We start from the raw sequence: 55,408 nt of genomic DNA, 5'->3' as shown, positions 1-55,408 counted from the left end.
GGGAGTAGGATTTAATCCCCATTTTACAGATGAAGAATATGAGGCACAGAGAAGTTAAGTGACTTGCCCAAGGTCACACAGCAGTCAACTGGAAGAACCAGGATTAAAATCTAGGTTCTTCGACTTCAGGGCCAGGCTCTTTCCATTAGGCCTCGCTGCTCCTTTTAAAACAAGTCTACTTATTGAGCCTGACTCTTGTGTCTCTAGCTATTGACCTCTTTCCTGATGTCCTCCGTCCTGCCTGGAACTCTCTCCCCTCTTCCCACTCCTCTCATGCTTTGCCACTGTCCCGCAGCACTGCACCCTGACACAACTGCTTACTTCACAATCAGTCCTGTGCATGAGTGAAGTTGGCAGGTTGGTTGTATATCTCTCCCTCCATTTCTCTCTTTCTCTTTCTCTTTCTTTCTGTTTCTCTCTCCTCAATCAATTAATCAAATTCATTCAGCACTTACGGTGTGCAGAATACTGTACTAAGCGCTTGGAAGACTATTCATTATTCATTCATTCAATCAATCGTATTTACTGAGCGCTTACTATGTGTAGAGCGCTGCACTAAGCATTTGGAAAGTACGATTCGGCAATAAAGAGAGACAATCCCTGCCCACACTGGGCTTACAGCTTAGAAGGGGAGAGGCAGACATCAAAATAAGTAAATGGGCATCAGTGTAAGTAGAATTATATATATATATATATATATATATATATACACACATCAAAACAAGTAAACAGGGATCAATATAAATAAATAGAATTACAGCTATATACAAATGTACATAAAGCTACAATATAAGAGAGGTGGTAGACATGTTCCCTGCCTATGATAACCTTTCCTCCTCTCTCCAATCTGTAACTCTTTCTGAGAAAAGAAAAATCCCTCTTTGTGTCTTTTTCTCTTTGACCTACTTCTCCCTCACCGTCTTCTGTTTTTTCTCTGAGTCTCTTCTCCAACCTCTCTCTTTTCTCTGGGTTTCCATTTTCTCTCTCCAGATATCCTTACTTGAAAAGTGGGACTGCTGAGGTACACATCTTTCCTAAAAAAGGAAGAAAGTGGCCAGGATATACCCACTACTATCACTTTCCTAGTAACTGCTTAGCAAAGGGTTTAGTATTTTCTAAAGTGAAGCTGCTTCTAAAAGATCATGAAGCAGGTTTCAGAAGGCATCAATTCCTAAATATGGAAAAAAAGACCCATTCTCTTGTGTCCTTGACAAGTTGTACAAAGAAGGAATTTTTACAAAAAGACACTATTGTTCCATTCCTTGTCCCACTAAACTGAATGTTCAGATTGCTATTTCATCTTGTCTTTGTCTCTTTCGCGTCTGAGGCAAGTGACCATTTGAGAGTAATTTGTCGAGACTAGCTTGGCAGAGGTGGACTAAAATATTTTCTTCTTTAATACCTTGAACCACAGGCAGAAACCCTAGCGGATGCTTTGCATCACTTGCTGCCCCTCTAAGATGTGTTAGGGACTATTGTTTGAACGATAATAATTGTGGTATTTTTAAGTGATTATTAGGGAGCTATTCTTTAGGAAAATGTGTATAGAGAAAGGGAGAAGATACGGGCTTGTCCTTGCAGAGTTCATAAATTAACCTAGCTAAGAAAGACAAATATTCCAACTAGATAAACATAGAAGCTAAGGATGGAAACAAATATTCATAGATTAAATAAGCATATTTGAAGAAGCACTGTAGCCTAGTGGAAAAGACTGGGAGTTGGGTGACTTGGCATCTTTTTTTTTTAATGACATTTATTAAGCGCTTACTATGTGCAAAGCACTGTTCTAAGCGCTGGGGAGTTTACAAGGTGATCAGGTTGTCCCACGTGGGGCTCACAGTCTTAATCCCCATTTTACAGATGAGGTAACTGAGGCCCAGAGAAGTTAAGTGACTTGCCCAAAGTCACACAGCCGACAAGTGGCGGAGCCGGGATTTGAACCCATGACCTCTGACTCCAAAGCCCGGGCTCTTTCCACTGAGCCACGCGGCATCTAATCCCAGGTCTGCCATTTGCCTGTTGTGTGACCTTGGGAAAATCATTTAATTTCTCTGAGTCTCAGTTTCCTCATCTGTGAAATGGGAATTAAATAGCCCTTCTCCCTCCCCCTCAGACCGTGAGATCCATCAGGGTACATATCAATCTGATTATACCTACCCCGGCACTGAGCCCTGTTCTTGCTACATAGTTTTCCAATTCCCTCTGCATTGCCCTTACACTTGGATTTGTCCCCTTTGTTCACCCCACCCTTAGCCCCATAGCACTTAGATACAGATCTGTAATTTATTTATATTAATGTCTGTCTCCACAACTAGACTGCAGGTTCCTCGTGAGCAGGGAACGTGTCCACCAACTCTGTTGTACTGCACTCTTCCAAGTGCTTTAGTATAGTGCTTAATATGACTGATTCTACCCGGACTTGTGTACATATGCATACTGTTATTGCTATATTTATCTGTCCATTCAGTTATTTCTTCGGCTGTTTCCTCCCTGGGTGTGTACGCTTTATCCTTATTCTTTCTCTTTCACTATCTATACGTCTTCCCCCACTGAAATTGTAAAGCCCTTGATGGATGGAAATGTGTCTGCTCTAGACTACAAACTCGCTATAGGCAGGGAATGTGCCTGTTAGGCTGTACTCTCTCAAGCGCTTAGTACGGTACTCCGCACCCAGTAAGTGCTCAATAAACACGATTGACTGACTGCTCTGATACTCTCCCAAGTATTTAGTCCAGCATCCAGCGCCCAAATGCCATTCATTATATAGGAAGACTGAAAGATAGTCATTAACTGAGATGCAATGTGGCCTAGGGGAAAGAACCCGGGCTTGGGAGTCAGAAGATGAGGGTTCTAATCCTGGCTCTTCCACTTGTCTGCTGTGTGACCTTGGGCAAACCGCTTAACTTCTCTGGGCCTCAGTGACCTCATCTGTAAAATGGGGATTAAGACTGTGATACCCACATAGGACAACCTGATTACCTTGTATCCACTCCAGTGCTTAGAACAGTGCTTGGTGCACTGCAAGCACTTAACAAATACCATTATTATTATTATTGTTAATGTAGGTTGTGACCGGGCTCTAATGACTGGAAAAAAAGACAAAATCGAGGCATCATTGAGATGCTATCTAGCCTCTCTTAAGATCCTATTTGCAGCGTGGCTCAGTGGAAAGAGCCCGGGCTTGGGAGCCAGAGGACATGGGTTCTAATCCCGACTCCGCCACTTGTCAGCTGTGTGACTTTGGGCAAGTCACTTAACTTCTCTGGGCCTCAGTGACCTCATCTGTAAAATGGGGATGAAGACTGTGAGCCCCGCGTGGGACAACCCGATCACCTCGTATCCCCCCAGCTCTTAGAACAGTGCTTCGCACACAGTAAGTGGTTAACAAATGCCATCATTAAATTATTGCTTTTCCCTTAGTACGACCCCATCCCAAAGAAACCATGTGAAATTCGATTTCAGGCAAGTCTTCAATGGAGGCCTCCCACAGTAGACGCTTAAATACGACTGGTTGATTACTGGGGATAATAATAATAATGTTGGTATTTGTTAAGCCCTTACTATGTGCCAAGCACTGGGGTAGATACAAGGTCATCGGGTGTGGGGCTCACAGCCTTCACCCCCATTTTACAGATGAGGGAACTGAGGCCCGGAGAAGTGAAATGACTCGCCCAAGGTCACACGGCTGACAAGTGGCGGAGTCGGGATTAGAACCCACGACCTCAGGCTCCCCAGCCCGGGCTCTTTCCACGCTGCTTCTCTCCTCTTGGGGATTTTTTTGTTTTAATCAATCAATCAATCAATCAATCAATCGTATTTATTGAGCGCTTACTATGTGCAGAGCACTGTACTAAGCGCTTGGGAAGTACAAATTGGCATCACATAGAGACAGTCCCTACCCAACAGTGGGCTCACAGTCTAAAAGGGGGAGACAGAGAACAGAACCAAACATACCAACAAAATAAAATAAGTAGGATAGAAATGTCCAAGTAAAATAAATAAATAAATAAATAAATAGAGTAATAAATATGTACAACCATATATACATATGATGGTTTAATGATGAAGCGCCTTGGATTGGTGATTCGATTTTCATTCTGGCTCGGGGAAAATAATGCGGTGTGTTAATCCCTCTCCCCTCCCTCAGACGCCTGAAGAGTTGAGGCCCAAACTCCTGTCCACCCGCCCAAATCTCCTCAGCCGCTTGGTCTCGTGCCACCCGGCGGCTTCCCGCGCTCCAAACGGCCGTCCAGTCCCCCCCCCGCAATCGGGAGATGGTCTCCCCCACTCCTGCACCCCGTCCCCGCACCGGACTTCACCATCTCGCCCCCGGGGGGGGGGGGGGCTTGTCGGCCGTAGCCCGCGGAGGAACGGACTCGTGTTCCTTCCCCGCCGGCCGGCGATGGGGCCGTCGCCATGTGAGGCGGGCGGTGTAGGGAGCCCGGCCCGGCCCGGGGAGAGCGGAGGAGGGGAGAGGTGGGAGCCGCCCCCCCCCCGCCGAGGGCTATGGGACAGGCCGGGTGGGAGGCGGGACCAGGAGAAGGAGCCGGGGCCGCCTGGGCGCTACCACTTGGCGGGGGGAGGGGGGGCGGGGCCCGATACCCTGGACAGCGCTGCGCGATCATCGCCGCCGCCGCCGCCGCCGCCGCCTCGAGCCATGGTGAGTGACGGGGCCCCAGGACCGACCGACTGACAGACAGACAGGGAGCCCCAGCTGTGGCCACACACCCCCCCGCACACACACACACACACACACACACACACACAGCCCGTTGTGAGCAGCGACCGTCTCCCTCGATTGCCGGATGGCGCTTGCCAAGCGCTCAGTACAGCGCCCTGCGCGCCGCAGGCGCTCAGTGAAGTCGACTGAAGGGCGACGAACACTCCAGACGCCGCCAGATCCCTGGTCCGTTCATTCATTCATTCAGCCGCGCTGGTTGAGCGCTGACTGTGTGCACAGCACTGGACTAAGCGCTTGGGAAGTACAAGTTGGCAACGTATAGAGACGGTCCCTACCCAACAGCGGGATCACAGGCTAGAAGGGGGAGACGGGCGACAAAACAGAACCTGGAGACAGGTGTCAAAATAGAACAAATAGACAGCGGACATCCCATACACACACAACGTTCATTCATTCAATCGTATTTATTGAGCGCTTACTGTGTGCAGAGCACTGGACTAAGCGCTTGGGAAGTACAAGTAGGCAACCTCTAGAGACGGTCCCTCCCCAACAACGGGCTCACATTCTAGAAGGGAGACACCACACACCCCCACACCCCTATACAAGCACACACAAATACACACACACCCCACCCCAACTCTCTCGTACAAACACCCCAGACGCTACCAGACTCCTTCCAAACACCCCCACACCCCGCTACAAACACATCATCATCATCATCATCAATCGTATTTATTGAGCGCTTACTATGTGCAGAGCACTGGACTAAGCGCTTGGGAAGTACAAATTGGCAACATATAGAGACAGTCCCTACCCAACAGTGGGCTCACAGGCTAAAAGGGGGAGACAGAGAACAAAACCAAATATACAAACGAAATAAAAAAAATAGAATAGATATGTACAAATAAAATAAATAAATAAATAGAGTAATAAATATGTACAAACATATATACATATATACAGTCAATCAATCAATCGTATTTATTGAGCGCTTACTATGTGCAGAGCACTGTACTAAGCGCTTGGGAAGTACAAATTGGCAACACATAGAGACAGTCCCTACCCAACAGTGGGCTCACAGTCTAAAAGGGGGAGACAGAGAACAGAACCAAACATACCAACAAAATAAAATAAATAGGATAGAAATGTACAAGTAAAATAAATAAATAAATAAGTAAATAGAGTAATAAATATGTACAACCATATATAGATATATACAGGTGCTGTGGGGAAGGGAAGGAGGTAAGATGGGGGGATGGAGAGGGGGACGAGGGGGAGAGGAAGGAAGGGGCTCAGCCTGGGAAGGCCTCCTGGAGGAGGTGAGCTCTCAGCAGGGCTGTGAGCTGTGAGCCCTCTCATACAGGTGCTGTGGGGAAGGGAAGGGAACACACACACACAAATACACACACACAAACACACACCCCACATACACCACCGCAATTCTCACATACAAACACCCCAGACACCCCCCACACACACACACCACACCCCCATACACACACACACTCAAATACACACACCCTCTCTGCCTTGGCTGGGAAGGAAGGAGGTGAGGGGAGGTCACACTGGGGACGAGTGGGATGGGGATGGAGAGGGCTCTGGCCACGATGGGCAATTGAGTCGGGACTCCTGGGTGAGACTAGTGGTGTGTGTTTGTGTCTGTGTGTGTGCCTAACTGGGGTGGGCACACGAAATGCCCTCTGCCCCCGCACACACAAACGCCTTGGCTTTCCCATCCAGCCACCCTTCAACTGTCACCTTCCCTGCGGAGTTCACCTCCCGGCCCGACCAGCCGCTGCTAATAGTCGGAACGAGATTCGCACACTTCAATTCCCCTCTTCCAGGCCTTGGGGCAAGGCCAAGAAAGAAGTAGCTGGTTCACTCACACTCCCCATGCCACCCCTCAACCCGCCCCCCTATCTCTCTCTGATCGCTTGCTAGGTCCTTTCTTCCACTCTTGCACTCCTGGAATAATGCTACGTTGAATGAAAAATAGTGCGATCCCTCTGGTTGAAAAAACGGGTTCTCTCTCCTCTTCCTCACTGTCTCTATCTCCCCTCCTCTCTTTCCCTCTGCCTCCCCTCCATGCTACCAACTTGGGCTCGAGTGTAGCTTGTGCAACTTAGAGAAGTTCAGGGAAGATGAAAAGGGCAAGATGAGCTTTCCTCAAACCCCCTTCCCACCCCTCCCTCTCCTTTCACCTCACAGCCTGCCTAATCTAACTTGGGGAGACGCTGCATTTGGGGTATGGAGGTTGTTGGGAACATTTGTTTGTCGGTGCTCCCCTCCGCAATCTCCGTGCGACGATGTTGATCTGTGTATGTTGATGTCTTTGACGGTGCATCGGGATGTCTCTGGGCTGCCAGCTGAAGGTTTAGTATTTCCATCTTGGTAATGGCTTGACATGCATGTGGAAACAGTACTTAATGTGGCCTTAGCTCCCCCGCTCAGTGTCAGCATCAATTCATCGATCGTATTTCTTGAGTGCTTACTGCACACGGAGCACTGTACTAAACACCCGGGTGAGTGCTATATAACAGGAGTGGTAAACACGTTCGCTGCCCTCAAAGAACTTACAGTCTGGGGTGGGGCGGGAGGAACGGACAGACATTAATATTGATTAAAATGACAGGTATGTACATAAGTGCTGAGGGGTGAATACAGGGTACAAATCCAAGTGCAAGAGTGACTCCAGAGGGAGTGGGAGAAGAGGAAATGAGGGCATTGGTCAGAGAAGGCCTCTTGGAGGGGATATGCTTTTAATAAGGCCTTGAAGGTTGGGAGAATGATCGTGTGTCAGATATGAAGGGGGAGAAAGTTCCTAGGCAGATTGTCAGAGTATTAAATGGGATGGGCTGTCTTGGAACCCTGTTGGTTGACTAGAGCAATGTGGGTAAATGGAAAGTGAGCCAGCTATGGCATACTGTTCTGGGCTTCCTAAAACTTGTGAATTTTGGAGTGTTGGATCTGTCTTCTGAGGATCTAGCCCCAATTAAAAACCTTCTCTTCAGCATGGAGGGTGGGAGGAGAAAGTGCAGGTGTTGGCCTGTTAAATTTTCCTTTAATTGCAAGGAAGGCCTGTGGGAAACTCAGACTTGCCAAGAAAAAGCTAAGTATGACCTCTTAGTTGCAAATGAAATGGCTTAGGGATTCTGAGCTGCATGCTTCCATCTCATGCAAAATAACACAGAAATATCCCTAGAAAAGAGGTCTCCCCAAGACTGTTTCAGAGTTAGACTGCAAATGAAGTTTTTGAATAACATCACACTTACGTCTTAATTTACTTTCCCTGTTCACAATGAAAGACTGCATATTTCCCACAACAGTAATAATGATGATTGATCATTGTGATATTTAAGCACATTACAGTATGCCAAGCACTGTGCTAAGTGTGGGGGTGGTTACAAGCTAATCAGGTTGGATGCAGTCCCTGTCTCCCATGGAGCAATGCAGTCCCTGTCTCCCTTGGAGCAACTCATAATCCGAGTAGGAGGAGGAACATGAGTTGAATCCCCATTTTGCAGAAGAGGAAACTGAGGCACAGATAACTTAAGTAGCTTGCCTAAGGTCACACAGCAGGCAGGTAGCCGAGGCCGGATTAGAACCCAGGTCCTCTGATTCCCAGGCCCATGATCATTCCACTAATCCATGCTGCTTCTCAATCTCTTTGATTAATTATTAGGTGTTTTGATATTATCATCTTCTAGTATTTCTCCTTTCAGATCCAACTGAATTACAGAACTACAATAATAATTATAGTAATAATCATAGCATTTTATTAACAATTTACTCTATCCCACACTGCCCTGTGTGATTGGGGTAGATACTAGGTTGTAGTATCAGCTTTTGTGCTACACTGGGCACTCAGTCATAAATGGGAGGGTTAACAGGGATGTTATCCTCATCTTACATATGAAACCGGGGCACCAAGAGGTTAATTGGTTTGCCTAAAACCACACCATAGGTCAGTGGCAGAGCTAGTATTAGAACTCTAACTTCCAGCCCCGTGCTCTTTCCTCTAGGGAACACAGACAATAGAGTCATTGCTGAGGTGTATTTAATTTTAGGAAAGTTGGGAGTTTACAAATTTGCTGGTGAATGTAAACTCCCTGTGGTCAGGGGCAATGTGTACCGACTATATTGCACTCTCCCGGGATGCTTAGTACAGTGCTCTGCCCACAGTAAGTGCTCAAATACCACTGGTTGAACTTATGGTCTTTCCACCCAAATGGAATTTGTCACAGGGAAGGTATCATGTCTCTGTTTTTCTCCATTTATGAAGTTTTCATTACAAACCATATTGGGAGAAAAGAAGAGTGGAAAAAAGTGATGGTTCAGAGCCAACATGACACCTGGTCAAACGTGGTTACCTGTCATGGTCCAACGTGAAAGGCCAAGTTTATGCGTAACTCTGGGTTATCATTTTTCTTTTAACCAATGGATCTTAAAAGCCATTTCATTTGCTGGCAGTGAAATATTCAGGTTTTTTAGAGTATCAGTAGTTTTCTGTATTTTAATATTCAGTATTGTGTAGGATGTTTGAATTTTTCTCCTGTAGGCACACATGCACACACATGCAGGTATATATGTGTAATATATTACTTAGATTAATTAGATCTACACAGACTTTTCTTTTTAAAGAAAGGTTAATGTTCTGCAAGTCTTGCAAGTTAATTACATTGTTTAATGATCACTTCCATAAAAAACATTCTATTGGACATTCGTTAAATTCCCCCAGTATGTTTAATGGAATGTCCAACACGCTTATTGTCACTATTGTCCCAAAGTTCATGTAAGCACGGGGTTTGTATTTGTCTACAAAGCATAGTTCCTGAATATAATCATTTGTGATTATTGAGCTATTTTTGTGTATGTGGTAAAATTAATCAAGCTTCAGACATCAATAAGTAAGAACCATTCTGGGAAGAGTTTAATCAATGAGAATGAATTTCTCCTGAGACCTCTTTATTGCAGCTTCTGGTTTCTTTTCCCCAGCCATTTTTCTCCCACCAAATACTGGGTCATTGACTTCTCTTCTGCTTTTGTGGTGCCCCTTAGAACTCATTTCTCGGGTCTCTTCTCAGACCCCCTGTGGTTTATCCTTGGGTAACCGCTATAATATAGGATTCCATCTAAAAAGATGACTTCCAAATTTATCTCTTTACTGGGCCTCTCCTCTCCTCTGTACAAACTGACTGTCTTAGCTAGAATATTCTGGGTACTTCCGTGACACCTTAACCTTAGCATTGCAAAAGCTCCTCACCTTTCAGACTCTTTTGACTATCTCTGTTAGTAGTTCCACCAGCACTCCCTACTCTAATGTCTGAAATTGGATTTTTTCTTCTTTCTGTCCTGCCAATCAAAACATTGCCAAATATTATTAATTTATTGGTGCTTAAATCACTGTCTTTGTTGGTTTAAGGGTCTGGAAGAGTGAATGGCCTCCCTAAGCAACTAGTTCAGGGAATGTCTTAGCACTGAGGATAATTTTGCTTGTCACCTGTAACTCTTTAAACACCTTCTTTCTTCATAATTAAAATTGCTCAGACACAGGTTGTTTCATCACAATCGTTGTCTTATTCACTAGGAAACGTCAAGGAAAGAATAAAATAAAGTCTTGGAGAATTCTTAGTCTTGCATTTACTCTTTCTCATCTGCTGGCTTATCTCCTTGTGTGTCTCTAATCCTTTCAAAATACTGAGGCTCAAATCATCATTTTCATTTGTAATACTAAGTTAGTGTTCTCAAAGAAAATTCTGCTTCGGTTGCAGATATGTCCTCCAGAGGAGAGAGTCTGGAATGGGAAACCAGAAGGGAAGAAAGAAGAAAAAAGTGATTAGAGAGAAAGATGCAGATACAGGGAACGTGTCTGCCAACTCTGTTATAGAGTGCTTTCCTAAGCGCTTAGTACAGTGCTCTGCACACAGTAAGTGCTCAATAAATACAAGTGATTGATACAGTCTCACACATAGACACAGAGAGAAACTGACAGGCAGAAGTCAGAGACAGGGGAGACAGAGGAAAGGGAGAGCTCCGTTGGGGAAACTTTCACTCCATCCTACCAACCTTTGTGCTCACCCCACCTTTCTGTTCCACTCAACTTGCTCTACTTTCTTTTCAGAAGCAGTAGTAGCAACTTATCAATGCCTGAGGTTGCTGCAGCCACTGGGTTGTGTAGTACTGCTTTGCTATATGGCCAATGCCTGAGACTGTAAGGCCTCTGATCATCAAGCAAACCAGCCTTCTCTCACTTAAAATGATGGAGCGATCAGCCGTGGTGGGGTACCACAAGCAGCTACTGAGGGTACAAAGAAACTCACCAGTGACCGCATGAGGAAACGGGGCTTAGGCTTGAGAGGCATTATCCAAAACCACGCCACTGCTTCCTCCACCTTTCTCATTTTGGCGACTCTCTTCTCTATTCACGTTCATTGTAAAGTTTAGTCCTTTCTTCTGAAATACTTTGTGTTCTCAGAGTCATTATTTCCTATATTCTGGCCTATTAAGTTTTAATCACTCTCCATTTTCTTTTTGATAGTGTCCTCAAACTCTCTCCTCTCCTTTTTAAAATATCTTTTCAAAACATCCGTGAATTTCAAGCAAAATTCAGTCGTGGAAAAGGAGACAGGATTTAGGACTAGAAAGGAAAATTCAATGAGCAAAGTTAGCAATCATATACCTCGTAAGATTTGCCCAGCTTCTCAATTGATGCCAATGAGTATACTTTAATTTTCACCGAGTACCTTGCACTTATGAATCATAGTAATAATGATAAATATAAATCTTGGTTACTGAGCTTCGGACATCAATAAATAAGAACCATTCTGGGAAGAGTTTAATCAGTGAGAATGACTTTCTCCTGAGACCTCTTTATTGCAGCTTCTGGTTTCTTTCCCCCAGCCATTTTTCTCTCACCAAATACTGGGTCATCAACTTCTCTTTTGCTTTCGTGGTGCCCCTCAGAGCTCATTTCTCGGATCTCTTCTCAGAACCCCTGTGGTTTATCTTTGGGTAACCTCTATAAAATAGGAGGTTAATAGGCAAATACTATCTTAATATTAAATTGAATGAAAAATAGTGTTAACTCTAGCTGCCAAACAAGTTGTGCAAGGTGAAAGAGGTGCCTGTGAAATAACCTGAGAACAAGCAACCAGAGAGATAGTGGTGATAGTAATAGTAGCTGTATTTATTGAGCATCTACATCGTAAGTACAGAAGGCTGAAGCGGCGTGTTCCCTGAGAAGCAGCATAGCCTTGTAGAGGCTTGTAAGACACAGGGTCTGTCTTCCAAACCCTGCCCTGCCACTTGCCTGCCGAGAGAACTCTTTTTGTTCATTTGTTTGTTTTTTAAATGATATTTGTTAATCACTTATTACGCATCCAACCCTGTTCTAAGTACTGGGGAGGGTGCATGTGAATTAGTTCAGACCCAACCTTAGCTTTGATCAGTTTGATTTTACTCATCCTGCTAAGGAGGGTGCTAGCCACTTTCCTTTGTATAAGTGAAGTTGGGAAAATAATCCTCTTCCTCTACCCCACTCCAGGGTGGCCCTCAACTAAGCATAAGGAAGCTGTTTAATGGAGTGGCCTCCAGGTAGAGATAAGTCATTGTCAATAGGTTCTAATCCTGGCTCTGCCACTTGTCTGCTGTGTGACCTGGGGTAAGTCACTTAACCTCTCTGTGCCTCAGTTACCTTATCCATAAAATGGGGATTAAGACTGAGAGTTCCGTGTAGGACATGAACTATGTCCAATGTTGTAGCTATCCTAACCCTTAGTACTGTGCCTGATCCACAGTAAATGCTTAGCAAATACCATTTAAAAAAAAGATTTGTTTTGAACACCACTATTCAAATCCCAACTATCATCCAGTAATTAACACATCTTTTAATAAAGAATTCCTCATTTCTCCAGTTGCTATTTTGTTCTCATATTGGCAACTATAGAGATCAACTACCAAAGGCCAGCTCTATGCTTAAGTATATTGGGGCCAATTTTTTTCTGGCTACCAAACCAATGAATTATAATCTCAATTCGTGGAGATCCCAGCCTAAGAGATGAGAAATTGGCTCAAATTTCATGTCCTCTCTTTCGTGGCCTCCATTCTGTAGGGTGCATGAATGAGTGCCTACTAATATGGTGATTTGTGAGGCAGAAATCTAAGCTCTGGACCTATTTCAAAAGTCATTTTACTCCCAGGAAACTGAATAGCACTCAAATCCATCTGGATTTAGACTAGGAATAAAGAAGTAAGAGTGAATTTTTGCAAAATTCTGTAGACAATTTACTGGCATAAGTGGTCCAATTATATCATGGCTTTCCTCTTTCTGAGTGAACTAACATGATTACTATTTTAGCTATTACATCTCAGAGCAGTTGCTGTTTACCAAATAGCAACTAAAATTGGTCTCACAGAGAAGTGGATGTGTAATGAAAAATTGCTTAGCTTACTTGATAATAAAGACATTCAGATTAAGCATAACACAGGAATTAAAGGTAGATTGAATGGCAGACTGTACAGAATTCCATACTAAGAAGTTCCAGCTTGTAGGATTTACAGTGGTTTAAAATTCAATGGCCCATTAGTTGGGAATGTGAATTATACCCCCAAGACCATAACAATTTGAGAAAGAAGGAAGAATAATTCTGTTTTTCAGATGTAGAACTGTAGTTAGTAAGCACGGGGTAGGAAATCCTTCGTGATCCTTCCTGGCTGTAATAGAGGGCCAGTCACTTGTACGTTTAATCCCAGTCTTGGGGACACAGTGTTAACATTACAGGCAGCTGGGACAGCAACCAAGAAACCTAGTTCTTAAACATAGAGTCTCCTTTGTCTCATCAGGCCTACCAGGAATTGTGGGAAAATTGAAGCTGCTTATTTTTTATGGACCATTGTCTAGCTAGTATAGGGGTCCTGTGTCTGCTTTGCACTTTGTCAGAAAGGAGTGGAGAAAGGAAATCAGAAAAAAATTCTGACAAGGCCAGTATGTGTTCTCTCCATCTCCTCTGGCCCACCCCTTCAAATAAGTGGCCAGAATGATGTCATTTTTTTTTTTCTTTTGGGGATTGTTTATGGTATTTGTTAAGTGCTTATGTACCAGGTAATTGGTGGGATAGATACAAGATAATCAGGTTGGACGCAGTCCATGTCCCACATGGGGCTCACAGTATTAATCCTTACTTTACAGATGAGGTAACCGAGGCGTAGAGAAGTGAAGCGACTTGCCCAAGGTCACAAATCACACAAGTGGCTGAGCTGGGTTTAGAAAACTGGCCCTTCTGACTCCTGAGCCTGTTCTCTATCCTCTATGCCATTCTGCTTCTTTTCGCCCAATTAATAATGCTGAGCTGTTATCCACTGCCATGAAATTCCCAAACATATTTAGAAGTCTTCAGTATCCCCAGAACCAATATTCAATTGTATTTATTGTAGTATTTATTAAGCACTTACTGTGTGCAGAGCACTGTACTAAGCACTTGGGAAGTACAAGTTGGCAACATATAGAGACGGTCCCTACTCAACAGCCGGCTCACGATCTAGAAGGGGAAGACAGACAACAAAACAAAACATATAAACCAAATAAAATAAATAGAATAAATATGTACAAGTAAAATAAATAGAGTAATAAATGTGTACAAACATATATACATATATACAGGTGCTGTGGGGAAGGGAAGGAGGTAAGGCGGGGGGAATAGGGAGGAGGAGTAGGGGGAGAGGAAGGAGGGGGCTCACCCCCAAATGGTTGCCTCACCATATAATAGCAGCCATATTCATCAGGTAGCTAATCCACCTAATGCAACATTTAGTAAAGCAATTTCAAAATCTCCTCAGAAATCCCAGTGAACTCAGTGGAATTCAACATCAAAATGATCAGTTCTAATATGCTTGTTCTATCTAAATGTAGTGACTTTCTGCAAATCATTGTATCACTGAACAACGCTGGGCTAAGTAGGCCTTCTCCACATTGAAATAATTAGCTTCTTTACCCTTTCATGAACTAGATTTAGCTTCCAGTATCCAAATTTTTCATGTACGCCCAGTTCTCCCATAACACGTTTTGGATAGAACATTGCTAGGAAATTAGGCAACGTCTCTCTGTGGCAGGCGGGTGAGCTGGCTGGTATTAGAAGAAAGACCAGTGAGCACGCACCTCTGCCCCTGCATATGATGTTGGACACCATGAATTCTTTAGCATGAGTTTTCCTTAATGTGGGGTGACACAAAAACCTAAACCCTGAGTTCTAGGAAAACTCTTGGAGGTTAGGACGCTCACACTCATCAAACTCCTTGAGGGAAGGGAACATGTCTGTTAACTCTATTGTAACTCTATTGTACGCCCCCGAGTACTTGCTACAAATGTAGCAAGTCCTGGGGAGCGTGCAGTCTAATACCAATGTGGCTGAGGGGTGTGTGTGTGTAGGTATTATAGATCGTGCCCCAATCTGATCCCTTCACTCTAACATTTCCTAAGTGAACCATCCTTTCTGAGGCAGAGAGTTGTGACTCTTTGGTTGTCTTTTTATAACTACAGCTGTCTACATGTCGTGTTTTGTTGTCTGTCTCCCCCTTCTAGACTGTGAGCTCTATATGTTGCCGACTTGTACTTCTCAAGTGCTTAGTACAGTGCTCTGCACACAGTAAACGCTCAATAAATATGATTTAATGAATGAATGAATGAATGAATGAATAAAGCTAGTTCCCTTATGGTCAGTGTTGTGTCTGCCACGTCTCTTGCTTTTAGGTCATTCTTATTTTGGTCTTTCTTAACACTTTTGGGACATTCCCCCCCCCCCCCCTTTCCCGTGCTTTAGGTTCTACCCTGGTGACTGGCTCACTATGTCATTGCTCCAAAGTGTTCAGCAGCGGATGTCCTAGTAGCACAACTGAGTAAATTTACAGACAACCCCACTCACAACCTCCTCTCTGCAAATTGATCTGTGTTTTCACTGGCCTTTGTTACACAGGCCAGTGTACCATACTTCCTACGTACTGCCCCTGGATTTGGTTTCTCTTCTTACCTGCCAGGTTACTCTGTTTGGCAGAGTCCCAGTGAACTTCTTTTCATGTTGGACAGAGGTTGGGGTGAGTGACCAAGTTGACCTCAGACTGGGTGACTTTTAGCTTTTGTCCAAGACCAGGTGAAAGGTTATTGGCCTCTAAGCTGCAGTGGTGGGTCTGTATTGTACATGTATCTGCCTTTTAGAAAACAAAAAAGCAGGATTTAAAGGTGCAAAAGAGAAGGATTTTTCTGGTAGCCCTCACAATCCAGCCACATTTCCAAGTGCCATTTTCTAGTAATCTGAAATAGATTGTACCATATGGGATAGCTTTTGATTAAATGGATTTTATGTATCACATGAAGCTGATACATTGAATTCAAAGAGATACTCGATTTCAGCAGAGGTGAAGATAATTTTAAATAATTGAGGCATCTTTTTAAATACAGTACTGTATAATTCAGAGGAACACATGTACACTAGAGTAAAAAGAGGAAAGAGAGCTTTGAGTTCAACAATGGAATGATAGAACACTTTCTTGGAGGGGAACCCTGAGAGATCATCAATTCTTAGTCATTTCTAAAGATAACATAAAAAACATCACGCTTGATGATCCAGGAAGTCCTTCATGTTTGATCACTTTTAGGGAACGGGGGAATGGGAGATTGAGGAGAGATTATGCAGCAGAAGCTCTCTGTCCTTTTCTAATACACTCAATTCCACCAGCACATATTTTCCCTGCTTGTTTTGGTTAGAACGTTGCTCTGCACACAGTAAGGCTCAGTAAATACCATGGATTGATAGGGGTTTAGAGAAAGGTCTTTTGACAACACAAACCTGGTAGGATATAGCGCACTGCAGTGTTGGAAGAAACAGCTTGGGCACACATGTGCCCGCATGCAGTATCAGAACCGGTGAATGTCACCTCTAGGGTTGCCAATTGTTGAGTGGTTTCTTTTTTTGTTGGTTTTTGCAAACAGTCTAACGATACCTGACTCTCAGTGTCTTTAGTGACAGATCAAGAGCAGAAGAGAGTGGGCATACCTCGGGCTGAGGGAGGTGGTGATAGCTGTTCACATGGGAGCCTCCAGTCAGACTCAAAACACTCCATTTGTCAGAATCATTCCCCTCAGTGGGCAACCCCAACAATCAGACACCTGCTGCTATAAATGAGAAGGAGGTGTTGAAACAGCAGTTTGTGGCTGTGGTGACCGGGATGAACTTCCCTCCTGCTGCTACTCCGATCTGGCTATTGCCCTTATTTGTGAACATCAAAATATTGTTGGACGCTAAATAGAGATGATCAATTTTAGCTTGATTTTACAGCCTGCCTGTGAATTTATGGACACGTGGCACTCCGACAATCGATCGGTCAATCAGCTATATTTATTGAGCAATTACTGTGCGCAGAGCACTGAACTAAGTGCTTGGGAGAGTATAATATTGCAATAAAAAGACACATTCCCTGCCCATATGAACCCATGTTTTAGGAAGTCTCACTCTTGTACATTCTCATTTACCCTCAGCATTGCGGTTCTGTGTTCGGTCTAGGTTTTAGAGAGCCTGAACCTCAGGGAAGTCTCTTCATTGGAGGAAAACCTCGCCCAGTTTTCCTATCTGGAATATAAATAGAATAATAATTTTCTCTATGTCCTCCCTCGCAGGGATAGTACTATGGAAAGTTAAACCATATCTTTAAAGACTCAATATATAAATTCAGGATCTTGTTCTCCTAAGAATCCACAGGGCCAAAAACTAGTCAGGATGAACTCTTAATGAGCCTTTCAGATCACTAAGTGTTTTAAGTGTTGGTCTCCTAAACTGCCAATTTCATGAATTTCATGAATTTCAAAAGTACTTAGTACAGTACTCAGCACACAGTAAGTGCTCAATAAATACGATTGAATGAATGAATGAAACTTTTCACCATGAGAAACAATCAGAAAATGACCTTCAAATGGTTACGTAGTGTTCCAGGCCTGCTTGCTACCAGCAAGCTGACCTTCATTATTACTTTGCCAAGGAAGAGAACTTGCAAACTCTTGAGTAAATGTCATTCATGCCTAGTGGTAGAAAAAAAGAATGGAAAGGCATTTTAAAACGTGCATCTGATCTATCCTAGACTCCACTGTGCTCCTTAAGGATACAATTTTAAGACGTATTTTTCCGATTTTTGAAACAGATTCCACTGAATTACTGGGGAGTGTTAAGTCTGTTTCATGTGCGTGGGATGCAGTGTGGCCTAGCGGAAAGAGCGCAGGCCTGGGAGTTCGAGGACTTGGGGTCTAATCCCAGCCCTGCCACTGGTGTGCTGTGTGATCTTGGGCAAGTCGCTTAATTTCTCTGTGTCTCGGTACCTTCATCTACAGAATGGAGATTCAATATCTGTTCTCCCTCCTACTTAACTCTGTCAGTCCCATGTGGGAACCGACTATCATGTATATACCCTAGCCTGTGTTTGGCTAGAGTAAGCACTTAAAATAACACCACAATTATGTTAAATTATTTTAGCACACTCTTCTAGAGCAAGAACAAACAGAAATAGTCTTCACCTGGGTATTTGTGCCCTTTTCTGTACATTCACCCTTGGTCCTTCCCCTCTACCTGCCAGGCTTCATGCATCTATTTCCTCTAAACCAGACTTTCTCCTCAGCAGCAGGGCTCAATGGCTTTTTGTCCCCAATTATGCCACAGTTCTAACCCTCTAACCCTTCCGAGTCCTTTCCCACAGTTTCTTTTTCTCCATTCCTTTCCTTCTTGCCCCCACTTCTTTTGCAGTTCCTGCTCCTGTCCATCCCTTGTCCAAACCAGTTTTGCTTGGGAATCATCCTGAGCCAATGAGAACCCCTGGTGATGTCCTTCAGAGTATAAATTAGATGTTGTAGACCCCCTGAAAAAGTATTACGACATTATTTTACAGGCCATACTGTGATGTGGTGTTTACTAAGTGTTCCTTCTTGCCCCTACTTCTGTTGCAGTTCCTGCTCCTGTCCATCCCTTGACCAAACCACTTTTGCTTGGGAATCATCCTGAGCCAATGAGAACACCGGTGGTGTCCTTCAGAGTATAAATTAGATGTTCTAGACCCCCTGAAAAAGTATTACAACATTATTTTACAGGCCATACTGTGATGTGGCGTTTACTAAGTGTTTAATATGTTTTAGACACTGGGGCGGATACAGTGCAATCAGATCACATTGCTCCCGTCCCACATGGGTATCATAGTCTACTGGAGATAGGGAACAATAATCCCCATTTTACAGATAAATAAACAGAGAAACAGGTAAATTGTGACTTGCCCAAGGTTACAAAGTGGGATTAGAACCCAGGTCCCAGTCCTGTGCTCTTTCCACTGGGCTGTGCTACTTCTACTTTATAAAGTAATTCAAACTACAGCATTACAACTTTAAAGAAACGAGGAGTTGTAGTATATGAATCTTTTCAGGAGGCTACAGAAACAGAAGCTTACTCTGCCAACTGAAATAGTGGTTTTTCACTAATAGCGAATATTTCTTGTTTAGATTGACTAGCAGACTAATGCCTTTTGGATATCTCTGCACACCTTTGAACTCTTCTCTCCGTTAAGCTTCTCTTGAATCATACTTATGAATCCATTGGAAAATTATTCCCAGGATTTTATCTCGTGGTGGAAAAACTGTAACTTCTTCATCTGTTTCTGCATTTTGTAATGTTGGATTGGGGTGTTGGAGGACAGTAAGATCCTCGCTGGACAACACCTCCAGTAAATGATATGCAATTCATTCATCAGCATCTTTGTCTTACATTTCTAGATCAAGTTGCCTCCCCAGTTCAACAGTTTCTTTTGTTATCTGCCCAGGATTCCCTTCTCCCGCCTTGAAAACCCAACCTAAAGCATTCACAGAGCTCCCACGATCCAGTCATTGTTGCACTTTTGATCTCAGCTCAGGCTAGAGAGGCAGGGATTTACTTTAGCACAGAAGGAACATCAGAACCTGTCAGACTCATGGAGGAGATATGGCCTTGAATTGTGCAGGATGAATCCCTGGAGTGGCTGTAACCTGAGTATACCTGTATACATTGGGCACTCAAATGATTACTGTTTTTTTTTTATTGCATTAAGTGCTTACTAAATGTCAAACACCATTCTAAGCACTGGGGTAGTTGCAAGTTAACTAGGCTGGGGCTCACAGTCTAAGTAGGAGGGAGAACAAGATAACTGAGGCACAGAGAAATTAAGTGACATGCCCAAGGTCACACAGCAAGCAGTTGGCAGAACTGGGATTAGAAGCCAGGTCCTCTGACTCCCAGACTTGTGCTCTTTTCAGTAGACCATACTGCTTCCATGCTGCTGTTGACTCTCGTGTGTAAGGAGCATGCCAGGACAATCCTTTGTGTCTTTGTAACTTTCAGCGTAGAACTTCCTTGGGTTTCCGTACACTGACTCTCACTGGAACCTAGTGTAGAAGTAATTTTTTTTCCCTTGGGGAGGACGAGCTGGCAACCTTCATGATGCACTGACTTGGATTCCCTTTGAAGGACCCATAAATATTCAGTTGATTTTAATGCAGGAGGCCTAAGAATCTGAGTGGCACAGATTCCACGACATCTGGGCTCTGAAATCCCTCCCGAAAACTCTGGTTGGTGAGGGGGAAGACTTTCTGTTGATTCCTTATCACTTTTGGGGTGAAATACACAAAGAATATTCACCCTTTTCCACCTGCCCTGGGAGGCTTGATTCCTACCAGGCTGCTGAAATCCATGCCGTTTCCTAAAGTGAAACAAATTATTATTGCTCTCGGATCTTGCTGGGTCAGAAACAGGAGGAAATAGTGCGGAATTTTGCCATTTCCTCACAGGTGGGGGTGGAAGAAGGGAAAATCTTGGCAGTGAAGTTTAGGAGAAGCATTTGTATGTCTTCCCATAGATTACGCTTGGAGTAACCAAGCTGTCCCTTGCCTCTTTTTCAGTCTCCCATCACCTTGGCTCTTAATACTGATTTTGAAGGTTTTCCACGTTCAGAGGAACCAGGAAAAATAGTGCAAAATCTGGCGTATGTTGAGAACAACATTAATGAATTGTAGTTTAGACCAACAGTCTGTGGAGGCACCTAAGGTCTTTACTCCTCTACCTTTAAATTTGCACTCATGTCTGTTTTCCTTTCCTAGTTGGGGTTTTACTGCTATCTCTCAATTTTTTGGTTCCTCTATTTTTTGGTTTTCCCAGCCCCTCAGATCTCCTGCCTCAGGCTGCCTTTTATCGGTTTTGCCCTAAGGACCTTCAGTATTCCTTCTTTCTGAGGCTTTTTTTTTTTTTGGTCTTTACTTATTCTGGGCAGTTCCCAGGCTCTCTCCTGTTTCTGTCTTTAAAAACCTCTCTACTTTTGTTGTTTACTCTCTCAACCTTTCTACTTTCCATTGCACTAATTGGCCTCCAATACTTTCCCTTCTCACATTCTCTTTCTGGTGTTTGGTTTGGGTAACTGGGTACTTACTCACTTTCATTCTCTCTCTCTCCCTCACTCCCCTCCCCCCATGCATCTTTACCAACTAAAATTTAACATGTTGAGTACAGAGCTTTGTCTCTACCCCACCTTACCCCTGTCCATGCTCAGTTTCCTTGAGGCAGTATACAGCACTCCCATATCACCAACTTTCCAAGCAAGAGAATTTAAAATTGTTTTGAAGGAATCACAAACGGGTGAGTTCTTCCTTCTGCACCATGTAGCAGTTTTACAATCAGTTTACAATCATTGTTAATATATGGTCACATAAAAATTCTATGTGCATCTATTTTGTAATCCTAAGATGTAGGAAATTAATGGCCATGATATTTTTGTGATTTGTATATGTGTGTGGAATTTTCTTAAAAGGGCTGCCCTAAAACCACACTATTTTACTTTCCTACCCTATATTCTCTGTAACTATTACAATACATCTATAGATATGACTGTGCAATTATTAGTTTCAAATGAAAGGCTTAGAAATGAAAATAGAGTCCCTTATTTTGTCCAATAACACACTAAAAGCCTGCCTTTTTTACAAAGTACTCAAAAAAGCACTATTGCTGATTGCAAACTAACCAATCTGCTTTCCCTGTGGTCTGCACTTGATAACCACAGCACATACTGACAAAATCTCTTTTCATCTCTGTTCTTAATTGTGAAAGAATCTCATTCTCTACCATGCCTGATAATTCAAAATCTGGTTTAGATCCAAGATCTCCTGCAACACAGACATTCTGGCTTTTCCAGAAGAAATGTGTGTTCACTCACTACGTACTATTTAGTAAAGAGTGCTGATCATTTCAAGTATCTCAAATGCCAAGTTTCTTAGATTGTTTAGCAGTTTTTTCTCCTTGAATACAGTAGATAAGCTGTATATCTTGTTTGAACTGTTATGTTATAAATAAAATGCTTTATCCACTAGTAATAATAATAATAAATAATAACAATGGTATTTATTAAGCATTTACAATGTGCCAAGCACTGTTCTAAGTACTGGGGTCGATACAAGGTAATCAGGTTGTCCCACATGGGGCTCACAGTCTTAATCCCCGTTTTACAGATGAGGGAATTGAGGCACAGAGAAGTTAAGTGGCTTGCCCAAGGCCACACAGCAGACAAGTGTCAGAGCCAGAATTAGAACCCCCACCCTCTGACTCCCAAGCCTGTGCTGTTTCCACTAAGCCATGCTCTAAAGTGGTGTGCTGTTCAAATAGCTCTCATGAATACACTGAAATTTTAGGTCTTTGGATTTGAGTTCCTTAGAATCGGAGAAGCTGCCGAACCAAGTGGCTCATAGGCACCTAACATTATGATTTTTATTATCAGTAACACATAGTATTCTTGCAAAAACTTATTTATTTCACACACTAAAACAAAGAACAGTGTTGGATTTCAGCGGTTCTGGCTTAATGCCCAAAACTACTAAAGACCCTGCATGGATTTGAAGTCATTTCATCTCACTGGCATCATCATCAATACAGTTTGAGTTTTTCCTCTGTGCAGAGCACTGTGCTAGGCCCTGGGAAACAATCTAGAGGATCAAAAGAGTCCGTGTCTGCCTCAGAGACCATCTGGACTTTATTCAGCTTCCCCATCTTTCAAACAATTGAAATTGAAACTGAAATCTGGCGTGTCTCACCGAGATGCTAAGTACTATCTCAATCCCCCTACCCACTACAATGTGAAGGGCTGTTTTGGAAGCAGGATGGAGGCAGCATGACAAACTGAGCTCTGGCAGTATTTCAGCTGCCTAAACAGTAATTCTCATTTTGGGGGAGGTGATAATGGTGAGTTTTGATAAAGTTTAACCCAAATGGGCAGGGATCAGGTCTACCACCTGTTAGAGTCTCCAAAGCACTTAGACAATGCTCTGCACACAGTAAATCCCTAAGAAATGTCATTGATTGATCTCATTGCAGAGATCTAATTTGTACATTAAGTCCCCCTCCCTCATCCAATTCAGCTTTTTTCCCCCACAAATCATCCCATCAACAGGCTCATAAATCACTAGGTTCCACGATGACAGAGTGCTTCAGTAAAGAGATGTCTAAATGTAAATACTAAAACTAATTATTCCATTGCCAAGTTCCTTCACTCTTTTCCAGGCTTCTAGGGTACCATTGAGTTCATTCATACAATGAACTGGGAAAGTAAGTGCGTGTCTGAAAGTTCCTAACTTGCTCTCAGGGAGTAACTTAGGTAACAGGATTCATTAAATTGTTGCCACAGAAAAAGCATAGGGCTCAGTAGTAACCCATGCTGAAACCAATTTTTCTGTTGTATTACATCATTTGACATTTCTTGCTGTGAAAGTCAACCATCCTCATTTTCTAAGCTACTGAAAAAATGAGCTTAAGCTAAATCATTTGGAGATTCCTAGGTCAAAGGGGATCAACAAATTTTCCATTGAATTCCATAGTCCTACACTAGTTTGAGGTGGGTTGGTTCTGAATTTTGGATTGCCACTGTTGCAATTACAAATATTTGATTTAAAGAACAAATGTTCTCCATAGATAAGGCTGTTATGTCAGAGGGTTAAAGTTCACTTTTATAACAATGATAGGATATTTAGTAACTGAACTTAAAACACAAATACAGATTCAACTTTAAGTGCATTGAGGAGGGACTATGTCTTCCACGAAACTTTCAGCACTAGATCAAAGGTGGTGTGGAGGCTGAGCAGCATTTGTGTGATGAACCCATTAACCTGATGGCCTCTCCTTTCCACATCCCCATTCTCATAAGATTGCTTAAATTCTCCTCACTGTTTTCCCCCGACCCCCACCAAGCATTGCTAAGAGAAATAGGCCAAGACAGTAGTGGGTGGAAGGTTGAGGGGGAGACCTCTGTTGCTTCAGTAACTCAGAGATAGGCAGTCTCCATAGCCCCGGGAATGGGAGGTATTGGGAAGAGAAGTAAAGCAGTCATTGACCCAGAAGCAATGGAGGCTGCCATGGGTTTCTCTTCCAAGAGTCACCACCACCCCAACCTCGACCAAGGGTTGCCAGCTGTCCGAACATTAACGGCCAGTCTGTAAAAGTGACTGGAAATCCATAAACACAGGTGTCTGCTGCTCTGAGGCAGCGGCGGCAGGAATCCTTGGGGTGTCATCCCATCACTGTCACAGCCACCACCGCTTTTCCTTACCACACAGCCCCCTCATTTAAAGAGACAGATGCTTGCATGGCAGGGTTGCCAGTTGCCGAGAATGGTTTGTGCAGAGCTTGTTGGGAGTAGTCCGGCCTGCCTCTCCCGTGTGAACAGCCGCGTCATCACCTCTCCTCTCTGCCGCTTTTGATCTGTCTGTAAAAAAAAAAAAAGCTTGAAAGTCAGTCATTTTTATTCATTCTGTTTGTAAAGATCATTCTCAGCAGTTGGCAACCCTGCTTTCTCCCTCTTTGGCCAAAACGGCAGAGCTCTTCATTGTGGCGACTCTTCTTTGGTCTGTGGACCTTGGCCTGATGTCAAGTCTGGCACTTCATTTGGGGCAGGGCCTGAGGCAATTCCCTCCCTGAGAGTCATTTGAAGGAAAAAAGGAAGGAGTGTAAACATATTCCTTGCCTGATAGTGTCCTGTTACTGCAGATCACAGAGAGCACCATTTTATCCACCCAATCACAGGACTGTAAGCGCTCTTGAGAGGTCACCAAGTCCCTCCCAAGTAAGTGAGGATTTTTTGTTTTGTTTTGTTTTTGGTAATTGTTAAGTAAGCACTAGGGCAAATACAAGCTAATTAGGTTGGACACAGTCCATGTCCCTCATGGGGCTCTCAATCTGAATCCCCATTTTACAGTTGAGATAACTGAGGCACAGAGAAGTTAAGTAACTTCCCCAAGGTCACACAGCAGGCAAGTGGCAGATCCAGGATTTGAACCCAGGTCCTCCTGAGTTCTAGGCCCATGCTCTATCCACTAGGCCAAGTTGCTTCTTTTAAAAACCCCAAACGGAGGTCCCAAACCTTCCCTCCATAATTCATTTCAATATTTAAATCCTCACTCTCGGGAAGTTCTTCTTTATGCCTCATCTAAATCCCTCATTTGCAGTTTAAATTCATTTCCTTCAGGAACTTCATCATCATCATCATTATTAGCATTTTTCAATGTGCAAAGCCATATGTGAGACTATAAAACTAACAAATGTTAATATTCAACAAAATAAAAATATCAACAATAAAAAAAATATGAAAGAGTACATCAGAGGACCATTTGGGGGTACTCATTACTTCAGGGAAAATCATTCTGAGTGAGAGCCTGTCACGATCTTCTCAACATTCTAAATCTTTCAAGGTTAGGAAACCAAAGTCCTGTAGAATATTTGTAAATAAATAAAAATTAAATAGTTTTAATTAGAGGGGAAATGAGCAAAAATTAGTGAATCCCTTAAGAAGAATTTTAAATTTATTCTGAGAACAATTCTAAAAATAGAAAAATATGGATCAAGGCCGGACTTAAAGCTGTCCCATATATCCTTACCGTCTTCGCTGTTCTACCAAGATCGAGTGTCCTTTTCGTTGGGGTCTAGCCTATTTGCAAAGAACAAAATGTGTCTACCATCTCCGTCATATTGTACTCTTCCAAGCAGCACTCAGTACAGAGCTCTGCACACAGTTAAGCACACAATGCCGTTGATTGAAAAATATCAGTGCCACTGAAGCTTTACTCTACAGACCGTATCCATCCAGCCTCTTCTTCCAAACAAAAAGCTTGTCGGCTGATGGCTAAAATGCTTTTAATTCTTCAGCTGATGGCTATATCTTTAACTCCATTAGCTCATTAAGAGCATAGAGTCTTACTGCATTCACTCTACTGGGACCATGCAAAAAATGATTTCCTAAGGGACAGCTCTTATGATAAGAGGAAGTTTTGCCTCATCATCATTGGTTGTCAGTACTACCTTTAGCAGTAAATAAACAAGGCAATCAGCAGTTTGGCTTCCTATCTGGGAGAGTATAAAGCTATTAGTATCTTGGGCAAAACTATCCAAATAGATAACTGCATCATCATCAGTGGTATTTATTAAGCTGGATTCTCCTTTTCTTGATAGGGATAATTGGTGATGGTAAATGCAGGAGAAGTTGGAGCAGGACCCTAAGATGTGTACAGGATGAGGGGGACTAATAAATACCATTGATTGATGGTGGCCATTTGCTTCTGCTTAGCCACCTCATCTACTAACAAGCTCTTCTCCAACATGTGCCAATGTCAGAAAACTGAATCCTCCTCAATTCCTGACTTTCTTTCACCTGTAGATAAGCCTGCAAGGGTTTCCATCTGGCTAACAGGGAATGGACAGGGAACAAACCATAAGCATTATGGATATGCATTTTGTAGGGTCATTTGGCCCAAAGTGAGGTCTGAAGTTCACCAGGACCAAATTAGAGACATTTACTTGGATTCCCTGGGACATGCTCTTTTCTACCTCTCCCTGACTTGCTTCCTTTATTCATCTCCCCCCCGCCCAACCCCACAACACTTATGTACATATCTGTAATTTTGTTTATATTAATGTTCATTTCCCCATCCAGACTGCAAGCTCGTTGTGGGCAGGTAATGTGTCTGTTATAGTGTTCTCTCCCAAGCGCTTGGTGCAGTGTTCTGCATACAGTAAGTGCTCGATTCCTCAGTGGGGGCCTTTAGCTTTGTAGCCTGTATTTTGCTTTCCAGGTTCATCTGAGTTCAGAGAATAGGCTTGAGGCTCTTCTCCCCTCTCCACCCGGGGGGAACACATTTCTGGCATCCTCCTGGGTACTAGAAACAAAATTGAACACAATGAGCATTCGTAGGAGAGTAGATTACATAATATCTGTTCTCCCTACCTTAGATTGCAAAGCCCATGTTGGACAGGGGCAGTGCCCACCCTAACTCTGTTATATCTACCGTTCTTAGCACATAGTGCTTAACAAAGTGCTTAGCAGGGAAGATAAGTTCAGTCTTATACTTGTTGAGTGTGAAGTGCCAGCAGGGAAATGGAGGTGTTCTGGAGGCAGGAGGAATTGCAGAATTACAGATAAAGTATAGAGGTTGCATACTGATCATGAAATCATTAAGATTTGTTATAGTTCAATCCCTGGGAAACCATAGTTGATAATTATAAGGAAGCCTTACCAATTTAAAGGTGCCGTTTGATATTCATTTTAACTCCTCTAACATTGGACGCTCCCATTTCTTCACTAAACTTGTTTTCCCTTTTTGAGCATCAATAAGAATCATTATTTAGATGTAAGCTGTAGAGTTTAAGCTCTAAAACTGTAAGCTCCTTGTGGGTAGGGTACATGTCTACCAACTCTGTTATATTGTACTCTCCCAGGTGCCTATTTAGTGCAGTGCTCTGCACACAATAAGTGGTCAGTAAATACAATTGACTGATTATTTGCAAGCCTTGCAAGTACTTCCTTCACCTGAGATTATTCCTTTTTCAGTTGTGGGCAATCAAATTATTAAACAGTTGTTTTCCTGCACAGTGCCGACAGTTTTAGCAGAGATCCATTGCGTAGGCAGAAGGATTGATGTGGGATCTTAGGAGAATGTTATTATAAGCCCCATCCTGCCATGTGGCCCTTCAGAAGATTCTTCTCCCTGCCTGTAACAGGTCTGCTTTGTGACTTTGGGTAAGTCATTTAACCAGTTTGGGTCTCAGCCTCCTCATCTCTAAAGTGAAGTTAATAATACCTGCCTCTCCTTACTTCAAGGGGATGTTATGGGGACAAAATAAGATAAGCAGTTTGAAAGTGCTTTGGGAAAAAAAAAAACCCAAAGCATTATGGCTGTTCCACCACTTCTGCCCTGCCCTGGCAGAGCTGCTGGCCACTGGCGGCTGAAGTGCAAGCCTTACTATGCTAAGGGGGTCCCATGCACCTTGGGGAGCCCACATCTTGCTGGCTCAGGAATGGCTAGAAATAATAAATAATAATAATGATGGTATTTGCTAAGTGCTTACTATGTACTTGGTAACTGTTCTGCGCACTGGGGTAAATACAATATTATCAGGTTGTCCCACATGGGGCTCACAGTCTTAATCCCCATTTTACAGACGAGGTAACTGAAGCACAGAGAAGTTAAATGACTTGCCCAAAGTCACACAGCTGGCAAGTGGAACTTTTCCCAGCTCTGCCGCTTGTCAGCTGTGTGACTTTGGGCAAGTCACTTAACTTCTCTGTGCCTCAGTTATCTCGTCTGTAAAATGGGGATTAAGCCTGTGAGCCCCACGTGGAACAACCTGATTACCTTGTACGCTCCTCCAGCACTTAGAACAGTGTTTGGTAAGTGCTTAACAAATACCATTGTCATCACTATTATTATTATTATTATTAAGTGGCAGAGCCAGGATTAGGACCCATGACCTCTGACTCCTAAGCCTGTGTTCTTTCCACTAAGCAACACTGCTTCTCAAGAAGCAGAACGCATTCCTTGTTCATTTGGGCTTGTTTTCTTCAATTTGCTCATGGCCCTACTTGTCAAAGGCCAAGAGCACCCTCATTGTCAGTTAATCTTTTGTATTTATTGAGTGCTTGTTCTGTGCAGAACACTGCATTAACTGCTTAGGAGAATACAATATAGCAGTAAGTAGACATGCTCCCTGCCCACCATGAGCGTACTACTCTAGTTAATCCCCCTAGTTTATCCAGTCCTGGTCTAGGGAATGTATTAAATATATACATATATATATTTTTTACAACCTGTGTTCCCAACAGAAATATAAACAATTCACATGTCACTTGGATCCTACATACCCTAATATTTCTTCTCTTGGTAGTTGAACTAAAACAGGGTCACTCTTAAAGATTCCAAACTTCAGAGAACGGACCTGGGCATTTTTTCAGTAGGTCAGACTACTCAGGGTTTCCTTTCTCCTATAGTACAATGGGACCCTGGATAAGCATTCAAAGATCTTATTATAGTCTTAGTTTCTCGAATGATAAAGGAAATAAAACCCTTCTTGCCTGAAATAGATATTATTGCAGTCCTGTAGCCTAGGATTGTTTATCTTTTGAAACAGTAGCATATATTTAAATCATTTCCCCAGATTAAAAAAATAAGCCAAGGATTCCTGGAGCTATTTTTATGACACTGTTGAAGGATATGGCAATTTGACAAATTTCCAGCATCAAATGGCCAACTGTGTCACCATGCAAGGCATTTGCTTGAAGCGTGGGGCTTTGGCTACTCACTGTGACACACTCTGGCCTTCTGCCACCACCTCATCAATTGGCCAGAATGGGTATTGGCAAGTCACTGGGTTTAGGGGTGGGGGTGGCAAAAAGAGGAATAAAAGTTCAAACATCCCCTAAATAAATACACCTGTTCTTCCAAAAAATGGTCAGCGATGAAGAGCTCCCTTTTGGAGCCCACTCCTCCTCCTCTCTGGGTCCACTCCTGGATTTGAGCCAAGAGTGACCTGGTTGCTTCCCTCAGTTACCTCGTCTGTAAAATGGGGATTAAGACTGTGAGCCCCACGTGGAACAACCTGATTACCTTGTACGCTCCTCCAGCACTTAGAACAGTGCTTGGTAAGTGCTTACCTGGTTCATCTTTCATTTGGGGAGGCAATCTGGACGGTGCATCCCCAGTTCTGGTTCCACTTTGGATGCCACGTTTTCAGCCATGTTTTTGGCACAGAAGCCTAAAAGGAACTGTCCGCTGCCCCATAGCCGGTGTCCCTCTCTCTTCCCCCTCTCTCCAAGAAATCTGTAAGTAGGTAGTGGGAGAGTGTGAATCTAAATGACTTGTCCATGTTAATGAATTTATTACCTCAGCTGCCTGTGGCCCTAAAAATAGAACCTGAAGATGCCTAAGGCAGGGAGAAAAGTTGTCAAAGGCAAGTAATCATATGTCTTCCTCAAGCTAGACATTTAATTAATAGTCTAGGCAAATTTTTTGTTTTGTGTTAGCTGAAAACATAAGTTTCCCCCATTCAAATTCCCCAGTTGTAAGATGCCTCAGGCCTCTCCTTGCCCTTTTCTTGGTTTACTTAACAGTTAAGCCAAAGGCATACTTTTCCAACACCTATTGCCGACAGGGACCAACCATTTGCCTTCCTAACCACCAGGAGGTAAATTAGTTGCCCTCTCCCCACTCATAGTATTCCCCTGCATTGTCCACGTACCTACCTACTTTTCTAACTGGGGATATGAATCTAAGTGTAGAGGCTAAGTGTACCTATCTGTAATTTATTTATATTAATGCCTGTCTCCCCCTCCAGATTGTAAGTTTACTGTGGGCAGAGAATGTGTCTGTTATATTGTACTCACCCAAGAGCTTAGTACAGTCTCTGCACACAGTAAGCGCTCAATAAATATGATTGACTGGCTAAGGGCAGATGTTCTAATCCCGGCTCTGCCAATTGCTTGCTGTGTGACCTTGGATGAGTCACAACTTCTCTGTGCCTCAGCTTCCTCACCTGTGAAATGCGGATACCTGTTCTCCCTCCTACTTAGACTGTGAGCCCCATGTGGGACGGGGATTGTGCCCGACCTAATTAACTTGTATCTACCCCAGCACTTAGAACAGGGTTTGACACATAGTAAGAGCTCAGCAGATACCATAAACAAACACAGTAAACACTTAACAAATACCATCAAAAAAAGATATTTGTCTCACTTATATGCTTCTGTGCCTAGCAGTGCTCCACAGTGCTCCATTTCAAGTGCTATACCAGTTCCTAGACATACTTCCAGGACACTTGGAGTTGTTGCAGTATTTTTCTAGGTACAACTAAAATGACAGTTGTTAGGTTGTACAAGGTAATTACAGCCCTATTCAACCGAGTTAAGACTATGCATTAAAAGATGAGAAAAGGCAGTGAAGGATAATGGAGCAAAAACAGCCACAGGGCCAAGAGCCATTCCTGAATAAAAATATCCCCCTGCAGTGATTCAGATTAGTCATGATCAAATGTTTTTGAGCACCTTTGGGGCACTCAATCATACTAGTCATTAGATTTTGTTTCACATAGATCACTTTAGTTAAAAATATTGTGTTTATGCTCATTGCCTAAGACATTCTGTCCTTGTTGTCTGCCAAAACCCATTAATAATAATGTTATTTGTTAAGCACTTACTCTGTGCCAGGCACTGTACTAAGTGCTAGGCAAGTCGGATTGGACACAGTCCCTGTCCCACGTGGGGCTCACAGTCTCAATCTCCATTTTACAAACGAGGTAACTGAGGCATAGACAAGTAAAGTGACTTGCCCAAGGTCACCAGCAGATAAATGGGGAAGCCGGGATTAGAATCCATGACCTCATGTCTCCCAGGTCTGTGCTCTATCCACTACACCCTGCTGCTTTAGCAGCAAGAGAAGTTAGTTGTGGAGCTGAAGCAGAGTATGTCTCTAAGCATTCCAGAGGGCTCCCGTTTAGCATATGAGATTGTTATGAGTAATTCTGGGCCGTTCACGTGGGTCAAGGCTGTTTGAGGTCACTGCCGCTTTTTCAGGACCTCATTGGCTGAGTCTTAGGGTAATGATAGTGGAGCCTCCTGTCAAAAATGCTGGATGAGCCTCGGTGCAGTCATGAAGGCTTCAGGATCGGGAACACGCGTGAAGGAACTGATTGGAGTGCTGGTGGTTTCCACAGTGTCCTTCACATTCTCTCATCATGTTCCCCTGCAACAAGCAAGTAGGAGGGCAGGAATGTAGCACATCATGAAGTGGGCAAAAGAATCTTGTTTACAAAACCCAGTTTTGGCCCAAGTATCCTGACCATTGTTTCGATGCTGGGCTGTAGCACTAAAAAGCAGCGGTGACTGCCAGGATAGTTGCTGCTATCTTCATTGCACACATTTCCTGGCTGGTTTTTGATATTCCTGCTGAACTTGTCTATCGTGCCCAATACCCTGGATGGCTCTTCCATCAGGAAACTTGAGCACTGTTGGCAGAGCCCCAGAAGTCACTCTCCTTCTCTGAGCTGTTTCAAAGTAGGGCACTGACATTAAGGAAGTACCGAACCAGCGCTTTGTCCCCATCCAGCTAGCCAAGAGTGCGGGGGCACTTCCCATTCCCTTCTTATTGTACCTACTAGTCAAAGGTTTTGGATCCTGAGAGATGCAGCCAAATTTTAAAATCCCCGGTGATCACTCCTTTATCTTTTCAGGAGCAGCTAAAAACCTTAGACCATGAAGTCAATGCTTTTGTGGACAACCTGTTTGGCCCTCGGGGTAAGTGAATGATTGAAAGATTCCCATGGGCTCTTCACTGGTTTCCTGGTTTCCACTCTTCCCCCTTTCCAGCCCATGTTTCTCTCTGCTGCCTGGTTCATTTTTCTAAAACACTGGTCCACTCTCCCAACCTCCAGAGATCCCCCATTCTTCACCACATCAAACAGAAACTCCTGTCCAACAGCTTTCTCAACTACCATTGATTGATTGCTTAATTACTTATTTGTCTGGAAGGTGAGAGATTGTATTCACCAACCTTTCTTGATTCCTGCAAAATGAACACTTAGCCATTTCAGACAAATGGGTTTCTATCCTGTTCTTATAAATGTCCAGGAAAGGAGATGTCACAGTCATGGATGCCAACTCCAAGGGGAGGATGTGAAATCGCTGATTTCTTGAGTTCCCAGCGGTGAGGGGGAGGTCTTTGTTTCCATCCCCACAGCCTTTTGGGCTGAACTCCCACTATTACTCACCTCAGGTTGCAAGACCTGGGTCTTCTTGACACTTTAGCTCTTCTATCCTTCTCGGTCGCTGCCAAGTCCCTGTCTCATTTTACCCCTACATTCAAAATTAAAAGTTGGCCCCAAAATTAGAAGTTTACTTTATTTAAACCTGTACCAGTGGCACATGAATGTATAATAATGAAATCACAATTGTGGTATTTGTTAAGTGCTTACTATGTGCCAGGCACTGTACTGAGCACTGGGCTGAACACAAACACATCAGGTTGGACACAGTCCCTGTCCTACATGGAGCTCACAGCCTTCATCCCCATTTTACAGATGTGGTAACTGAGGCACAGAGAAGTGAAGTGAGTTACCCAAAGTCACACACGGCAGACAAGTGGCAGAGCCAGGATTAGAACCCAGGTCTTTCTGATTCCCAGGACCATGCTCTAGCCACTAGGCCAGGGTGTTTCTCGTGATAGTACTATATCTCATGCTCGTGCTGCTTGACTGAAGCCTGGTAGGCTTCAGGTAAACTGACCCAAGTGAAAAGCAGTTCATGGCTGAAAGCATACAATGGATTTTCCACCTTAAGGTTTAGGACCTTGAATTCCACCTTGCAATAAAGAGTTAAACAAAATTCCTATAACCCCAGTTCCAGCTGAACTTTGACCACAAGCAATATCGATGTGGCATTCTCACAATGTGGGGGTCAGTTAAGGATGGAGCTATATCTATTTACTAGGCTTTTATTAATCCCCTTAGTGGAAATTCTCTTTGAAAGGGACAGATAACATCTGTATCATTTAATATGTACAGAACTTTGTCATTACAGAACCTCGAGAAAGCACATGATGAGCTGATTATATTATCATTAATTATTATTAAATATTTCTCTAGACTGTAAGCTTACTGTAGGCAAGGAATGTGTCTACCAACTCTATTATATTGTATTCTCCTAAGAATTTAGTACAGTGCTCTGCACACGGTAAGCACTCAATAAATAGCACTGATTGATTCTCCTTGACTTGCTTTTTCCAGCACCTCACAGGGCCAACTGGATCCTATGGAAACCTGCTCCGTGCTTGCTTCCTCTTCCCTCTCTCCTTCCAATCAGTCAATTAGTGGTATTTATTGAGCACTGACTGTGGGCAGAGCACTGTACTACGCGCTTGGGGGAGAGTACAATACCAAAGAGTTGTATTGTATTGTGGGCCCTGTCCTCAAGGACCATAGGGTCTAGAGAAGAAGCTTACAGTCACACTTTCTTCACAAAAGTCTGATCTGGGCTCTTTTCTGATCCTCTCTGGGCTCATTTCAGACTTTGGGGCTGGTGTCTGGGGATGCAGCCTTGGTTGTGACCAGCTGGGTAGATTAGACCGACATATTTTTGACCTATGCACGTTTTGATTTAGCAGCCCGGAACGTGCCCAGTAGGGATTTTGTACTTCTCCTTCCTCAATTTTTTTTTTAATTCACAGCTCCTCGGATTCCTGTGCTTCTCCCATTCCATTCTTATCTTTCGAATTAGCCTGTTGGCCGGCAGACTCTGCTTGCCCCTGTTGGTCCCCAATGAATGAAATATTCCTGGACTGGCGTGCTTCCCCTTGAGTACTTAGTAATCAGTAATCTAATGTGTTAGAAATTTTGGAGTCGGCTACTTAAAGAAGTTAATCAATCAATCAGTGGTATTTAAGTGCTTACTGTGTGCAACGAAAGGTTACCGTGTGGTGAGCACTGTACTCAGAACTTGGGAAAGTACACCAGAGGTGGTAAGACATATTCCCTCTCACAAGGAACTCACAGTCTAAAGGGGGAGACAGGCATTAAAATAAATTATAGATATATAAATAAGTGCTGGGAAGGTGGGGCAAATATCAAGTGCTTAAAAGGTATAGATCCAAGTGCACAGGCAACACAAAAGGGAGAGGGCAAGGCCTCTTGGAGAAAATGTGATTTTTAGTAAGGCTTTGAATGTGGGAAGGGTGGTGGTCTGTTGTATAAAAAGCAGTGTGGCCTAGTGGGAAGAGCATGGGCCTGGAAGCCGGAGGACCTGCATTCTAATCCCGCCTCTGCCACTTGCCTGCTGTGTGACCTTTGGCAAGTCACTTACTATCTCTGTGCCTCAGTTCCCTTATCGGCAGAATGGGGGTTCAAAACTCCTTCTCCCTCCTACTTAGACCGTGAGCCCCATGTGGAGCCTGATTATCTGGTATTTATCCCCAGCACTCAGTACAATGGTTGGCAGATAGTAAGTGGGTAAATACTATTATCATCATCATCATCATTAGGGGAGGAGTACCATGCTACAGGGAGGATGTGGTCAGGGGGTCGGCGGCAAGATAAAATGAGATCGAGGTACAGTGAGTAGGTTTGCCTTAGAGGACTGAAGTGTGTGGGCTGGATTTGAGTAAGAAATCAGTGATTAAGTGTTTTAAAGCCGATAGTAAGGAGAGTACTAGCTGACAATCTAGTGAGGGAGAAAGGACATTAAAATAACGTACAAAAAGGGAAAGTGCCGAGTATAAGGACAGGTGCATAAGTGCTCTGGGGCTGGAGATGGAGCAGGTATCAAAGTGAGTAGGAGGTGCAGAAAGCAAATCCAAAAAGTGATATGGCAGTCTGACCCAAGACAAATACCTCCCTACCTTCTCCCCACGTGAGTAATCTAAGTAGAAGTAAATCATTTCACTCTCACAGTGATTCATGCTTACTCTGTGCCCAGTTATAGACAGGGTGATTTCTTATTTTGGCTTCCCAGCGGTCCCAGTGATAACACCCCAAGTCTCTATCTTTGCTTGTTTCTTTTATTCTATTTCCACAAACCACTGAGCCTTTGCCTTCTCCTTTCTATTCTCTGGACTGACTCCAGACTCACTTTACTAGCCCATTGTTCCCCAGATGCCCCAGCCCTGTTCCCATGCTGGTTCCAGACTTCGAGGCTCCCTCTCTTCCATTTCCAATCTTCTCTGTAGCTGGCTCATTTCCAACTCCTGGTCACTTTCTAAGTCAGTTTATGGCTCCAAATCAGTTGTGTTTATTGAGCTCTTACTGTGTGCAGAGCACTGTTCTAAGCACTTAGTGTGGCTTAGTGGAAAAAGCACGGGCTTGGGAGTCAAAGGTCATGGGTTCTAATTCCGGCTCTGCCACTTGTCAGCTGTGTGACTTTGGGTAATCCCACAACTTCTCTGTGCCTCAGTGATCTCATCTGTAAAATGGGGATTAACACTGTGAGTCCCACATGGAGCAACCTGATTACCTTGTATCTACCCCAGCACTCACAACAGTGCTTGGCACAGAGTAAGCACTTAACAAATACCATTATTATTATTATTATTTTTACAACACAACAGAGTTGTTAGATGCAATCCCTGCCCCCACGGAGCTCACACACAATACCACTTATAGATGGACAATAGTTTTACCGTGCATTTAGAAGAAAAATTGAACAAATTGTTTGCTTAATCTACCAATTGGGAACAGCTAACACTTAACATCTCTGTGCCTCAGTTTCCTCAACTGGAAAAAGGGAGGTAAAGTACCTGTTCTCCTCCCTCTTAGACTGAGAGTCCCTTGTGGGTCAGGGACTTTGTGCAATCTGATTATGTTGCATCTACCAGAATGCTTATTACAGTGCTTGGCATATAGTGAGCACTTAATAAATGCCATTATTATTGATTTCTAGGATATAATAATAATGATGGCATTTATTAAGCGCTTACTATGTGCAAAGCACTGTAATAAGCACTGGGGAGCTTACAAGGTGATCAGGTTGTCCCACGGGGGGCTCACAGTCTTAATCCCCGTTTTCCAGATGAGGTAACTGAGGCACAGAGAAGTTGTGACTTGCCCAAAGTCACACAGCTGACAGTTGGTGGAGCCGGGATTTGAACCCATGACCTCTGACTCCAAAGCCCGTGCTCTGTCCACTGAGCCGCGCTTACCTACTTGTAACCCAAATTATATTTTTTTAGGAAACAGATTGGTGTTAAATCCCACTTCCCTGTACCATTCAATGTTAAGACAGTATCTTTCTTTTCAGATCCCCGAGTCAAAGGATGGTTCATGTTGGACTCATATCTACCTACCTTTTTCCTTACTGTAACTTACCTGCTTTCCATCTGGTTGGGCCCTAAGTATATGAAGAACAGACCTGCATTTCCTCTCAGAAGTTACCTCATTGTGTATAATCTTGGAATCACACTACTCTCTTTTTACATGCTTCTGGAGGTAAGTCTGTTCCCAGCCAACACTGCTACTGAATTGTAAAGGTTTTCCAGAGGCTATTTGTTAAGAGATGCAGCGTGGCTCAGTTGAAAGAGCACGGGCTTGGGAGCCGGAGATCATAGGTTCTAATCCCGGCTCAGCCATATGTCATCTGTGTGACCTTGGACAAGTCACTTAACTTCTCTGAGCCTCAGTTACCTCATCTGTAAAATGGGGATTAAGACTGTGAGCCCCCTGTGGGACAACCTGATCACCTTGTAACCTCCCCAGTGCTTAGAACAGTGCTTTGCACATAGTAAGCGCTTAACAAATGCTATTATTATTATTATTACATACACCAAAGAATTTGCCGTCACCCACCATTGCTCGTTGCAGAAGAAACCCCCAGGAGAGTCCTAAGATTTTGCTGCTCTGCCATCTTTGATTGCACCTCACAGGTGTGGGTACAGCATACCCCTGATGGCATTCAAAAATAACAGATGTGGACTTACATTTGGTATCACCTATGTTAGCCAGGCATGCAGCCTAAGGTAAAGTCAGTCATTGCGAGGCCCAGGTCTAGAGGAGACGGGGAGGACTTCCGACTTAGATGAGGATGAGGATACTGCCAAGAAAGGCAATATTTTTTGGCAGTGAGAGTAAGGGGCGAAGTTTGGAAGAAGAAAAAGCGAAAACCAGAACAAGAGGTAATGAAATAATAAGGCTCAGCCTTATCTTCCTCCATGTACTTCAATCAATCAGTGGTACTTATTGAATGCTTACTGTGTACAGAGAACTGTACTAAGCGTTTGGGGGAGTACAAAGCAACAAAGTTGATAGACATGTTCCCTGCCCACAAGGAGCTTGCAATCCATAATTGATTTGCACAGTTCTGCTAGAGTGCATGTTTTCATTACACATTGTGGATACAACACAATGACAGAATTGGGGAACGTTCTTCTGAAGGTGCACATCTGCCTGGATAGCGAGCCGTGAGATGTCAGAAGAAAAGAGTCATGTGTGGGGTCAGACACAGGGTGAATGGTACATTTGCCTTGATACAGTGTTCTGTGAGAATGCAGACCCTGCATTATGGAAAAAGTAAATGTCCGTACTACATTTGCATTTTCCCTGGGTCCAGGCTCTCTTCTTCCTGAAAACAGTCAGCTAGTATGAGGGCTATTCCTGGTGGAGTTGGTCCTCATGAGCAAACCTACCTCCACTGGGAAGGGACTGAAGTTTATCCCCTGAGCAATTTTTTCACTGTAATTACTAAACGCTTACAGTGGGCTAAACCCTGGGGTAGATACGAGGTAATCAGTTTGGACGCAATCCCTGTCCCACACGGGGTTCACAATTTTAACTAATGGTTAAAATGAGGCTGTTAGATTATCCTTACAGTTCCTTTTCCCAAGCTACCTCTGTCCCCTTAAAATAGGTGACTGAGAGGTTGCTGTAGCAGGTTTGGGTGGAGGTGTGCTCAAAGAGAAGTTATTTTTCTTGAGAAACAGTCTCAAAATCTTAAACTTGGTTCATGATGTCACTGTTTTGGAGAAGTTATTTTTCTTGAGAAACAGTCTCAAAATCTTAAACTTGGTTCATGATGTCACTGTTGTGGAGGTGTGAAATGGCATTTCGACTTGTTTCCAACAGCCCTCATAGTAGTCCATGCTTCCCATTCCTCTGTAGGGCCCCAGTACACAGAGATTTACAAGAGAAAAAACAAGTACTTATTGTCCTGGCCAGCAGAAGCAGCCATTCTTTTATTCATGTGCCCCAACAGACTTCAAATAAGAGCCTTGAATGAACAAATACCATTTAACAAAAATCCTAGAGGGTATGAACCTGCTCTGTCCAAACAAGAGACAGAGCGCCTAGTAAACAGCACATCTGAGAGTTTCTCTGTGAAATTTTCATTTTCCCATTTATTCACGGTGAGTTGGGGGGGAGTAGAAATTAAAATTTTGTGCCTGTCAGTCAGCCAGCTTGAAAGGTAGTTGTTTTATGGGATTTACTTCCCTGTTCATCAAAGAGTGGCATCCCTGCTGTGTTTGCTCTCCATTCATTTGGGTGCACTATGATATGCTGCTCTTTTAGTTCATGAAAATGGTCCATCGTACTATGAAGATTGGGTGATGCAAAAAACCACAGAATTTACTGTCACTTGCTCCTGGCTGATGCAGGAGATTGACCTTAGCCTGGCTTGAAACAACTGCTATGTAGTTCTCATTCTTTCTTCCTCTCGTGCTCTTTCATGCACTCTTGCTCTCTCTCTTCTCTTGGCCCTTCTCTGTCTCTTTCCGGTAGGTTTCTCTTACAAAGCTGCCTTTGGAAACTCAGAGTCTCAGGACACACTGGGCATAAAGATCATCTGTTTGTGTTGTGGTGGAATCCTGTTGATAGGAGGCTGTGAGGACCTGAGCACAAATGTCCTCAGAATGGAACCTCTATATTAAGACTTTATTTGTACTAAGTTTGCAGACCAAAGCTTTCTCAAAAATGACCCATTTATCCAAACAATCCTCAATTACTACGGTGCACCACTGACAACTGAATTCTAACCTGGTGGAGGAGGGAGGCGAGATCTGCCATAAAAGCAAGGCACTGTGAGTCATCCAAGACTACCATTCAGCTAAATCAATCCATTCAGTGGTATTTATTGAGCACTTACTGTTTATTTTACTTGTACATATCTATTCTATTTATTTTATTTTGTTAATATGTTTGGTTTTGTTCTCTGTCTCCCCCTTCTAGACTGTGAGCCCACTGTTGGGTAGGGACCGCCTCTATATGTTGCCAACTTGTACTTCCCAAGCGCTTAGTACAGTGCTAGAAGACTGTGAACGCCGGGGGGATAGGGACTATGTCCAACCTGATTAGCTTGTAGCTACTCTAGTACTTAATACAGTGCCTGGCACATAGTAAGCACTTAACAAATACCATTAAAAAAAAATGCTTCATTTAGTCATCATCATCATCATCAATCATATTTATTGAGCGCTTACTATGTGCAGAGCACTGTACTAAGCGCAGTCCTGACTCTTTCTCGCTGTAGCCTCCAGGTTCAGAAAATTGATTTACCTCTAGCCCCTTCAAAGCTGCTTATGTGACCTTGGGTAAGTCACTTGACTTCTCTGGCCTCACTTTCCTCATCTGTAAACTGGGCATTAAATATCTTCCCTTAGACTATGAGCCTCATGTAGGACAGGAACTTTGATCTGATTATACTGTATCTACCCCAAACACAGTGCTTAGTATGTAGTGAGCACTTAAATACCACTAATATTATTACTGTTATTATCATTGGATTTATAGCATTTTATCTATGGCCCCCAAATGGCATAGTGAATATTATGGATTTTAATGATAAAACATTGTACATATAGTACGACATATTCCTTCATGTAATTTCAACTAAACCGTGAGTCAAAGGACAGATTTTTACCCTTGCTCTGTAAAGAAGGAACAGCAGTCGAGTCAATCTACAGGATGTCTACACAATTCTTGCCCGTTAATCTGTGTTTCATTATTTGCATATAGTTTGCCCACATCTGCATGTGGGATTAAAGAAACCCTACTTCCCAAGTGTGATTGATTAAATTAACTTGGGTAGTCTTGTCTGTTGTATTCAAGTAGTTGGGATTTAATGTACCTCAAATACACAGTATGGTGATTAAATAAAAATTCAATGTCAAATCTAAAAAGGGGCAGAGGACCGGTGGGTTTGACAATAGATTACAATAGAGAAGCCAGAGTGAGAGATTACCCTCTCTCCCAGATTTCCAAATGCCTGCGTATTCCCCAAGGGAATAAAAGATGGGAAGGACATAGGAAAAGCGATAGATGGAGGGCAAAGAAGTGAGAGAAGCTTTGCTCTGTTCCTGGATTGTTGGTAAAATAGGGAGCCAGCATCCTTGGGCCATGCCTCAAACATAGGATCAAAATCAGGGAGTGTTGTTTTTTTAGAAAGCTGCTCATTTTTACAATTTCTAACAAACAACAGGTCAAAGGCAACAGTATGTCTTAAACCTCTGCATTCATTCATTCATTCAGTTCATTCAATCATATTTATTGAGCGCTTACTGTGTGCAGAGCACTGTACTAAGTGCTTGGGAAGTACAAATCGGCAACATTTAGAGACAGTTCCAACCCAACAATTGGTTCACAGTGTAACACTCGCAGTCTAACACAGCCTCACACCCTCAGGAACCTATAATTTAATAGAAAGACAAGGAACACCACTAGGTCATCTGCTTTGACAATTCTAAAGCAAGAAGCAGGTAAAGCATTGGAGCGTAAGCATCTCACAAGTCGAGTTTCTACAGACAAGTAATTAGTTACACCTATTCCTGACCCAGGCAATTTCAGTCGCTTAGAAAAGCACTTTACTGACTTCTTTCCTTCTGTTTTCATGAAGCAGGAAATTCTGAGGGTCTGGAATCCAGCCAGGGAATCTAAATGAGACTCTGCAGGAGTTGTGAGAACAGCAGAATGTCTCTTTCTTGGCCTGACCATGTGATTAATCCTGAAACTACAAAGCAAGGACTGTTAGAAATTTTTGCAGATTAAGATTTATCATAAAACAATTTGTTATGAGTAGAAAGATTTGGACAGGGAATGTATCTACCAATTCTGTTATGTTGTACTCTCCCAAGCACTTAGTACAGTGTTCTGCACGCAGTATTCCTTCAAAAAAAGTGACCACTCTACTGCTAAGACTTGGGAAAAGATGCAATCAATTTTCATTGGCATATAAATGGTTATAGCTCCTCATTCAATAAACTGTAGAACAATCAATAGACCCCAAGCCTGAATGCAGACAAATAAAGCTTGTAATTGTATCTTATTTCACTGCACCTTGCAGCCACCATCGAGAGTCAAAACCTGTAATAATATCCACTCTAGGAATACACTGGCACTAGCCTAAGGATTTGGCCATTTCCACCAATGCCCTGAACAAGTGCCACAGGAAATACGAATGAATGCTTTTGTCTGACTTGTTCGCTGTGTTTTCTCCTTTTGTCGCAATACCAGCTTATCGTCTCTACTTGGGAAGGAGGCTACAACTTACAGTGCCAGAATCTCAACAGTGCAGGGAAAAGTGACATCCGGGTAAGCACAGATAATGTACTGACTGCTGCAGCTGAGTATCATTGAAACGGGTAGGGGAATATTCTGCCCTCCAGGGCCACGTTTGGTAGGGGGAAAGGTGGCAAAGAGAAAAATCCACATCTTCCAGGGCAATAAAATGGGAAGTCCTGGAGCAGAGGTGGGAGACTGAAGCTCTTGGTTACCTGTATGAGGTAGAAAAAAACACCCGGGGCTCATTCTATCAAGTCAGTGGCATTAAGGGGAAGCAGATAGGGGTTCACACAGGAGCAGCAGCTAGATTTCTCTCAGACTTTCCCTTCTCACTAATTTTAGAAATGCTGGGGGAATATCACAGAGTTCATCCACCAGTTTTAGGCAGGCTCCTACGTAATCTATTTCAGACAGAGAAGATTATATTGATTTTTTAAAGATCTCCCAAGTAAGAGATTCCTTGACAATCATGCTAACCTACCTGTTCAAAAAAATCTGCTGGTGAGAAGGTTTTTCCGTATACAGAACCTAACAAGTCTGTCAGGTTGCTGTTCAATTGAAGACTCAATCACCTTGCAGTCACACCAGTTTCAGACTCCCCTCCACACCCCCTCCATCTTTTGGGTTCAGAAATTAATCTCCTCTGGCTTTTAACTGAGGTCTCAAATGGAGGACCAAGTGACTCCATCATAGTTGCAACCTGGTCAGGTGGAAAACCCCATGGCTAAATGTAACCTCTCCACATTGGGCTGCATGGATTTCAGCCACACTGTCAGTCCACTGCCATTTTATGGGATGGATCCATTTTCAATGAGTGATCATCTCAGGCTACATTTGGAAAGAGGTCCAATGGAAAACAAATTCTCTTCAAAGACCCTTCTAATCAAAAGGCAACCTCGTTCTGCCCTTCTCCAATTAGAGTCTCATATGATAGAGACTTTGACATAATAACAGTAATAATAGTGATAGTACTTAAGTGCTTACTATGTGCTAAGTGCTGGGGTAGATACTAATTGTCAGGTTGGACATGGTATCTGCCCAGAAGGGGCTCACAGGCCAGGTAGGAGGGAGAAGGATTGGAGAGTTGCTCCAATCAGATAGATAAAGACCTTGCTACAATTGCATTACTGTCTCTCATCAGAGATACTTTGTCCAGTTGGGAAACAACTCCTCAGGTGGCTTGTCCAAATAGAACCAGTGATCTGTCGGATGGAATTTGTCAGTGAGTTGACTTCTGTTGTTCTTTCAGATCAATAATAGATACCTTGCTTGACTCAGGAAATACAAGCAAGATCGTGAAATTTGTGATTGGCAAAGTTTGAAGAGATACTTTTAAACACCCGATTAATAAACATCTCTAGGGAAGAAGAGTCTACAATTTTTATAGATAACCCGTTCTACTGTCTTATCTGTAAGTCAATCTACAGGCCTCTCCCTGAAATTTGAGGGGATTTTTTAATGGTATGTAAGGGCTTACTATGTGTGCAGCACTGTTCCAAGCACTAGGGTAAATAAAAGTTAATCAGGCCAAATACAGTCCCTGTCTCACATGGGGCTCACAGACAAGTAGGAGGGAGAACAGCTATCAAATCTCCATTTGCAGTTGAGGAAACTGAGGCACAGAGAAGTTAAGTGACTTGCCCAAGGTCACCCAGCAGACAAGTGGAGGAACTGGGGCTAAAACTCATGTCTCTGACTCCCAGACTTGTACTTTATCCACTAGGCTATGCTGCTTCCCCTATTAGGTGTTTGATCCAGTGAGACGTTTTAGGGTCCAAAATGCTTCATTTTCCACTGGGAATCAACATAGGTGGAACTCAGTGGCTTGCACTTTTTCTCTTCCCACTTTTAGGTGGCCAAAGTGTTGTGGTGGTACTACTTCTCCAAATTGATAGAGTTCATGGACACGATTTTCTTTGTTTTGCGGAAGAAAAACAGTCAGATCACTTTTCTTCATGTATACCATCATGCCTCCATGTTTAATATTTGGTGGTGTGTTATGAACTGGATACCTTGTGGACAAAGTAAGTTTGGATTCATTTCCCTGCATATGAGGAGTTCCCTTAACAATTCACTCTTTGGCAAGTGGAAATGGAACTGGAGCAGCATAAATGAGAAAGAACCATAATATTTGTAATATATGTTGCCAACTTGTACTTCCCAAGTGCTTAGTACAGTGCTCTGCACACAGTAAGTGCTCAATAAATACGATTGATGATATTTGACTTTTTTATGGTATTTGTTAAGCACTTTCCATAAATACAACTGATGATAATATTTGACTTTTTTTATGGTATTTGTTAAGCACTTTCCATGTGTTAAACACTTTTCTGAGCGCTGGGTTAGAGACATGTTAATTAGGTCAGGCACAGTCCCTTTCCCTCGTGGGGCTCACAGTCTAAGTAGGAGGGAAAACAGGTATTGAATCCCCATTTTACAGTTGAGGAAACTGAGGCACAGAGAAGTTAAGTGACCTATCCAAGGTCACACATTTAGCAATTTGGCAGAGCCAGGATTAGAACCCAGGTCATCATACTCCCAGACCCATGCTCGCTCTACTAGGCTATGCTGGTTCCCTGGCACAAGCCTCAGTGGTATTTGTCTCTTGCACCTTTCTACAATTACAATTGGAAGGTGGCCTGGGTGAGCCTCGATTATTAGCCACTGCCCAGGCTGTTGTGACACCTGCACTGGCTCATTTCTCCCCCTTCACTGCTTCATGCTTTTCCCAGCCTCATAAATAGAGCGTACTTCTGGGTTGCAGCTGAAAGTGTTTAATAGTATTTCACATAGCACCCTTGGTCCAAAGGTCTAATTGGAGTTGGCCAGATTTTTATGAAGTGGCTTTATGAAGAGACAGCTTACTAAGAAGCCCAAGGACAGTCGGCTTCTGCTTCTCCCATCAGTGACAGGCAATGCAAATCAAAGCCTCAGTGGTAGGAAAAAAGGTCTCTTGGCAGCACTCCCAGATTGATTTGGCTCCAGGCCCTTAGCTCCAATTGCTAATGGAAGGACAATTATCAAGTTGAACAGTTTTGTTTCAGCTTTCAATGGATGCATTTCATTCACTGAAGAATTCAAAAATAAATCGGAAGTAATTTATCTGCCAACTGCCCCTTAATGTTAGTAGAGCGGTTTTGAGGATGACAGATTCTATACAGGGTTGAATACTATAGCAACTTTAAGCATTAGACTGAAATAACTGATTTATCTTTGTCCGTGTTAAGGCGAGGAAGCTCAGGAGAGTTGAAAGTATTCAAATAAATTCCTCCAGAGCTGTGATGCCAAGTGCCTAGCTGTAGTGCTGATTAGCTTCTTATTGCTTCCCGTGCATCTAATCCAGGTTCAGGTATGCTCAGAAAGACTTTTTTTTGTAGTTATGCTAGAGGGCCAGGTTCCTTTGAGGTTACAAGAGTTGGATCCAGATAAACTAGACACGCTGCAGTTGTCTCCAGTTTCCAATTTACCACTGAAGTACTCATAATTATTATTATTATGGTATTTGTTAAGTGCTTACTATGTGTTCTAAGCACTGGGGCAGATATAAGATAATTGGGTTAGACAGTCCCTGGGAACACGTAGGGCCCATTTCATCTTTACCACTGACTTCATCAAAGCCTGGAGCCTGTTGTCAGGGCAGGCAATGTGTCTGTTCTATTGTCCTCTCCCAAGCGCTTAGTTCAGTGCACTATACACAGTAAGCACTCAATAAATATGATTGATTGGAGCCAGGCAATTTACTGTATAGCTTTTGAGTAAAACCTACAAAATGAGCAGCAAATCTGCCCCCTCCCTACCACGGAGAATCTCTCTGGAAAGAACCAGTCACATTTTGAGGTCCTTTCTTGAGGTAGCTGCAATCATTGAATGGAGCACTGGTTCGGCAACAGGAAACCTGCAGCTTGGGAGAAGAACTAAGTCAACCAAGAAGCTGGGTTGGGTATGCTCAGAGGAAAAATGGCTGGGGAGAATTTTCACTCACTAATTATGTCAATCTCTGGGGCCCTAGCTTTTAGACTCCCTGGGAATTTCTTTGAAAGATTCTTAGTTCCTGACTGTTCAACCCACCAGATTTTTCCTTTTACTGTGGGCACCATGCAGGGAGAACTGTGAGCAGCAGCCATCACCAAGACTATTCCCAGCTTCCGTTTTGACAGCCCATGCCAAGTAGAAAAAGAACAGACTGAAGGCAGGGACCTTGGCCTTGTTCCTGAAAATCCAAAGATTAGGTACGACAACTAATGCACAGGGCCTTGCGCCAAGTGGACAAACTTACTAAAAAATAAAAAAAAACCAAAATGGTATTTAAATTCTTGCTATGTGCCAAGAATGGTACTGATCCCTGGGGGTGTTACAGTTTAGGCAGATCAAACACAGTCTGAGAGAGAAAAAGTATTTAGTCCCTCCTTTTAAAGACGAAGAAACTGAAGTACAGAAGTCAAGTGACTTTCCCAAAGTTACACTCAGCAGGCATGTGGCAGAGCTGGGATTAAAACCCAGGTCCTATAACTCCCAGACCTGTGCTCTTATTTTCATGTAGGCCAAAATGCTTTTATAATGTTTTATAATTTGATTGAAGGCTCCTTAATCAGAAAAAAAAAACCAATAATTTCAGCCCTGGGACTGTCACTCACATGGACTGTCCCATTCCAATTTCATCCTCTGGCATTTATTGAGCATTTAAAGAATGTATGGAAGAATGAGCTTTATGAAGTTGGGATTAGGCAAAGACCCTACCTCTCGGGGAAAAAAAAAATATATATATATATATGTATAGAAGTGCCTTCCAAAGAGTACACCTATTTTGGCTGCCCAGATGAATGAAAGCAGCAATCCTGCAGGACAGGAATTGCGCACATAGTGTCCTACCCAGTGATTTGACGTCAGGTTGTATGTTCTGCATAGAAAGATATTCATTGTTATTTTATGAATTTATGTTATTGGTTGGGGGTTGCAAAACCCAGAGTTCCAAGGAAATATGCACTGTCAACTGAAAAATCGTGTGGGTAGCATTAAGTAACTTATACCCAGAGGGTAAACTCAACAAGCAACCTTTGTGTCACACACTGGTTACATCTTCACAAACACTGGGATTGTTGGAAGAAGCAATACTCTGTCTTTACCTTCCATTGGTTTCCCATAGGTTTCTTTGGACCAACACTGAACAGTTTTATTCATGTTCTAATGTATTCCTACTATGGACTGTCTGTGATTCCATCCATGCACAAGTATCTCTGGTGGAAAAAATACCTCACCCAGGCTCAATTGGTATGTTAGCTTTTCTTACCATTTTTCCCCTCATTTCAGTTCAGCTTTAAGCCGTCTTTGCAGACATTTGAAGTTAGTGCATAGGAAATTATAGTAATAATAAAGACGTTTAAGTGCTTACAATGTGTCAAACACCATTCTAAGCTCTGGGGCAGATACAATTTAACTAGGTTGGACAGAGTTCCTGTCCCACGGTGGGCTCACAGTCTAAGAAGGAAGGAGAACAGGTATTTAATCCCCGATTTACAGATGAGGGAACTGAAGCACAGAGAAGTTAAGTGACTTGCCCCATGGAGCAGGCAAGTGATGGAGCTGGGATTCGAATCCAGGTCATCTGACTCTCAGGCCTGGGTAGAGAACACTTGGTGGGAAGGGAGTCATGCCTGAAGAAAGGCAGAGGGATGAAAGCATGAAGAATGGAAGGAGACCAAAAGGACAGGGAGGAAAGAAAAAGAAGAGAAAACTAAGGAAGAGGGAGAAAGAAAGGAACAGGCATACAAAGTAAGTTTGCAAATTTTTTTTTAAAAAGTTCCATTTTGCAGCCATAGGCCCCTGGTGAAAATCATCAGTACTCCAGAAGCATATTTCTATTTCATTAGCATTTTTGCCTTAAAGACTTAGAGAGTCATTATCATTGGAAACAGTATAATTCATTCATTCAATCATTTACTGAGCACTTACTGTGTGCAGAGCACCATAATAATAATAATGATAGCATTTATTAAGTGCTTACTGTGTGCAAAGCACTGTTCTAAGCACCATACTAAGTGTTATAGATTCCCGAAACACATAAATAGGTTTGTGTGACTAAAACCACAAGCAAACTAGCAGAGCCATTCACACTTGTAAATTTGGGGGTCTCTTTCAGGTTCAGTTTCTTCTGACCATTACACACACACTGAGTGCGGTTGTGGCACCATGTGGCTTTCCCTTTGGGTGTCTCATTTTCCAGTCTTCGTATATGCTCACGCTTGTCATACTCTTCATAAATTTTTACATCCAGGTAAGTTAAATACCTGCATGGGCTGAATATGGCATCATATTTAATTTATTTATAGTTGTGTTTTCTGCAGACTTACACTATAGTTTTGTTTTGTGCACCAGTTGCATAATGCTCACTGAAATAAAATGCCTTTCAATACATGAATGCTCATTGAAATAAAATGCCTTTCAATAAATGAATGCTTATTGAAATAAAATACCTTGCTTGCATGGGATAATACTGTCTTCAGTAAGTAGGAGTATGCATTCTTTATGCTAAACTAATTGAACTACAGCATTGCACATTAGAGAAAACAAGTATCCATGACTGGAAAAATCGTGTTAGCTACTTTGAGGGGCAATGAAATTTTTAAAATTTTATAATCAATCAGTAGTACTTATTGAATGTGTACTGTGTGCAGAGCACTGCACTAAGTGCTTGGGAGAGTATAACAGAGTTAGTAAACCCATTTCTAGATTCAGCTTTCAATTTCATGGTCATTTCTATATAAGCCCATTTGAAAGGAACTCCATAAGAGTACTCGGGTGGATTTCAGATAAAGTTGTAAATTGATCTGACTAGAAATCTTCTAAAATACACGAATGTGCTGGATGACTGTTGAATATGTGACCCCAGCCATGCATTATTGCCAACTATTTCTGGGTTTTTTCAGTGGAAAAAAAGGGGTCTCATTTTCTGATTCGTACTTTCCCAAAAAGGAAACCATTAATAGCTTAGACCCATGACAAACGTAGAAAGTGACTTCTGGCTAACCTTTTCAGCTCCTTGACTCTCAAAGCAGCCAGGAAGTCCCTCAGGGCACTTAAGAGACTTCTGACTGAATAAAGACTTTAAAATACAAATGTATCCTCAGATGACATCTAAGGAAGAAAAACACTAATTAAAAGTCAAAATCAAGAACAGTAAGGATAGCTAAAACCATCACTTTAGTACTTCATAAACAGAAGAAAAGTGGAATCTACAGCTTCAATCCCTACGTAATGAATACCATTATTGGAATAATAACAACTATGGTACTTGTTAAGTACTTACTATGTGCCAGGCTAGTAGTAAATGTTGGGATGGATACAAGCAAATTGGGTTGGACACAGTCACTATCTCGTGTGGGGCTCACAGTCTCAAACCCCATTTTGCAGATGAGGTAACTGAGGCACAGAGAAGTGAAGTGACTTGCCCAAAGTCACACGGCAGACAAGTGGCAGAGCCGGAACTAGTTCCCTCATCTGTAAAATGGGGATTATGACTGTGAGCCCCATGTGGGACAGGGACTGTGTCCAACCCGATTACATTGTATCTACCCCAGTGCTTAGTACAGGGCCTGGCACATAGTAAGCGCTCAGAGAAGCAGCATGGCTCAGTGGAAAGAGCACGGGCTTGGGAGTCAGAGGTCATGGGTTCGAATCCCTGCTCCGCCACTTAGCTGTGTGACCTTGGGCAAGCCCCTTAAATTCTCTGTGCCTCAGTTACCTCATCTGTAAAATGGGGATTAAGACTGAGAGCCCTATATGGGACAACCTGATCACCTTGTAGCCCCCCCCCCCCCCCCCCCGCGCTTAGAACAGTGCTGGGCACATAGTAAATGCTTAATACCATTATTATTATTATATACCACAATTATCATTATTATTGAAGGCTATTTTGCTCTTTCTGCTCCCCCATTCAATTGCAAACTGCTTGAGAGAGGGAGTATGCTTCTTGTTTCAAGTATACACTCTCTTAAGTGCTTAGTACCATGCATACGATGATGTTGGGGTCTCCAGTCAAGAATGGCAGGTGGAACCTAAAACTTCAGGACTGAGAATGAGCACACAGGAATTGATTCTAGGGCCAGTGATTTGTGCAGAATGACTCCGTCTTATCCCTGCCAGACATGTTTCTGGTGCAACAAGGAACAAGTGAATAGGCTGGCAGGATGCATCATGTTGCTGAAGTTTCTGACCTGTAGGACCCATATTTGCACAGTAGGAGCTCAATAAATACCACTGATGGGTTAAAGAGAAAGTCTCCAGCACAAGAAAAGATTAGGTAAAAAAGATCCCACAATGTAGATTAAGACTGTCTCCTATTGTAATTAAGAATATATAGAAGTGTTGTTAATTCTCACTACTCTACCCCCCTCTACACTTTCCCCACAGACATACCGGAACAAGCCATTAAAGAAAGATCTGAAGGAGATCTCAGCTGGGAAGGACATCAAGAATGGTTTTCCCAAAGACAGCTTGTCTGCAGGCAATGGCATAGTGAACAAGAAAGAGCAATAGACCGGGTGAAGCAGAATCGGGTCACAGCAACCCAAGAAAATGTTCCTGATAATACAGATTGGGTCCAGTGTTCTATGTTTTAGTGCAACTGACAGCTGTTAAAATGTATAAGCCGTTTGTCCTCAATTAGAAAAATGTATTTCTATTAGGGTTTTTTTCATTAACTCATTGGTTTGTTAACCTTTGGTGCTGAATATGACATTATATCTTAAACACACACACACACACACTTTCTTATGATGCCTTATACACTGACTGTTTCACGTGCAAATCCAACCTATATGGAGCAGCATGAAAAGTTAGGGCTTTTTTAATATGTTTCTACTAAATTAGTAAGTCTCTTGCAGCACAGGGTATGTTCTATTCTGTTAAGCAAAATTCATGAGAAGAATCCACTGGACTCCTTTGGTCCAGGTTTCAGAGGAATGAACAGGTAGGAGAGAGATTCTCACATATTGCCTCTCTCCCAAACAACATAATATTGGCCCTATTGGAATGATTTTTTTTTTAAAAGGTGTGCCTAGCCCCTGGTTAAGGGGACTTGGATTGAATTCAGGGTCTCGAACATTTTCAGCTTCAAATTCTCTCTGCTGTTTGCACATCTGGTCAGCCTCTGCTTTAGTTCATTTATGCACAGCCTGGCAGGACATGTGCAAGACATCTGATGCTGTCTGTCCCCTTCTTCCCTGGGCCAGGACTGGAGTCCAATAAGATTCTTCTGCCTGGGCCACACCCCTCACCCAAATTTGTCCAGAAATCCAAAATGGAATTTACAGCATACTGAAATTCAACCCCAGGGAGTGAAGCTGTACCAATACCCTGAGATTTTTCAGCACAGAAAGGAGAAAAAGAAACCCAGAAGTGCTCTGTGGAAAAAATTCCATTGGGAAACACTGGGGTGATGGTGAACCTCCTTACCATTTTCAAACTCTGTGGTTGAGTTTCTTCCAGAAGCAATCAATCTCGGGCCCAGAGAAGGGTCTGACAACAGCCTCTAACCCCTCCTTGACATTCAACAATACTGCAACACCAAACTCTGTTATGGCATGGAGCAGAATAGGTTTTGGTGAATACACTGCCAATCAATTTATGCCCTTAAGAATGACTACTGGCTACTTTTGTAACTTCATCTTAGCTAGGGAAATCAGCAGCAATCACTCATGTAAAAAAAAAAATAGCTTGTTTTCACTTCATATAATTGGCAAGAGTTGGCTATGTGAGGCAGAAAAGAATATTTTACTTCTTATCCATTCCTCCAGCTCTTTTCTTCTTGGTAAGGGCAATGTAAACTGGTCACCTTTCATCCGGATTAGCTCATTTTCCTGCAAAGCAATACTGTACCTTCTAAAGGAAAACCTGCTGGCACCTGAATTCTTGTCCATCAGCATTGTCCTTCTCAAGGCCCAGTGTCCTTAGAGAGGAAGGGACCAACACTGAAGTATTCAGTATTAAACTATTGAAGTGTTCCTGCTCTAGACCTACTCAGAGCTTGTTATAATGTTCTCATTCCCATTCTGTGCTCTTCTCTGGCACTTGACATTTGAATCAGGGCCTTTCTGGGCTCTGAGCAGCTTCCAGTGCTACAGTAGATGGCTTCACTGGAGCAGTTCCTGTTTCTTAGGGTTTGTGCACGCTTGTGCACCACATTAAACCAAGGAGAGCTGTTGAGATTGTGTTTTTGCCACAAGTAGCTTAAGGCAGAAGTTGACTTGACACTTCCTGTGGTTTGGCTGGCAGGCAGGTAACAGCAAACTGCTTAGCTTCATTCTGTCACCTTGTCCTGAGCACAGTCAGTGCCTAAGGAATCAGTGTCCTCTCTAAGGCCGTGACTGAGTTTTCCCAGGGTGACCTGAGGTGTGGGAAGCAAGAGGAGCAAGCCAGCTCTTAAGTGAATAACAGATTGCCAAGCAGCTAAGGCAGGGGGAAAAGCCCCAGAGACTCTGGAGCAAAGGAAGAGCGGCAACTCAGGGGAAAAATCACTGTGACCCCCATTCTCTTTGAAATTTTTCACAAAGCTGACAAGTCTGAGGAAATAACCCAACCTTGGTGTTCAATTTCAGGACTGTTCTTTTGTTTTTCTAAAACCTAACAACAAAAAATATAGCGCCTTACTTGAAACATTCAAGGGCTGTTAAATACACAAGATATCTTTGGTGAAGTCTAAAGCAGTTGCATCAAGTATGTTCCAAATACTCTTACCTGTCTCAAAACATCTTTGAACTGCTGCATTTTTGAATAAATTGCTGACTTTTGAAAAGTGTTTTTCTTAGAACATTTACTGCTGTACATAAAACTTTTAGGTGTCTGATCTGTTGCTACTTAGAGAATAGTTGGGAACATGGATGTGCTTATATCCTGTAACATCGTAAAAGCAGTATTTTGTGAATATTATAAACAAAAGTGTTGCTTGTTTCCCCATTCTTTGGAGTAAAGTACAGTGGAATTTTTATCTGAACAGAAAGATGATGGCTCTGTATTTTTGGTCCAGACTGGGAGGAATTTGGGCAAAAAAAAAATGCACAAAGTCCAAAGGGATTTTCCATCCTGATGGAAAGAGGGGGAGAATATTTCTGAGTGTTTATGGATCAGGCATCAGTTTCTTGTACTCAGACAGGGAACTGATCCAGTCAGGGTGGATGCCAAGGCAATAGAAGTGTATTATTCTTCCTAGAAAAGGCCTTCTCACTGAAGGTTGTACCTTTTTACTTTAAGCTGGCATGATGCCACAGCTCATCAAATATGTTGGTAGGTGAGATGTGCAACCATTTAGAAAAGAATAAATGATCATGTCATACACAGGGATTTCAGAACTTTTATAGCATGAGGGATTAAATGCTCAGTTCTTTCATTTTAAAACCTTAATATTTCTCTAGTACTATCAACTATTATGCTTGTTTCTCAGCCACCTAAAGAACAAGTAAAATAACTGAAAAAGGAAGAGACCAGTCAGAATCATCAGGCACATGGAAACATTTCCTATCCTGATATGGGTTAGTTTAAGAAAAAAATGTTTCAAGAAGTTGGGAAAAATTACAGTGCTCAGAGAAGAAGGAACAGGTCTCCACAGATTTCAGGAAAAGAAAAAGTGGTATCAATCTCTGAAAGAGAGAGCGAGCGAGCTGTGGAAAATGTTAAAATGGTTAAGACTTTGGAGCAATTTGGAAATACTGGAGCACGGAGAGGCAGAGAGTAGAGGACAGCAGCCTAAACATGTTAGCACAAGGACTAGAGTTTTGGCAGCATGAACAAAATCCAGTGGAATCTGGTTTGGTACCACTAAGAGAAGACAGGATTGAGAGCTAGAGAATAAAAGAAAAATAATTTAACTAGATCTTAAATGCAGAACTAGGAAGACCAAGAGCATTAATCCAGTTTGTGCATCTGACAGATGAATTTGGGTGAAAATAGTCTTTCTGTTTGTTGTTTTTTTCTTTGGGGGAAGAAGGTGGGGAAGAGGAGAAATGCCCCCATTCAAATATTTTGGAGTTGAATGAACTTCAGTTACTTTAAACAGGATCAGGGCCCTTTTGAGGCCCTGAATTTATGTTTGAAAGGGTGCACACATACAAGACCAGTAAAGGGCATCCTGATTTTGGTTTGTTCCTATGACATCTCTTAGGTGACAATGGGACCAACTTTGACTTGCAAAAGTTCAATACGTCATACTGCCTCATGCTGGTGTCCTTGATGGCAACCACGCAAGATCACCCTCATCCTGCCCTCACACCACTACTCTTTAAAACGAACAAACAAAAAAGCTTTCCCTTTCCCTGCCCCTTTATAGCTTTAACATTTTTCCCCATTTCTCGGACTCCTGGGTGACTCTCCCCACCTCTCTCAACCCTTAATTTGGGTCCTTTTCTCACCTAGAACTGCATTTTTTTTGGCCCATTTGCCGTAGCCTCAGCTGGTCCTGGGACCATCACAGAAGTGAGAACCAGGCCAGAATGGGGTGAGAAGGTGAGTGGCAGTGGTCAAAACTACTAACACCCTATACAGACCTTCCCATTACCAAAGTCTTCGTGACCACACCTAAACTCGTCTGCTTATGATGGGAGACTTCTTTGTCGCTTCTCTATTCACCAAAGGAAAATGGATGTGCCTTCTTTCTTGGAGTGGCGATGTATTCTGAAATAGTTAAGAGAAGCAGCATGGCGTAGTGGAAAGAACACACAGGCCTGGGAATCAGAGGACATGGGATCTAATCCCAGCCCTGCCACTTGTCTGCTGTGTGACCTTGGACAAGTCACTTCACTTCTCTGTGCCTCAATTACCTCATTTGTAAAACGAGGTGACTGTAAACCCCATATGGGACAGGGACCGTGTCCAACCCAATTTGCTTGTAGCCACCCCAGTGCTTAGAATGGTACTTGGCATATAGTATTTAATGAATACCATAATTATTATTATTAGTTTTGAAAAATTATATACCAACTGATTAAACGAACTAATTTTTGGAGGGAGATTCCTTTCGTTATCTCTGAGGGATGGAATAAACATTCTATTTAATGCTGGCCTGTCCTCTCATTCCCTCATTATGACTTTTCAGCAAGGGCTCCTTTCTACTTCCAAAATCAACCCATGGTGTGTCACACACAGACACACATGCAGAACAATCAAAAAGCTCTCAAGAGATGTTTCATTTTTGGAATTTCATATAATAAAATGCTTTCTCTAATATAATAAAAATTAAATCCCACCAAATAAGTTTTGGTGAATATAAAGCAAGGAAAACAAGAAAATAGATGCTCCACTAGTTGAACAGTGAGAAATGTGGAAGGCATGTATATTTTAAAATAACTGATGATTATTAATCACTAAGTAT

At 42.8% G+C, this 55,408-nt stretch overlaps 1 protein-coding gene across 1 annotated transcript; it reads left to right on the top strand.

Annotated features, from left to right (window-relative positions):
* The first annotated feature begins 4,604 nt into the window (after positions 1–4,604).
* On the top strand, positions 4,605–53,032 carry ELOVL2 (ELOVL fatty acid elongase 2). Its single transcript, XM_038771532.1, has 8 exons — positions 4,605–4,660; positions 32,254–32,317; positions 36,806–36,993; positions 42,004–42,081; positions 43,904–44,075; positions 47,195–47,319; positions 48,188–48,322; positions 50,458–53,032. Exons 1-8 carry the CDS (start codon positions 4,658–4,660, stop codon positions 50,581–50,583), a joined length of 891 nt encoding a protein of 296 aa, XP_038627460.1. The 5' UTR covers positions 4,605–4,657; the 3' UTR covers positions 50,584–53,032.
* The last annotated feature ends 2,376 nt before the right edge of the window (positions 53,033–55,408 follow it).

The sequence above is a fragment of the Tachyglossus aculeatus genome, chromosome X2 (assembly GCF_015852505.1).
Source record: "Tachyglossus aculeatus isolate mTacAcu1 chromosome X2, mTacAcu1.pri, whole genome shotgun sequence".
Lineage (NCBI taxonomy): Eukaryota > Metazoa > Chordata > Mammalia > Monotremata > Tachyglossidae > Tachyglossus > Tachyglossus aculeatus.
This window is presented reverse-complemented; position numbering and strand designations above follow the sequence as displayed.

Bases quoted from the DNA above. Each gene is read 5' to 3' on its own strand.
- ELOVL2 (XM_038771532.1), top strand. The intron at 42,082-43,903 runs GTAAGCACAGAT...TCCCACTTTTAG, and splicing joins CAGGGAAAAGTGACATCCGG to GTGGCCAAAGTGTTGTGGTG. The intron at 44,076-47,194 runs GTAAGTTTGGAT...GGTTTCCCATAG, and splicing joins CTGGATACCTTGTGGACAAA to GTTTCTTTGGACCAACACTG.